Raw genomic sequence first — 72,089 nt, 5'->3', positions numbered from 1 at the left:
GTGAGTGTAGACCCCTGAGTCAGCAATGAAAGATTGACATGGTCGACCGCATCTGTGACCCCAGACACTTTCACTTCAGCCATAGCAGACTGACAGAAAAGAGGCACAGTGTGAGAAAAACGTTTTCACAATTGGGTGCTCAAGCCATAGATACCTTATTTCCTGCAAACACAGGTATCCACATGTACAAACAGCTTTTGGCAGCACTCCCAGGTACAAATAACTCAGTCCCGGTGCCCTCCTAGACCCGCAGAGCCACGGGTCAATACAACAATCCACTGTAGGCGGCACACTGGTCACAAAAGATACAATACAGCAGGTTGCAGCAACAACGTTTCGAAGTTTATTCTTCGTCCTCAGGTTACAAAATAACAGAAAAAACATATCTTTTTATTACCCCCACATGTGCAGTGAGCTCCGGCGTGGTTCTGGCGTTCTGACGCCCATCAGTGACGTCATCCAGCCTCCCATGGTACCCAACAAGTTGATAGTAGTTTGATACTATCTTAGTGTGATGCTTCTGGTAGGCGGGGAGGCTGGATGACGTCACTGATGGGCGTCAGAACGCCAGAACCACGCCGGAGCTCACTGCACATGTGGGGGTAATAAAAAGGTATGTTTTTTCTTTTATTTTGTAACCTGGGGACGAAGAATAAACTTCGAAACGTTGTTGCTGCAACCTGCTGTATTGTATCTTTTGTGACCAGTGTGCCGCCTACAGTGGATTGTTGTATTGACCCGTGGCTCTGCGGGTCTAGGAGGGCACCGGGACTGAGTTATTTGTACCTGGGTGTGCTGCCAAAAGCTGTTTGTACATGTGGATACCTGTGTTTGCAGGAAATAAGGTATCTATGGCTTGAGCACCCAATTGTGAAAACGTTTTTCTCACACTGTGCCTCTTTTCTGTCAGTCTGCTATGGCTGAAGTGAAAGTGTCTGGGGTCACAGATGCGGTCGACCATGTCAATCTTTCATTGCTGACTCAGGGGTCTACACTCACCTTTTCAGAGACAGAGGCTGAGGTGATATTACTTGATCAAGGTCTTGCTGATGATTCAGAGGTACAATCTGTTGAGTTGCTATACAGAGATTGGCTCAAATTGAAACAAAAAGAGGTGGACTACCTCTATCACGGTATTACCCTCAGCAATTATTATAAAGAAAAACGTATACCGCGGGGATTCAGAATTAGAAACGCACCGACTATTGGTCGGTTCAATACCACATTTTGTAAACGCTGGATAGCGGTACTTAATAAATGCAGCTTTGATGTCCTCTTGCTGGTTATTGAAGAGTCAATATAAACAAATGGTGATGATAAATGAATAAGCGCACTACACCTCACACCAACAGCACAAAAAGTCTCACAGAAGTTACACCTAACTTCAAATGAATGCAAAAAAGACAAGATAAGAGACTTCAATAGGCGTAATATGAGGTTCCATAAACACAGAAGGAAGTCATTTAATCCAACCAAGATGGATGTGATTTTTTTCTCAAATGTCTTTTTGTATGATAAAGACAGTCTCCAGAATTCTTGGTTCTCTTATTCCTTCCAGGTAGATTCACTTTAAAGATGTATTCGGAATATACCCAAAAAGGAAAGAAACGATAATAGTGTAATCCTGTATATATTAATAATATGGAAATAGTGTAGATGCACTTACATTCCAAAAGTTAAATTAAGGCATTTATCTCACATAATGGTGAGTATTTCCAGGACCAAGATGATTCTCTCTTTTGAAGATGGTTTCTACTGGGTGGTCTTCCAGAGCAGTGTCACCAAATAAAGAAAAAATGTACAATGGTGCAAATAACGTCTTTTTTTAAAAACAACGATATCTTTAATAAATTGTACTCACAATATAAAAAACAAGTATAGGCATATCTACCCAACATCTGGGTCCAGGAGTTAAAATTTCAAGCAGCAGGTTATCCTCACAGATGGAAAAGTGCACGTGCAGTGAATAAAACCAGCCTCCTCAAGATAACCCCAGGGTCCACAGAGTATAGACAGCAGCTTGACGCGTTTCGAACCTTAAATGGTTCTTCCTCAGAAGCATGCTGTCATACCATTCCAAACATCCTTATATACTATATCTAATTGATACTCCTCCCCTTCCTATCAGTCAGATTTCCCGCACTTTTTTCAAAGGGCCAGTCTGGAAACATCATATCCGCCGGAAGTGACATATATCCCGTAAAAACCATAATTATAGATTTGATACTATCTGCTTATATTATAAGGCAGACCATCAATTTCTAATGAAAGAACACTATGCCCAGGAGACTAACAAACACCGTCCGAGATTAAGCCCAAAAGACTTCCGATCCCGGCCGCAAGATACAAGAGACCCGGAAGTCACCATAAACCTCTTTTAGGTGTTTGCGTTCCATGTGCGGATCACCCGCTAAACCGGAAGCAGGGTGTCGTTCGTGCTGAGCGCGTCACTTCCGGAAACCGGAAGTTGACGCGACGGATCAGTGGCTCATAGTTAAAGTGCTTTTCAGTCACTTTGTTCATCAGGAAACCGGAAATCGACGCGGTTTCTCCTATGCGTTCCATATAGGGTTCATATCACTTCCGGAAATATAACGTTCTACTAAAAAACACTGTATCATTAAATTCACTATGCGGTTTAAATTAATTACCGCTTAAATTACACCACCACTACTAATATTAATAAAAATATATATATAAAAGATAAACATAAAAAATGGAATCATTTAATCTTTTAAAAAGCATTTGAGCTCAAAGTCTCCATTTAATCCAGTTGGTACCAACGTTTTTAGGGTGTGTATCCATTTCATCTCCCTTTTTGAGAGTCTAACTTCAACATCCCTAGTTCTCCATCTAGGGAGAATTTGCTCAATTGCCCAAAATGCCTTGAAACCAGATTCCTTACAATTATGGGTGGATTTAAAATGAGAGGATACTGTGTGTGAGTCTAGACCTTTCCTTATATTATATATATGTTCTGCTAGACGTACCTTTAGACTTCTCCCAGTTTTTCCAATATATATGTAATTACATTTACATTGGAGAGCATAAATCACGTTTTTTGAATCACATGTTATGAATTCCTTAATCTTATAAGTCTTTTCATTTACTATAAATTCTTTTTGTTTCCTTTCACCTTTTACCGAGCGGCACATCAAGCACATGCCGCAACGATGGAAACCCTGATTACGTGAACTGGTTCGTTTATTTTCATCTAACGAGCTTTTAACCAGACTGTTTTTTAAGGACGGGGCCTTCCTGTAAATAAATGTAGGTTTCTCTGGGAGTATAGCCCCCAGAGTGGGATCTTTCTTTAATATGTAACAATTCTTTTTGAAGATCTGTTCAATTTCCTTATGTTGAACATTAAAACGACTCAAGAAGGCCCATTCATGACATGTGTTTGATTTAGCGACCTTATCTTTTTCTATCAGCAAGGAATTTCTTTCTACTTTAGTTAGTCTATCCTTAGCTTGTTGCAGGGTCTCACTTGTATATCCTTTATTTTTAAAGCGATTTGCCATCTCGTCAATCTGTTTATCACAAACAGCTATTTCTGAACAATTCCTTTTTGCCCTCACAAATTGGCCATAAGGGATACCCTCAAGCCAATTTCTGTGGTGTAGACTATTTCTCTCAATGTAGGAATTAGAGTCTGTTGGTTTTCTGAAAATCCGTGTATGCATTACATTGTCTTTGATATAAATCAATAAGTCCAGAAATGTAATCTCTACCTTACTGTGAGAAAAAATTAAATGAATTTTAAAATCATTCTCATTAAGTGTCATACAGTATTGTTCAAGTGATTCCTCTGATCCACACCATATAAAAAAGACATCGTCTATGAATCTCAGCCAGGACACCAGAGACGCTCCGAGAACGCCACCCCTCCAGACCTCCAACTCCTCCCAATAGGCCATGAAGAGGTTGGCGTAACTCGGAGCGAATCTAGTGCCCATGGCTGTGCCTACCAGCTGAATGTAAAATGTTCCATTAAAATAAAAATAATTATTCTTTAAAATAAATTTAATACTATTTAAAATAAATTCCTGTAGGTCCCCTGAGTATTCTGTCCTTTCCAGAAAATATGATACTGCTTGGATACCCTTGTCAGCCTCAATAATCGTATAGAGAGTGCTTACATCTGCACTTACTAAACAAAGATTCTCATTCCACTTTATATTTTCAAGTTTCCTCAAAACATCACTTGTGTCTTTAAGGTAGGCCCTTGTGGTCTTTACGACCGGTTGCAAGTAAAAATCCACAAGTGAAGAAAGATTAGAGGTTAAACTGTTGACCCCAGAAATTATTGGTCGGCCAGGAGGTTGTAAGGGATTCTTATGTACTTTTGGTAGTACGTAAATGGTGGGGACCGATGGATGGGATATATTAATGAAATCAAATTCTGATTTGTTTATAACATTTTTGGCAAGCGCTTCCCTCGTAAGTGTAAGCAAATTTTTTGCAATATTGGCAGTCGGGTCACTCTTTAATTTTTTATAGGTGACTCCATCGTCCAATTGTCTATTGATTTCAGATATATAGTCATCTTTATTCAGCAAAACGACCCCACCCCCCTTATCAGCTGGTTTTATTATTAACTCTGCGTCATTCCTAAGTGACTGAATGGCATCAGATTCTTTTCTGGTTAGGTTGTAAGTCCTCTTTCTTTTTCCGTTTATTATAGTGGATTCTACTTCATCACTAACCACACGATTGAAACAATTGATAAAACTTCCTCTACATTGTGAGGGATAAAACGTAGATTTAGGTCGCAGGCCAGAATGTGTGGGCTTTTCATCCTCAACATCCTCCCCAGTTATATCCTTATTATTATTAATGAAGTATTTTTTAACTGTTAACTTTCGAATATACTTCTGAAGGTCAATATATATCTCAAATGGATCTACAGTACTTGTGGGTGCAAATTTTAAACCCTTTTTCAATACTGTAGTTTCATCTTTGGTGAGACACCTTTTACTTAGATTGAAAATTTTACAATCCTCATTCTCAAGGGGATTGTTATCTTTATTAGTGGTTTCAATGTCAGGTTGTGGTGGTTTGGTAGTCTTTTTCCACCGTTTAACACCACCCCTTTTACCCCTTCGTTGTTTTTTTATAACTAATTGAACCTTCTCCTCCTGTCCCTCCAGTTCTCCCCTAAAAAAGAAGGTGACATGGAGCTATTATCTACATCCTGTAAGGGTAAAAATCTATTTCTCAGGGGTCGATATTGATCTGACCTTTGCGGGTCCCAATTTCTTGGTCTCCTCATATTATCTTTATTTCTTTTAGGGTATATAAACCTTTCGTTTTCCAAATCTTCAAAGTGGGCTTCTTGTCTGAAATTATATTTTCTATTATTGAGGAATTTCTTCTTTCTCTCAGGGGCTTTATTCCATTTACTAAAAGGGGTTTGTGGTGGGTGAGATTTGCAGTCTTCCTTCCTTTCCTTTGACGCAACTACCTCCTTTTCTCCTTTTATGTCTCGTTGGAATTTTTTAATTTTCTTAGATTTCAAGAACTTAGTTTCTTTTTCTATTTTTCTCACAATCATAGTTTCTGCCGTTTTAAAGTCCTCTAAATCTTTGAATGGTTTTACCAATACTAATAGAGCATTGATCTCCTCATTCAAAGCATCCAGAGTAGCTCTCCTTTCACTTAGAATGAGTTCAATCAATCTAAACGAACAATTAGATAGAATACAATCCCATTCTTTTACAAATCTCTCATCTGTAGAGGTAAAGGAGGGAAGTTTGGAAATTTTCAATCCTTTTGGTATTATTTCCTCCGTCTGGTATTTCTCCAGGCTAATCACCTCCCACCATATTTTATTTTCCTTCAAAATGGCAGTTTCAAGTTTTTTAAGGACATTGTGTAAATCTTCATCCTCTACATTCATATCCTCACTACTAAACAAATCAGTGAGAAGTTCTCTTCTACTCTCCCTATAAGTGAACATGTTTGCGCCAACAAATATCTAGGTGTACAATGGAAACAATATAAACAAATGGTGATGATAAATGAATAAGCGCACTACACCTCACACCAACAGCACAAAAAGTCTCACAGAAGTTACACCTAACTTCAAATGAATGCAAAAAAGACAAGATAAGAGACTTCAATAGGCGTAATATGAGGTTCCATAAACACAGAAGGAAGTCATTTAATCCAACCAAGATGGATGTGATTTTTTCTCAAATGTCTTTTTGTATGATAAAGACAGTCTCCAGAATTCTTGGTTCTCTTATTCCTTCCAGGTAGATTCACTTTAAAGATGTATTCGGAATATACCCAAAAAGGAAAGAAACGATAATAGTGTAATCCTGTATATATTAATAATATGGAAATAGTGTAGATGCACTTACATTCCAAAAGTTAAATGAAGGCATTTATCTCACATAATGGTGAGTATTTCCAGGACCAAGATGATTCTCTCTTTTGAAGATGGTTTCTACTGGGTGGTCTTCCAGAGCAGTGTCACCAAATAAAGAAAAAATGTACAATGGTGCAAATAACGTCTTTTTTTAAAAACAACGATATCTTTAATAAATTGTACTCACAATATAAAAAACAAGTATAGGCATATCTACCCAACATCTGGGTCCAGGAGTTAAAATTTCAAGCAGCAGGTTATCCTCACAGATGGAAAAGTGCACGTGCAGTGAATAAAACCAGCCTCCTCAAGATAACCCCAGGGTCCACAGAGTATAGACAGCAGCTTGACGCGTTTCGAACCTTAAATGGTTCTTCCTCAGAAGCATGCTGTCATACCATTCCAAACATCCTTATATACTATATCTAATTGATACTCCTCCCCTTCCTATCAGTCAGATTTCCCGCACTTTTTTCAAAGGGCCAGTCTGGAAACATCATATCCGCCGGAAGTGACATATATCCCGTAAAAACCATAATTATAGATTTGATACTATCTGCTTATATTATAAGGCAGACCATCAATTTCTAATGAAAGAACACTATGCCCAGGAGACTAACAAACACCGTCCAAGATTAAGCCCAAAAGACTTCCGATCCCGGCCGCAAGATACAAGAGACCCGGAAGTCACCATAAACCTCTTTTAGGTGTTTGCGTTCCATGTGCGGATCACCCGCTAAACCGGAAGCAGGGTGTCGTTCGTGCTGAGCGCGTCACTTCCGGTTTAAATTAATTACCGCTTAAATTACACCACCACTACTAATATTAATAAAAATATATATATAAAAAGTATATATATATAGTGGTGGTGTAATTTAAGCGGTAATTAATTTAAACCGCATAGTGAATTTAATGATACAGTGTTTTTTAGTAGAACGTTATATTTCCGGAAGTGATATGAACCCTATATGGAACGCATAGGAGAAACCGCGTCGATTTCCGGTTTCCTGATGAACAAAGTGACTGAAAAGCACTTTAACTATGAGCCACTGATCCGTCGCGTCAACTTCCGGTTTCCGGAAGTGACGCGCTCAGCACGAACGACACCCTGCTTCCGGTTTAGCGGGTGATCCGCACATGGAACGCAAACACCTAAAAGAGGTTTATGGTGACTTCCGGGTCTCTTGTATCTTGCGGCCGGGATCGGAAGTCTTTTGGGCTTAATCTCGGACGGTGTTTGTTAGTCTCCTGGGCATAGTGTTCTTTCATTAGAAATTGATGGTATGCCTTATAATATAAGCAGATAGTATCAAATCTATAATTATGGTTTTTACGGGATATATGTCACTTCCGGCGGATATGATGTTTCCAGACTGGCCCTTTGAAAAAAGTGCGGGAAATCTGACTGATAGGAAGGGGAGGAGTATCAATTAGATATAGTATATAAGGATGTTTGGAATGGTATGACAGCATGCTTCTGAGGAAGAACCATTTAAGGTTCGAAACGCGTCAAGCTGCTGTCTATACTCTGTGGACCCTGGGGTTATCTTGAGGAGGCTGGTTTTATTCACTGCACGTGCACTTTTCCATCTGTGAGGATAACCTGCTGCTTGAAATTTTAACTCCTGGACCCAGATGTTGGGTAGATATGCCTATACTTGTTTTTTATATTGTGAGTACAATTTATTAAAGATATCGTTGTTTTTAAAAAAAGACGTTATTTGCACCATTGTACATTTTTTCTTTATTTGGTGACACTGCTCTGGAAGACCACCCAGTAGAAACCATCTTCAAAAGAGAGAATCATCTTGGTCCTGGAAATACTCACCACTATGTGAGATAAATGCCTTCATTTAACTTTTGGAATGTAAGTGCATCTACACTATTTCCATATTATTAATATATACAGGATTACACTATTATCGTTTCTTTCCTTTTTGGGTATATTCCGAATACATCTTTAAAGTGAATCTACCTGGAAGGAATAAGAGAACCAAGAATTCTGGAGACTGTCTTTATCATACAAAAAGACATTTGAGAAAAAATCACATCCATCTTGGTTGGATTAAATGACTTCCTTCTGTGTTTATGGAACCTCATATTACGCCTATTGAAGTCTCTTATCTTGTCTTTTTTGCATTCATTTGAAGTTAGGTGTAACTTCTGTGAGACTTTTTGTGCTGTTGGTGTGAGGTGTAGTGCGCTTATTCATTTATCATCACCATTTGTTTATATTGTTTCCATTGTACACCTAGATATTTGTTGGCGCAAACATGTTCACTTATAGGGAGAGTAGAAGAGAACTTCTCACTGATTTGTTTAGTAGTGAGGATATGAATGTAGAGGATGAAGATTTACACAATGTCCTTAAAAAACTTGAAACTGCCATTTTGAAGGAAAATAAAATATGGTGGGAGGTGATTAGCCTGGAGAAATACCAGACGGAGGAAATAATACCAAAAGGATTGAAAATTTCCAAACTTCCCTCCTTTACCTCTACAGATGAGAGATTTGTAAAAGAATGGGATTGTATTCTATCTAATTGTTCGTTTAGATTGATTGAACTCATTCTAAGTGAAAGGAGAGCTACTCTGGATGCTTTGAATGAGGAGATCAATGCTCTATTAGTATTGGTAAAACCATTCAAAGATTTAGAGGACTTTAAAACGGCAGAAACTATGATTGTGAGAAAAATAGAAAAAGAAACTAAGTTCTTGAAATCTAAGAAAATTAAAAAATTCCAACGAGACATAAAAGGAGAAAAGGAGGTAGTTGCGTCAAAGGAAAGGAAGGAAGACTGCAAATCTCACCCACCACAAACCCCTTTTAGTAAATGGAATAAAGCCCCTGAGAGAAAGAAGAAATTCCTCAATAATAGAAAATATAATTTCAGACAAGAAGCCCACTTTGAAGATTTGGAAAACGAAAGGTTTATATACCCTAAAAGAAATAAAGATAATATGAGGAAACCAAGAAATTGGGACCCGCAAAGGTCAGATCAATATCGACCCCTGAGAAATAGATTTTTACCCTTACAGGATGTAGATAATAGCTCCATGTCACCTTCTTTTTTAGGGGAGAACTGGAGGGACAGGAGGAGAAGGTTCAATTAGTTATAAAAAAACAACGAAGGGGTAAAAGGGGTGGTGTTAAACGGTGGAAAAAGACTACCAAACCACCACAACCTGACATTGAAACCACTAATAAAGATAACAATCCCCTTGAGAATGAGGATTGTAAAATTTTCAATCTAAGTAAAAGGTGTCTCACCAAAGATGAAACTACAGTATTGAAAAAGGGTTTAAAATTTGCACCCACAAGTACTGTAGATCCATTTGAGATATATATTGACCTTCAGAAGTATATTCGAAAGTTAACAGTTAAAAAATACTTCATTAATAATAATAAGGATATAACTGGGGAGGATGTTGAGGATGAAAAGCCCACACATTCTGGCCTGCGACCTAAATCTACGTTTTATCCCTCACAATGTAGAGGAAGTTTTATCAATTGTTTCAATCGTGTGGTTAGTGATGAAGTAGAATCCACTATAATAAACGGAAAAAGAAAGAGGACTTACAACCTAACCAGAAAAGAATCTGATGCCATTCAGTCACTTAGGAATGACGCAGAGTTAATAATAAAACCAGCTGATAAGGGGGGTGGGGTCGTTTTGCTGAATAAAGATGACTATATATCTGAAATCAATAGACAATTGGACGATGGAGTCACCTATAAAAAATTAAAGAGTGACCCGACTGCCAATATTGCAAAAAATTTGCTTACACTTACGAGGGAAGCGCTTGCCAAAAATGTTATAAACAAATCAGAATTTGATTTCATTAATATATCCCATCCATCGGTCCCCACCATTTACGTACTACCAAAAGTACATAAGAATCCCTTACAACCTCCTGGCCGACCAATAATTTCTGGGGTCAACAGTTTAACCTCTAATCTTTCTTCACTTGTGGATTTTTACTTGCAACCGGTCGTAAAGACCACAAGGGCCTACCTTAAAGACACAAGTGATGTTTTGAGGAAACTTGAAAATATAAAGTGGAATGAGAATCTTTGTTTAGTAAGTGCAGATGTAAGCACTCTCTATACGATTATTGAGGCTGACAAGGGTATCCAAGCAGTATCATATTTTCTGGAAAGGACAGAATACTCAGGGGACCTACAGGAATTTATTTTAAATAGTATTAAATTTATTTTAAAGAATAATTATTTTTATTTTAATGGAACATTTTACATTCAGCTGGTAGGCACAGCCATGGGCACTAGATTCGCTCCGAGTTACGCCAACCTCTTCATGGCCTATTGGGAGGAGTTGGAGGTCTGGAGGGGTGGCGTTCTCGGAGCGTCTCTGGTGTCCTGGCTGAGATTCATAGACGATGTCTTTTTTATATGGTGTGGATCAGAGGAATCACTTGAACAATACTGTATGACACTTAATGAGAATGATTTTAAAATTCATTTAATTTTTTCTCACAGTAAGGTAGAGATTACATTTCTGGACTTATTGATTTATATCAAAGACAGTGTAATGCATACACGGATTTTCAGAAAACCAACAGACTCTAATTCCTACATTGAGAGAAATAGTCTACACCACAGAAATTGGCTTGAGGGTATCCCTTATGGCCAATTTGTGAGGGCAAAAAGGAATTGTTCAGAAATAGCTGTTTGTGATAAACAGATTGACGAGATGGCAAATCGCTTTAAAAATAAAGGATATACAAGTGAGACCCTGCAACAAGCTAAGGATAGACTAACTAAAGTAGAAAGAAATTCCTTGCTGATAGAAAAAGATAAGGTCGCTAAATCAAACACATGTCATGAATGGGCCTTCTTGAGTCGTTTTAATGTTCAACATAAGGAAATTGAACAGATCTTCAAAAAGAATTGGTACATATTAAAGAAAGATCCCACTCTGGGGGCTATACTCCCAGAGAAACCTACATTTATTTACAGGAAGGCCCCGTCCTTAAAAAACAGTCTGGTTAAAAGCTCGTTAGATGAAAATAAACGAACCAGTTCACGTAATCAGGGTTTCCATCGTTGCGGCATGTGCTTGATGTGCCGCTCGGTAAAAGGTGAAAGGAAACAAAAAGAATTTATAGTAAATGAAAAGACTTATAAGATTAAGGAATTCATAACATGTGATTCAAAAAACGTGATTTATGCTCTCCAATGTAAATGTAATTACATATATATTGGAAAAACTGGGAGAAGTCTAAAGGTACGTCTAGCAGAACATATATATAATATAAGGAAAGGTCTAGACTCACACACAGTATCCTCTCATTTTAAATCCACCCATAATTGTAAGGAATCTGGTTTCAAGGCATTTTGGGCAATTGAGCAAATTCTCCCTAGATGGAGAACTAGGGATGTTGAAGTTAGACTCTCAAAAAGGGAGATGAAATGGATACACACCCTAAAAACGTTGGTACCAACTGGATTAAATGGAGACTTTGAGCTCAAATGTTTTTTAAAAGATTAAATGATTCCATTTTTTATGTTTATCTTTTATATATATATTTTTATTAATATTAGTAGTGGTGGTGTAATTTAAGCGGTAATTAATTTAAACCGCATAGTGAATTTAATGATACAGTGTTTTTTAGTAGAACGTTATATTTCCGGAAGTGATATGAACCCTATATGGAACGCATAGGAGAAACCGCGTCGATTTCCGGTTTCCTGATGAACAAAGTGACTGAAAAGCACTTTAACTATGAGCCACTGATCCGTCGCGTCAACTTCCGGTTTCCGGAAGTGACGCGCTCAGCACGAACGACACCCTGCTTCCGGTTTAGCGGGTGATCCGCACATGGAACGCAAACACCTAAAAGAGGTTTATGGTGACTTCCGGGTCTCTTGTATCTTGCGGCCGGGATCGGAAGTCTTTTGGGCTTAATCTCGGACGGTGTTTGTTAGTCTCCTGGGCATAGTGTTCTTTCATTAGAAATTGATGGTCTGCCTTATAATATAAGCAGATAGTATCAAATCTATAATTATGGTTTTTACGGGATATATGTCACTTCCGGCGGATATGATGTTTCCAGACTGGCCCTTTGAAAAAAGTGCGGGAAATCTGACTGATAGGAAGGGGAGGAGTATCAATTAGATATAGTATATAAGGATGTTTGGAATGGTATGACAGCATGCTTCTGAGGAAGAACCATTTAAGGTTCGAAACGCGTCAAGCTGCTGTCTATACTCTGTGGACCCTGGGGTTATCTTGAGGAGGCTGGTTTTATTCACTGCACGTGCACTTTTCCATCTGCGAGGATAACCTGCTGCTTGAAATTTTAACTCCTGGACCCAGATGTTGGGTAGATATGCCTATACTTGTTTTTTATATTGTGAGTACAATTTATTAAAGATATCGTTGTTTTTAAAAAAAGACGTTATTTGCACCATTGTACATTTTTTCTTTATTTGGTGACACTGCTCTGGAAGACCACCCAGTAGAAACCATCTTCAAAAGAGAGAATCATCTTGGTCCTGGAAATACTCACCATTATGTGAGATAAATGCCTTCATTTAACTTTTGGAATGTAAGTGCATCTACACTATTTCCATATTATTAATATATACAGGATTACACTATTATCGTTTCTTTCCTTTTTGGGTATATTCCGAATACATCTTTAAAGTGAATCTACCTGGAAGGAATAAGAGAACCAAGAATTCTGGAGACTGTCTTTATCATACAAAAAGACATTTGAGAAAAAATCACATCCATCTTGGTTGGATTAAATGACTTCCTTCTGTGTTTATGGAACCTCATATTACGCCTATTGAAGTCTCTTATCTTGTCTTGGTTATTGAAGAGTTGACACGTGAACTAGCTGTTTCAAGAGAGAAGATCTCCGTGTTTGAGACTAAATACAAAGACATCATTACCAGTGACACCAGATGTAATTGGTTGGAAAAATTGGAGAACCAAATTTCTATGTACCGCAAAGATCTGATCCAGTTTAAACGCAAGAAATTAGTGAAAGTGAATTCTGATTATGAACAGAACTGTGTATATACCTGGGCAAGTGGTACCCGTAATGAACGCCAACAGTACTATCGCCAACGCAACTACAAACAGATGTGGCAATCAGATTCATCAGCTGAGAGAAATACTAATAGTGATTCTGACATTCCTTCTGATAATGTTCCATCTACTTCTCATTCCCCTTTGGGGGTGCGCACTCGAGATGTTGCCAACGACAAAGGCGGTGGACGCGCCGTGGCGGCCAGTGGAAAAGGTCGAGGTCGCGGAAGAGTGGGTCGACCCCCACTGTTCCGGAAGAAATAGTGTTTAATCTATCTTCTCATGTCCTTACACCTATTGAATTACAGGTTCTGAGCAAGGGATTGTCATTTGTCCCTACAGTTAAATTTAAACCATTGCAATGGGAAATTGAGAAATATAAGCTGAACAGACAATTGAAGTTAAATGAACACTTTAATGGGGCAAGGTCGAGTCAGAGCCCTACTGTGACTGAAGTATTGCCTGTCCAATTGTCTTGTTTACAAAATCGCAGCAAATTTGATCCAGTATCATATAATGCGGCTATTAAAATCTATGGACGCTTACTTGATCATAATGTATCTACTGATGTGATTTCCCATTTGAATATTAATGGTTATAATAATCTTAGCAAAGTGGAATATGATGCTCTGAGAGATTTGTCATCATATACAGATATCACAATACGCCCAGCCGATAAGGGTGGGGGTATTGTGATACAGGACCTGGGGACATATAAAGATGAATTGTATCGGCAATTAAGTGATACATCTGTGTATAGAGCTTTAGAAGGTGTCCCTACCACTAGGTATACTAAGGCGTTACATGATAAGTTAGAGATGGCAGTAAAGTCAGGGATTATCTCAAATACACTTATGAAGGCACTGATTGTGGAACACCCGGTAGTCCCAGTGTTATATTCCCTACCCAAGATTCACAAACGACTTGACAATCCACCGGGTCTCCCTATTATTGCTGCTCGTAAGCAGTGCCAGATTAAGGTCCATATGGGCCTGGAGCTGAAATTTAGGAAGGGCCTATTGTGTGCCTCGGCAGGAGGTGTGAAGCGCTGCAGTGGTGTGACTAGAGATGTGGTGGTGTGATCAGTGTGGTGTGGGTGTGGTCTAAATAGGGGGTGTGGCCTATGCCATGTGAGTAACACAGTCACCACTTACTGACAGACACTACTTACTGACACACACGCACACACAACACAAAGCTTACTGACACAATCCCCACTTACTGACAGACACTACTTACTAACACGCACAACACAAAACTTACCGACACAGACACCACTTACTGATAGATATTACTGACTGACACACACGCACAACACAGATAAACTTACTGACTCAGACATTACTTACTGACACACACACAACACAATACTTATACCGCTCTCACATCACAATGCCGGGTCCCACCTGGGAATTGGAAATTGGTCCATTCCTGGGTGGGACCCGGCATTGGACCCTACACACCGCCAACTCGACCCGGCAATTTGCTGGGTCGGGTTGCCATCCGTGGGCGGAGATGGAGTCTGCATCAGGGGCGGGTGCGGAGGCGGCGCTGGGAGATGAGATCATCTCCGCGCCGCCACTCCCTATGCAGTGAACGGGTCCCAGGTTGCTTTATTCCCGGGTTGAATTACCAGGCCAGGCAACCCGGAATTCGCCCATGACCCCTTTCACAAAGCACATCGAAACTTGTCGACTCGGCAATATACCCGGTCTATACCAGGTTATTTTTGCGGTGTGAAAGGGGTATTACTGACACAGACACCCACCACTTACTGACAGACACTACTTACTGACACACACAGTACAAAACCTACTGACAGACACTACTTACTGACACACACAGTACAAAACCTACTGACAGACACTACTTACTGACACACACACACACACACCCACACCCACACACACACACACACACACACACACACACACACACACACAACACAAAACTAACTGACATAGACACCACTTACTGACACACACACACACACACACACACACACACACACACACACAATGCAAAACATACTGACAAAAATACTACTTACTGACACACAAACACAACACAAAACTTACTGACACAGACCATGCAAAATGTACTGACACAAACACTACTTACTGACAGACACTTCTTACTGACACCAGTGCTGCACACAGAATTTTTTTCTCAGTGGTACTGTGCCTGCACGCGTGGGCGTGGTCACATGCCATTAAGGGATGTTACCATGTGACACTAGGTGGAGTGGTTATATATTATGTGAATCCATGGCACAGACACCGCCTGTCCCTGCGGACTACAGAGACAAGGACAGCAGGATGTGACACTGGTTATAGAATAAAAAATATTATATATAAGATGTGTACCCAGCACTCATCCTGTTATAATGTGAATATTTGCTCCAGTTCCCTCCTTCGGTTTTTCAAGCTGTGGACAGAGTACAATGAGGCAGCACTCCCGAGTCTTGCTGGTACAGTAAGATTTATTAAGTAAGATTCTGGATCAATAAATCTTACTGTACCAGCAAAACTCGGGAGTGTCGCCTAATTGTACTTGTGAGGAGGGGTCCCGACCATTAGAGTTACTCACCGGGGTGTAGTAAGAGTTGCCGGCGGCCGGGTCCCCAACGGACAGCATACCGGCGCCGGGATCCCGATCGCCGGCTTCCCGACAGCAGGGCGAGCGCAAATGAGCCCCTTGAGGGCTCGCTTCGCTCGCCATGCTGCGGGCACAGTGGCGTGCGTAAGCGCCACGCTATCCTCCCTCCAGGGGGGTCGTGGACCCCCAAGAGGGAGAAAAGGTGTTGGTATGCCGGTTGTCGGGATTCCGGCGCCGGTATACTGTGCGCCGGGATCCCAACAACTGGTATACTGAATACCACCCACACACCGCTGGCCCGGCACCCCACCGTCACTTTTTCTCTGCCAGTCTGCCAGGTGCGGGAGGGTGATGACATCACTTTCATGCTCGCAGCAGTCCTTTTCCTGGAAAAGGAAGAAGGTGCTGGCGGCGCCTCCGAGCAAGATCTAAGAGCTTGGTGGTGGTGTTTTACAGTGTGGCGGGGGTATGGCATACTGGTGGACACATTCTTAATGGTACGCCGTACCGGAGCGTACCGCCACACTTGCAGGACTGACTGACACACACACACAACGCAAAACATACTGACACACACGGCACAACACAAAACTTACACAGACACCACTTACTGACAGACACTACTTACTGACACACACACACACACACACACACACACACACACACACACACACACACACACACACACACACACACAATGCAAAACTTACTGACACAGACACAATACAAAACTTACTGACACTACTTACTGACACATACACAACGCAAAACCTACTGACACTACTTACTGACAGACACTACTTACTCAGTGACGCACACACACGCACACCCCTCAAAACTTACTGACATAGACACCACTTACATAGGAGACCTCAGGGTCTGGTGTGGGCTGCTACTCACATGGTTTTGCATGCCCTCTCAGCTCTGACATCCAGGGACCCAGCTCTCCTAGAAGACAGCAGCCTCCTGTCAAGACCCTTCCCCTCTTTCATGAGGCATGTTATTGTTGGGAAGCTGCAGCAGGAAAGGTAAGCTGCAGCAAAAGCATTTATGTTTTGATGGACAAGGGAGCGGGGCTTCGGACGGACACGAGGGCGGAGCCTCGGAGCTATCTCCGAGGCTCCGCCCACATGCCCGTCCGAAGCCCCACCCCCTCGCCCATCAAAACATAAATGCTTTTGCTGCAGCTTACCTTTCCTGCTGCAGCTTCCCAACAATAACATGCCTCATGCAAGAGGGGAAGGGTCTTGACAGGAGGCTGCTGTCTCGGAGCTATTTCCGAGGCTCCGCCCCCGTGCCCGTCCGAAGCCCCGCCCCCTTGCAACACGAAGAGGTCAGGGCACAGGTCACCCAGTTTGGGGTAGGGGTGAATGTGCAGCCGGAGGTGAGGGATCTGCTGTATGTGCTGACAGGAAATGTTCTTTTTCCTGTCAGCACTGGCTACTACCTGCACTGCAGGGAGGTCTGTGGGCCTATTTTCAATGGGGGGCTTGGAGCTGCAGCTCCATCCGCCCCATTGTTAATCCGGCCATGCTCGTAAGGGCTTATTTCAAAATGTGGCAACCTATTTGGATTCATTGTTGCAACCGTGTATGTTAGCCGTAATAGATATCTTCTTGACACTACTTCGCTTATTAATCATCTACAAGCCTTGAAGAATTTTCCTGTGGGCAGCACTTTATGTAGTGTTGATATTGCTAGTTTATACACGGTAATCCCCAATGAAGCTGGCTTATTGGCAGTTCGTAAATTGATTCAAGATAATTGTTTGTATTCCGGCCCTGATATTGATTTTGTGTTGGATCTTTTAAATATGACCTTGACACACGATTATTTTGTGTTTGATGGCAGGTTTTATCTGCAGATTGCTGGTTGTGCGATGGGGTCCCCTGTGGCCCCGTCATACGCCAATGCATACATGTTTACAGCAGAACAAGAAATTTTCTTTAATGATACAGCTGTATCTGATGCAATTTTTTTGTACTTGCGTTACATAGATGATGTGTTGATTATCTGGTCCCATACAGAGGAGGAATTCTGTGCTTTTGTCAACACTCATAATTTGTCTCAACACCCTATTAAGTTCACCTTTAACACCAGTAAGGAAAGTGTGAATTTTTTGGATGTTCAGATTAAGTGTATCGATGGTGTATTGACTACGAATTTATATCACAAAAGCACTGATCGTAACACTTTACTTCATTTTGAGAGTTTTCATCCTTATTCTTCTAAACTAGGCCTGCCCTATTCTCAGTTCTTGCGGGCGGTGAGGATTTGCAGTAACAAACAGGATGCTATCTCTCAGATTGATGGTATGATAGTAAAATTTAGACAGAGGGGATATCCTTTGAAAGAATTGTTAGCAGCAAAAGGGAAAGCCCTTATGCAGGATCGACAATCCCTGTTGCTATCTAAGAAAACGAAACCTGTTTCTAAACGCCTACCATGGGTTAATCATTTCAATACTGACAGTACATCAATTGCCCGCACGGCGAAAGCTTTGTGGCCAATTGTACAGACCGACAAAGATTTAAACCTGACGGATATTACTATTATGCCCACCAATACGAGAGGCAGAAATTTAAGGGATTGGGTAGTCAAAACGGATGTAACGGGGCTACAATCTAGTCAAAGTGAACAAAATATGTTTCTATCCTTACGCAAGGGCTGTTTTAGATGTTTAAATTGCATCACTTGTAGATCTCTCCTGATTGGCAATACCTTTAATCATCCGTTCAGTGGTAGGAAATACAGTATTAATTACAGAGTCACATATACTACCAAATTTATTATCTATTTGATTAGTTGTCCTTGCGGACTTCATTATGTCGGCAAAACCGACCGTACTTTGAGGAAACGGATGGCTAATCATAAAATGGCCATCAGGAATGCAATTCAACATGGCACTAGTGACCAGCCGGTCGCTCGTCATTTTATGCAAGCTAGGCATAGCATAGCCTGCTTAAAATATATGATTATTGATCATGAACCAGCTAGACTAAGAGGGGGTAATAGATCTTTACGTTTGTTGCAAAAAGAATCTAAATGGATTCATGAGTTGCAAACCTTAGCACCTAAAGGGCTTAACGAATCGCTGGGTTTACATAGTTTTGTATAGCCCATGCAGTGAGTACCTTTTGAGTGCAGCATATAATGAGTTAATGAGAAAGTCTTGATGCTTACTAGCACCTGTGGAGGTTGCTGTGGAGTTCAGATGGTGACTGCACATGCTGTTTTGCATATATATCGCATCTGTGTCTGTTTTATGTGTTGTTTTTAATTGTGAGTCTTGAAATGTTTTTAAATGTACTTTGAGTCATTTTCACTAAATTACTTGTTGATAGTATTTTGATACTATCTTAGTGTGATGCTTCTGGTAGGTGGGGAGGCTGGATGACGTCACTGATGGGCGTCAGAACGCCAGAACCACGCCGGAGCTCACTGCACATGTGGGGGGGAATAAAAAGGTATGTTTTTTGTTATTTTGTAACCTGAGGACGAAGAATAAACTTCAAAACGTTGTTGCTGCAACCTGCTGTATTGTATCTTTTGTGACCAGTGTGCCGCCTACAGTGGATTGTTTTATATATATATATATATATATATATATATATATGTATAAAATAACATTATTTATGCACCGCTAAACAATGTATGAATACTTACGAGTTAGTGGTTGATAAAGATGCGCATCAACTTGCGAAAGACACGTGATCATGTCATCATCAGAAATTTCAAATACGTTGCGACTTGTTGACTGTTAAAAAAGATATAATGTAGATTATATTTATCGTTATCTTATGTTTTTACATAATGCGAACGTGTAAAGATATTTTAACAACTCTGCGATCAAATAAACTGTACATAAACACATACTGTACCTCCATTATTATTTTATCCAAGGCTGCTACTTGAAATAATCTTAATGCTGTAAGACAAAAATTATAATAAATGTATTTTAAATATACATGAATAAACCACTTACGCTAAATATCATAACACTTATGAAGCACAAAAATATTGTAAACTATATTTGAAATATGGTAAAACATCGAACATGTAATTGTGATAATCTTTGAAATACTTTTTAAATTAAAACAAAATGTTAATTTGCTAATACATGCATTGCCAAAATAATCCACTAGATGTCACTAATTCATACGTAATAGACACAGATGTTTTTCAAAATACAACACACAACTATATACATATGTGTCCACTTACATCTTATTTGCTTTTTTAATGAATTTGGCACAACATGCAAAACACGGCTAAGGTGTTTTTCACAAGTAGTGAGTGGATGGATTTTAAAATTTTTGTTTGCCATTATAGAATATGTATAAAGTAACATATTAAAGAAGCAAATTAAGAAAAATTACAAGGCATGGCTAAATCTCTGAGTTTATGGCATGCCAAATCGTGCCATACATGGCGGGAAATATTTTAAAAAAGAGTGAATAATTATAATACTTATGAACAACAATGGAAAAACACCTACACTCAAGTAGTCCCCCTGGCGCCAATATAATTAATTTTATTCAATTACCAACATGTATATGTCCCAAATCCGCATGCAGCTCACCATACACAGAGGGACTTCCCAACCCCCTTCAAATGGACAAGAAAACTAAAACAAAAGAAATACAGACAGCGCTTGCAGATATCTTATTACAATAAATTTATTAATTAACTTTTATCTCGATGATAATTCTCCACTAGTACTATTATAGTACCAAGGATATAAATTAATAAAAAATCTTTCCCTTGCCTTGACAACAAATTTACATATAAAAAAACTAAAACCACATTGACATCAATTAATAATATATAAGAAGATGCTCTGCTCCACAGATTGGTTTAGCTAGCCCTCTTAGTGCAGAAAAAGATACAATAGTTTCAATGAGTCCCAGTGTTTCACTTAATTGATACAAAGCTGCAACAGCTGAGTCCATTGTCTGGTTACTTATTTTCACTTAGTTTGCTGCTGTTTCCTTTCTTTAATGATTGTAATCTTGAGATAGATGTTATAACATTAGATAATGTATGATATATAAAATAGGGCTTGCTTTCAGTCACACATAATACGTGTAGTATTTAGCAGCTTTTTTATCCACTTTAAATGACGCTGATCAGGTTAGCAGCAATTTCATCATGTAGACTCTTGAAGCAGTAAAATTAATAGATATAGTCACAGTTTTTATGAAACATGGCCATGTTAAGTTTTAATTACCACTCCGCCTCAGGTTTCCGTCTTTGTAGTCCTCCCGGCTCTGGTGCTAATTAACCGTTCCAAACGAGCCTTATCCGGAGATACGTCCAAAATCCTCCTGATGCTCAGATCTGATCAGACTGAGGAAGCTGCCGATGCCAGGAGGTAGTGAAACGCGTCTCTGTATTTGCACCTGCCAGTGACAACCTACTCTACCACTCACGCCGAGCATCAGGAGGATTTTGGACGTATCTCCGGATAAGGCTCGTTTGGAACGGTTAATTAGCACCAGAGCCGGGAGGACTACAAAGACGGAAACCTGAGGCGGAGTGGTAATTAAAACTTAACATGGCCATGTTTCATAAAAACTGTGACTATATCCATTAATTTTACTGCTTCAAGAGTCTACATGATGAAATTGCTGCTAACCTGATCAGCGTCATTTAAAGTGGATAAAAAAGCTGCTAAATACTACATGTATTATGTGTGACTGAAAGCAAGCCCTATTTTATATATCATACATTATCTAATGTTATAACATCTATCTCAAGATTACAATCATTAAAGAAAGGAAACAGCAGCAAACTAAGTGAAAATAAGTAACCAGACAATGGACTCAGCTGTTGCAGCTTTGTAGCAATTAAGTGAAACACTGGGACTCATTGAAACTATTGTATCTTTTTCTGCACTAAGAGGGCTAGCTAAACCAATCTGTGGAGCAGAGCATCTTCTTATATATTATTAATTGATGTCAATGTGGTTTTAGTTTTTTTATATGTAAATTTGTTGTCAAGGCAAGGGAAAGATTTTTTATTAATTTATATCCTTGGTACTATAATAGTACTAGTGGAGAATTATCATCGAGATAAAAGTTAATTAATAAATTTATTGTAGTAAGATATCTGCAAGCGCTGTCTGTATTTCTTTTGTTTTAATTATAATACTTACATATTCCTGGCTCAGTAACTTCTGTGTCAAAGATTTAAAAGTTGTATTGGTATGGATACATGATGCCCCCTTATAAAGCTGAAATGTTGTTGACTCATGCGAAGCTCAGCCCCTATGGGTGGAGCTACAGGGGGCATGTACAAATTCAGTTTCAAAAATCAGCTTATGTATTAATAAACACATAATTTTACACCTGATAATGTTATACAATTAATTTATACGGTACTATCTTGCAGGCTTCTGTGCACTGGCCAATTCACTAACTAAACCCCATCATTTATGTATTGATGTTGTGAGGGCAAGTGAGCTTGCTATGGTGAGTGCTGAATTTCCTGTTTGTATATATATATATATATATATATATACACATACACACTGCTCAAAAAAATAAAGGGAACACTTAAACAACACAATGTAACTCCAAGTCAATCACACTTCTGTGAAATCAAACTGTCCACTTAGGAAGCAACACTGATTGACAATCAATTTCACATGCTGTTGTGCAAATGGAATGGACAACAGGTGGAAATTATAGGCAATTTGCAAGACACCCCCAATAAAGGAGATGTTCTGCAGGTGGTGACCACAGACCACTTCTCAGCTCCTATGCTTTCTGGCTGATGTTTTGGTCACTTTTGAAAGCTGGTGGTGCTTTCACTCTAGTGGTAGCATGAGACGGAGTCTACAACCCACACAAGTGGCTCAGGTAGTGCAGCTTATCCAGGATGGCACATCAATGCGAGCTGTGGCAAGAAGGTTTGCTGTGTCTGTCAGCGTAGTGTCCAGAGCATTGAGGCGCTACCAGGAGACAGGCCAGTACATCAGGAGATGTGGAGGAGGCTGTAGGAGGGCAACAACCCAGCAGCAGGACCACTACCTCCGCCTTTGTGCAAGGAGGAACAGGAGGAGCACTGCCAGAGCCCTGCAAAATGACCTCCAGCAATCCACAAATGTGCATGTGTCTACTCAAACAATCAGAAACAGACTCCATGAGGGTGGTATGAGGGCCCGACGTCCACAGGTGGGGGTTGTGCTTACAGCCCAACACCTTGCAGGACGTTTGTCATTTGCCAGAGAACACCAAGACTGGCAAATTCGCCACTGGCACCCTGTGCTCTTCACAGATGAAAGCAGGTTCTCACTGAGCACATGTGACAGACGTGACAGAGTCTGGAGACACCAAGGAGAACATTCTGCTGCCTGCAGCATCCTCCAGCATGACCGGTTTGGCAGTGGGTCAGTAATGGTGTGGGGTGGCATTTCTTTGGGGGGCCGCACAGACCTCCATGTGCTCACCAGAGGTAGCCTGACTGCCATTAGGTACCGAGATGAGATCCTCAGACCCCTTGTGAGACCATATGCTGGTGCGGTCGGCCCTGGGTTCCTCCTAATGCAAGACAATGCTAGACCTCATGTGGCTGGAGTGTGTAAGCAGTTCCTGCAAGATGAAGGCATTGATGCTATGGACTGGCCTGCCCATTCCCCAGACCTGAATCCAATTGAGCACATCTGGGACATCATGTCTCGCTCCATCCACCAACGCCACGTTGCACCACAGACTGTCCAGGAGTTGGCGGATGCTTTAGTCTAGGTCTGGGAGGAGATCCCTCAGGAGACCATCCGCCACCTCATCAGGAGCATGCCCAGGCGTTGTAGGGAGGTCATACAGGCACGTGGAGGCCACACACACTACTGAGCCTCATTTTGACTTGTTTTAAGGACATTACATCAAAGTTGGATCAGCCTGTAGTGTGTTTTTCCACTGGATTTGGAGTGTGACTTGTTTAAGTGTTCCCTTTAATTTTTTGAGCAGTGTATATATATATATATATACACACACACACACACACACACACACACACACACACACACACACACACAATATTAGGATATACATATATATATGATCAGTGCTATCTCATATATATATATATATATATATATATATATATTTTAGCAACATTTAGGTTTAACACACATGTATCCATTTCTATCCGTCAAGTAGTGGTAGTGTATCCATATTTTAGCATTTCAATATAGCTGAACAGACTGTCAGTGGCACGGCATTAATATTGCAACATTTAGATACATATGTTACCATCACTGTGTATCATCACTTTAAACAGTGGATCACAGCATTTCTTTACTGTGAGATTTTAGCTCTTTCATTTAACAAACTTTCTGATCAACGGGGCGATTACCAATTAGATCTATTGAGTTAGTTCTGGTACAGCACTTCATCTAGCCTCATATTTTGGTGTTCATGAATGTGCAGATAAGGAATTATATACAATAATTAAAGGAATGGACACATCTGCTAATTGTTTTTAATCTTTATTCACAATATCTGTCTTTTCATTTTTTTTTCACATTTCGTTGATTTTAATATTTCGTTCATCAAATAATAAAGGCTGTTTAGTTCATATATGACATAGAATGATTTTACTGATTTGTACTACTTGGTATAAGTGGTCATTTTAGTCTCCATTAGGCAATAGCAATACAGGTTAGCATCTATAAACCTTCAATGAAGTATTATTCTTATTATTAGTTGGGTGAGTGCAGCCCAGTTATAACTGGTTTCTCTCTCTCTTGTCCCCTCACTGTGGATATTTGATAATATATCATTATTCATAGCATGTATGCAGTTTTATGCCTGACAACATGCTAATTAGAAACAGATACCCATATCCCATGTGCCAGATCTTAATTAATGCACATGGTATGTCTGTGGGAACAGATCATTAATAGATTACTTATCTGTACAATTTACTCATCATAATTAGAATCACAGGTTCTCATAGCACATGTGTCAGATCTTAATTAATGCACCTGGTATGTCTGTGGGAATGGTACATTAATAGATTACTTATCTGTAACAATTTACTCATCATTAGAATCACAGGTTCTCATAGTACATGTGTCAGATCTTAATTAATGCACCTAGTATGTCTGTGGGAATGGATCATTAATAGATTACTTTTCTGTAACAATTTACTCATCATAATTAGAATCACAGGTTCTCATAGCACATGTGTCAGATCTTAATTAATGCACCTGGTATGTCTGTGAGAATGGTACATTAATAGATTACTTATCTGTAACAATTAGGTTCCCATCGCCCTTGTGTCAGATCATTATGTGTGCAAACATAATGCTAAATAAGTTTAATCCACTTTTACTTGTTGATTTATATCCGATAAATCAATTTATGCTTTCAGCCCACGATCTCTTACTGAAAATATTGATGGTTAGTATGTACTTAAATCCATTGTTGTACTTCGCAAGATCTATGAGCGAAACCAAGTCGCATTGCCATTGTTGATTTATATCCGATATACAGATCATGTTCCTTTTATAGTTTTTCCTGACCGGCTTATGTAATGTATACGTATATTGTTTTTGCAGCCATTCTTTAATATCACTCCTTTTAAACACGTCTTTATTCGACGCATAAAACTTATCAACGCCGCTATAACTCCCTGGGTTTTGATACGGTGTAATATGCATTCTTCATGTGCTTTTTTCGGTTAGCCGACTATCGTAACACGCCGGATCTTTCGTTCGCAGGCATAGCAGAATACACTTTTATAGATATCACACTCGATTCCAATAAACATCCCTCATAGCTTGCATGCTTATTTTATAAATCAATTGGAAATAACATTTACTGTTGCAACTAAGAGTTAACAATACACAAATCAATTGGAAATAATATACACTGATGCAACATCTAAGAGTTAATACACAGGAGGTTTTTCAATTATTAAACACCGCTTATAACTAATTTGTAAGCTTATTTTATATAAAACACTATCAAAAGGGGATGAACAGTGGGCGTGTCGGTGTGGTTAGAGGCAGATCTGGGCATATTTAGGGGTGTGTCAACCTGTCACTTTGAGTTTGACTGAACATGGTGCTCTATCTACTTAGATGTTATCTGAGGACCATTCATCAACATACTCGCTTTAAAATTTTTTCCTTTATGTATACTGTTAAGAATAATATATGTAAATTTCAAAAACTCTGTTATACAATTTAAATTGATAATACATAGCTTTTTTAGAGTCCTTGCTGATATCTGGCCAGGTTACCATCAGCTGGTCAGGTTGCCTATGGAGCCTTCTACAAGCATGTTTCACCTTGGGTGGCTTCAACCTGACCAGATATCAGCAAGGACTCTAAAAAAGCTATATATTATTATCAAGGGAGAATGAGAGTGTGAGGAGAAGAAGCAGCGGTGAGTGGTGACTTTCGGTAAGGCTTCATATATTCTTACTATTCTCTACACTTTTTCTAAGGGATTCTAATCACCCATTTAAATCTCATCTCCTTTTCTGTGATTTTCCTTCCTGGTCTAAATTTCTGAGCTCTCTCATCGGTAGGTGGCATTGTGGCAGAACGATTTCAGAGGCTATCGAAAGCAGAAGCTCATCTGTACCTTTTTACCATTTACACTCGTTCACTGGCCTCAATGTTGTGATGATCAGAATAATCAACATTGGTGAGAGGCGATTAAAATATCGTATCAATATAGAAAGTGTATGCTCATTAACCGTTGAATTTCTGAAAAGATTCACAGCGTAGAGGCGAGAAGCAGCGGTGGGTGGTAATTCTGCTTCATACTTGCTTTTTAGTGATAAGTAGACCATTTTACCCTGCCAAGAAATCCTCATTGGTATAGGTGAATCACGTTTTATTGAGTGTAAACTATAAAACATATTCTACCAAGGGCTTCACTTGTATATTGCCTCAGATGGAATATTCTTCATAAACAAGTGTTGATAATTGAAACAAATTTAATTGTTTTGGCTACATCCTGTAGTATGTAACATAAATCATTTGTTTACAAAAATATATAACAAGAGGCTGTTATGCTAATTCTCACTATCTGTATGAAGAAATAGTGTTTCTTTTAGGTTTTTTGTGTATTTTCTGAATATTTAGGACACTAGTCATAGCAGTGATAATGTGAAATTAACAGCATAATTGAAATATGATAAGCTGTCAACATAAAAGTACATCAATGGAAATTAGTTCAATTACTGCATGGCATACAAGAGGTGGGAATTTAAACAGTGAACTACAGGCTGTTGGCATTTTATAAGTGTTTAATGTATGTTTTGTCTATCAGTGAGTCCACATATAAATTAGACATTTTAACAGTAATATTAGATAAGAGTGCCCCATACAAAGGGTTTTCTTTCTTCTTTATTCTATACATAAAATTGTTAGGAAAGATGGTTGCCTCATACGAGGCGATCCAGTATGGGAGGTTCCATGACAGAACGTTTCATTTGGATCTCCTGAGCAAGTGGTCCAGATCGCATCTCCAGATGCACCGGATGATTCAGCTGTCACCTCAGGCCAGGATTTCCCTCCTGTGGTCCTCCAATCTCCTGGAGGGCAGGAGCTTCGGGATTCAGGATTGGACCCTCCTCATGACAGATTTGAGTCTGAGAGGATGGGGAGCTGTCACCCAAGGGGCGCAGTTCCAGGGCAGGTGGTCAGCCTACAAAAGCTTCCTTCCAATCAACATTCTGGAACTTCGGGTGATCTACAATGCTCTGCAACAGGTAAACAAACTGGTACATCCACTGCGTCGTTAGCGCGTCCACTGCAACAGCCTGTGGATCCCTAGTTCTGGAACAGTAACGGCATAGCTTCTTGTTGAGTCGAGAAGCCATCAGATCTATCTGCGGACAGCCCCACCAGTGAATTATCTGTTGAAACACCTGGGGATTTAGGCCCCATTTCCCCGGAATGGAATGAATATGGCTGAGATGGCCCTTGTGTTGGCCTCCGACCAGAGGAGGATTTTTGACACCTCTCGCATTGCCGCTCTGCTTCTTGTTCCCCCTTGTCGGTTTATGTACGCCCCCGCCGTGACATTGTTCGACTGAACCTGTATTGCATGATCCTTCAGGAGATGAGAAGCCTGCAGAAGAGCACTGTAAATTGCCCTGAGTTCCAGGATGTTTATCGGCCGAACAGATTGCTGTCACGACCATATCCCTTGGAACTGGGCTCCTTGGGTCACAGTCCCCCAACTCCGAGGGCTGGCACGTGTTGTCAGTAGAATCCAAGAGTGGATATTGAAACTCCTGCCCTCTACCAGGTGAAGAACCTGTAGCCACCATAAAAGAGGAATCCGGGCTTTCGGAGATAAGGTCACTTCCTGATGCATGTGAAGGTGAGATGCCGACCATTTTTCCAGCAGATACAGTTGAAACGGCTGGGCATGAAATCTGCCGTGTTGGATTGCCTTGTAAGCAGCCACTATCTTACCCAGTAATTGGATGCAAAGATGTATGGATACCTTGCGAGGACTGAGCACCGAGTGAACCATAGCCTGGATAGTCAAAGCCTTGTACATCGGGAGAAACACCCTTTGAGACACTGTATCCAGAATTATTCCCAGGAACTGAGGATGTTGGGTCGGTTCCAGGTGAGATTTCTGAAAATTTAGGTTCATCTCATGATCCGTAAGTAGAAAAGTCGTCAAATCGATGCTGTGCAGCAGACGCTCCTTGGACACAGCCTTTATCAGGAGATCGTCCAAGTAGGGGACTATGTTGACACCCATCATGCGCAGTTGCATCATCATCTCCACCATGACTTTGGTGAAGACCCTCGGCGCTGTGGATAATCCAAAGGGTTACGCCTGAAACTGAAAATGGTCGTCCAAGATGGCAAACCTGAGGTAAGTCTGAAGAGGGGGCCACATGGGAATGTGTAGGTAAGCATCTTTGACATCTAGGGATACCAGGAATTCCCCCTCCTCCAGACCGGACACCACTGCCTGCAGGGATTCCATCTTGAATTTGAACACCCGCAGATACAGGTTTAGAGACTTCAGGTTCAAGATGGGGCGCACCGAACAGTCTGGTTTGGGAACGACAAAAAGACTGGAGTAAAACCCACGTTGCATAACGGAGGAGGTACTGGAACCACTACCCCCGTCTGCAAAAGTTTATGAATAGCCTCTTGCAAGGTAACTTTTGCTGCGGGTAAAGCTGGTAAGCCCGACTTGAAAAATCTGTGTGGAGGGAGTGCTTGAAATTCCAGCTGGTATCCTTGGGAAATGAGGTCCCTCACCCAAGGATCCTGGCAGGTTTCCGCCCACACGTGGGCAAAATGTTGAAGGCGAGCACCTACCTGAAAGTCGCCTTGCTGCTGGGGCTAACCGTCACGCAGAAGGCTTAACGGCAGGGAATCCGGTGGTCTGGTCCAGGGAGGCGGCAGCTGTAGGTTTACAAGATCCTCTGAGAGTGGTGGAGACCCCTCGGCCCCTGCCTCTGTACCTCGCCACGTGAAAGGACTGCAAGGAGGGTCTGGTGTAAGAACGTCTAGCAGGTGGCGCAGCTGACGGCAGATAGGTAGACTTACCCACCATTGCTTGGGAGATTCATTTATTTCATTTGTCTCCAAACAAGGCATCACTTGTAAAGGGAAGATTTTCTACACCCTTCTTGGAATCAGCTTCTGCCGACCATTGACGTAACCACAGAGCTCTGCGCGCCGAAACAGCCAGAGGAGTGGTGCGGCCATCTACCTTACACAATACTTTAATAGCCTCGCTCATAAAATTTGCAGCATCCTGTGTTGGAGCAGAGTAATGACCTCATTCTGGGGCAGAGAATCTAAACCGTCATTAACCATATCAATCCACTTGACTACTGCCCTGAAAATCCACCCACAAACTATTGTGGGACGTTGTGCTGTGCATGCTGCTGTATAAATTGCCTTGAGTGTGGTCTCAATTTTACGGTTAGCTGGCTCTTTTAGGGATATAGCCCCTGGTACTGGCAGTACCAATTTCTTAGACAGTCTGGATACCGATGTATCAACTGATGGGGGGGGGGGGGGTTCCCATACCTTCCTGTCCCCAGCTAGAAGGGGAAAATTAGTTAAAAACCTCTGAGGAATATTACATTTTTTATCAGGGTTCGACCAAGCCTCCCTGGACAAGGAGTTTAATTCCTTCGACACAGGAAAAGTTGTTGAGGTCTTGGGTCTAACATTCTGCTCACTGATCCGGGATGTGAAGGACCTCTCGTACAGCAAAAATGAGAGCCTCCACCCCAGGGGACAGGGAACTGTCCTTATCCATATCATTATCATCCACATCAGGCTGATCAGAATCACACTGGAGCACCTATGGCAGTGAGCGTTTATGTGAAACCACTAGGGGGGGCTGAGGAGCCTTCTTGGTATCTGCTGCTTTAGCCACACAATCAATAGACTGTTTTAACACCTGTCTCTCTTTTAGCTGCAGCTAATTCTGAATTTACATTCTGAATCACGCTCTTAAAGCTATCAAGCCAATCAGGTGCATGTGAGATAGGTTCCTGTGGAGATAAGGAACATTGCTCATGCATAAGTGACCCCGCTGAGGACGGGGTAGAGTTACAAGCAGCACACATAACCATGTCAACAGACATCTTGCACAATAGTAATACAGTGCAACTCACTGACCATCACCTCCAAACAGACCCTAGAGAGCCCCTGGAGTGACACTGAGGAGCGGACACCAGCACACAGCAACACAGTGTGAAGAAATATGTGTATGACCTGATATAAGTGCAGCGGCACTACCGCTGGCGAGCTCCCCCCTGTCTATGACCCCCTGGTACCAGTTTAACAGTCTGTAGCAGCATGGGTCCTGGAGGAGCAGCGTGCATATAGCCTCGAATATCCGCAACAGGAGGAAATGGTGCCCTCCCACCGCTAGTGCTGCTCTGCGAAGCCCCGCCCCTTGTAATGGCACGCGGTCCTTACCATAGTTTATACTGGCCACATAGTAATACACACAAAGTACAGTACACACAAAGACTTTTGACAGTGAGCACTGCGGGGCAATAGCCCTGAGCTAGTTTTTCCACAGTGGGCACCGCAGCTACGGCTCGTGACCCCCGTGTGACATTGCCGCCAAAACTGCACCAGGGACCCGCTAACTGGGACCCCGGTGTAACACTCACCGCAACTTGTACTTCGGCATCTGTTAGAGGGTGGTGGCTAGCTGTTGGCGTGGGCACACATACGATGTGTGATCAGTGCCTCAGGAGCTCAGTGTCCTGTCAGCTGTGATTACGAACCATTAAACCTCAGGAGGTTGGTGCGGCCGCCCCTCTAAGTCCCACGAAGCAGGTAGCCTGATTGCCAACCAGAGATACCTGAAAATAAGAAAACTAAAAAATAAATAAAGGAAAATCTCTGGAGTGCCAGAGAAATGCACCCAGCTCCTGGGCACATTTTTCTAAAACTGAGTCTGGTAGGAGGGGCATAGAGGGGAGGAGCCAGCACACACATACACACACTAAAGGTTTTAAAGTGCAAGGCTCCAGTGGACCCGATCAATACCCATGGTACTAAAGTACAAGACCCCAGTATCCACTAGGACGTAAGATAAAGAATTTTGTATAGTGGCCCTCATTCCGAGTTGTTCGCTCGCAAGCTGCTTTTAGCAGCTTTGCACACGCTAAGCCGCCGCCTACTGGGAGTGAATCTTAGCATAGGTGGTCATTCCGAGTTGTTCGCTCGGTAATTTTCTTCGCATCGCAGCGATTTTCCGCTAATTGCGCATGCGCAATGTTCGCACTGCGACTGCGCCAAGTAAATTTGCTATGCAGTTAGGAATTTTACTCACGGCATTACGAGGTTTTTTCTTCGTTCTGGTGATCGGAGTGTGATTGACAGGAAGTGGGTGTTTCTGGGCGGAAACTGTCCGTTTTATGGGTGTGTGTGAAAAAACGCTGCAGTTTCTGGGAAAAACGCGGGAATGGCTGTAGAAACGGGGGAGTGTCTGGGCGAACGCTGGAAGTGTTTGTGACGTCAAACCAGGAACAAAACTGACTGAACTGATCGCAATGGCTGAGTAAGTCTGGAGCTACTCAGAAACTGCTAAGAATTTTCTATACGCAAATCTGCTAATCTTTCGTTCGCAATTCTGCTATGCTAAGATACACTCCCAGAGGGCGGCGGCCTAGCGTTTGCAATGCTGCTAAAAGCAGCTAGCGAGCGAACAACTCGGAATGAGGGCCATTGTCCCTGTGGTTAATCCACCATGGGCAGATCACCTGTCCACTCAGTTACAGAAACTGAACCACTCACTGACTCAACAGAAATCTAACTCTCACCCGCCTAAGACCAAGAGGTCCTCTAAGCGGGCCATTACTTCCTCACAATCCACCCAGGTCCCAAACACCTCGTCTGATGAGGATGGTGTGTATACTGACCCCAGACACTGAACCAGATACTTCTGATAGGGAATCTGTCTCACAGGTGAGTGTTCCTGACTTATTTGAGGCTATCAGACTAATTCTTCAAATTACTGATGACCCAGAGCCTGATGCTATCGCTAAGAAACCAGACAGATTTAAACGTCAGAAGATTGTTAAACAAGTTTTACCTCACTCTGACCATTTAGTTGACATACGTCAGGAATCCTGGGAAAATCCGGGAAAGAAATTCACACCTCACAAGAAAATGCTGGCTCGCTATCCCCTTGTTGCAGAGCTAAGTAAAAATTGTGAAACACCCCCGCCGGTGGATTCGCAAGTGGCACGGCTGGTGGTATCCTCAGCTCTGCCTGTAACTACCGTCACGTCTCTGAAAGAACTGATGAATAAGCGTGTGGAGGGTTGCTTAAAGGCGATTTACACCCTAGCAGGAGCTGTGCATCGGCCCACTATTGCAGCGACATGGGCTGCTGAAGCTATTGAAGCGTGGGCTCAGGAAGTGGAAGCAGAGCTGCCTTCCAACTTTTCTGATAATGCTATACAATGTCTCTCGTATATTGTCACAGCCTCTCATTAGATTAAGGAGGCGGCTTCTGATGCCGATATTCTGGCAGCCAAGGCTTCTACTATGTTCATTTTGGCTCGCCGGATTCTCTGGTTACGGTCCTGTCTGTGTATCTGAATTCAAAGAAAACCCTGATGGTGCTCACTTTTAAGGGAGACATTCTTTTTGGAGAGGACCTCAACAAGATAGTGGCTGACTTAGCTTCTGCTAAAACAGCGTGTCTACCTAGTACTGCTCCTTCGGTGCTGAAGATTAAAAGTACTTCCTTTCGCTCCTTTCATCCTTCAGGTAAAGCAAAAGGTCAGGCGTACCCGAAACAGGCTCACACTTCCAAAACCACTAAGTCCAAACTTAAACGTGCCTAGGCTGCCCGTCAGCCTGCTTCTAAAACTGAGAATCCTGCTGCATGACGGGGCGGGCCTCCCTCTGGGGGATCCCAGGGTGGGAGGCCGACTTCTAGTGTTTACCCAGGAATGGTTGAAGACCACTTCCGATGCCTGGGTACGGGAAGTCGTCACTCACGGTTACGCCATATCCTTCAAGAATCGCCCCCCTCATCGATTTTGCCTGACAGACGACCCTTCGGATCAGGAGAAGGCAAAAACTCTTCATTCGATGGTACAGTCCCTCCTGGACACAGGAGTGGTGGTACAGGTGCCTCTGGCTCAGAGAGGCAAGGTGTACTATTCACCGCTGTTCCTAGTCCCAAAACCGAATGGGTCCTCTCGGCCCATTCTCAACCTCAAGACCTTGAACAAATTTGTGAAAGTCTCCAAGTTTCGTATGGAAACTCTTTGCTCTATTGTTCTGGCCTTGGAGCCAGGGGATTATATGGTCTCCCTGAACATACAGGATGCTTACCTGCATATTCCTATTGCAGTTATCAGCAGTACCTGAGGTTTGCCGTGGGCAACCTCCATTATCAATTTCGGGCTTTACCTTTTGGTTTGACCACGGCCCCGCGAGTCTTCACGAAGGTCATGGCAGTTATGACGGCTCTACTCCGCCGTCAAGGGGTCAGGATCATCCCGTATCTGGACGACTTGTTGATCCTGGCAAATTCCCCAGAAATTCTCCTACATCATCTGGATATGATGCTCCAGTTTCTGCAAGCCCACGGGTGGCTCATCAACTGGAAGAAATCTTCCCTGGTCCCTGCTCAGAGCATGGTGCACCTGGGGGCGTTGTTGGACACTCACAACCAGCAGTTGTTCTTGTCTCAGGAGAAGGTTCTGAAACATCAGGACAGGATTCGATGCTTCCTATCTCGTCCGCAAGTGTCGATACACTCGGCGATGCAAGTACTAGGTCTCATGATGTCGGCTTTCGACATGGTGGAGTACGCTCAATTCCATTCCCGCCCTCTGCAGAAACTGATTCTTGCCAATTGGGATGGCCTGTCTCACCGGATCAGGTCTCAAATGATCTCCTTGTCTCCGGAGGTCCGTCTGTCACTGAGCTGGTGGCTGCAGGACTAATGATTGAGCAAGGGTCGTCCCTTCTGGATCTCCAACTGGGTCCTTCTGACGACAGATGCCAGTCTGAGAGGTTGGGGTGCGGTGTTGGAGCAGCAATCCCTTCAGGGCCGGTGGACCTAGGAGGAGCCTCTCCTCCCGATAAACATTCTGGAACTGCGGGCGGTGTTCAATGCACTGAACTTGGCCCAGCATTTAATACAGAACAGACCTGTTCAAGTACAGTCGGACAACGCCACCACGGTGGCGTACATAAATCATCAAGGCGGCACTCGAAGCTGCATGGCAATGAGGGAAGTATCAAGGATTCTTCAGTGGGCGGAACGCCATCTGCCAGCCATATCGGCAGTATTCATTCCGGGGGTCCTAAACTGGGAAGCGGACTTCCTCAGTTGTCAGTACGTACACGCCGGAGAGTGGAGCCTCCATCCAGAAGTATTTCAACTCCTAGTGGATAAGTGGGGCCTTCCAGATGTGGATCTGATGGCGTCTTGACACAATCACAAGGTTCAGGTTTTTGGAGCAAGTACAAGGGATCCTCAAGCAGCATTCGCGGACGCACTGGCAATTCCATTGAACATTCGGCTGCCATACATGTTCCCTCCGGTGTCACTCCTGCCCAGAGTATTAAGGAAGTTCAAGCAAGAAGGATGAATCCTACTTCTGATCGTTCCAGCGTGGCCCAGACGGCATTGGTTCTCAGATCTTCAGGGTCTCTCGATAGAGCATCCCCTTCTTCTTCCGCAGCGCCCAGGTCTCCTTGTTCAGGGCCCCGGTGTATATCAGGATTTAGCCTGGTTGGCTTTGACGGCGTTGCTCTTGAAGCTTCGATTCTGAGGGCCAAAGTATTTTCTGAGGCGGTCATTCAAACCATATTGAAGGCCCATAAACCAGCTTCTGCTCAGATTTATCATAGAGTCTGGGATTCTTACTTTGCTTGGTGCGCCACTAACAATCATGACGCTTACAAGTTTAGTATGGCCAAACTTTTGGCCTTTCTACAACAGGGCCTGGATTTGGGCCTTCGTCTGGCCTCCATCAAGGTTCATATTTCTGCCTTGTCGGTTTGGTTCCAGAGAAAAATTGCGACTCTACCTGATGTTCATACATTCACTCAGGGTGTGTTACGGATTCAACCTCCTTACATCCCGCCTGTGGCTCCTTGGGATTTGTCGTGGTTCTGAACGCATTACAAGAGTCTCCGTTTGAGCCTCTTGAATCTGCAGACCTTAAGTGGCTTTGTCTAAAGGTGTTGTTTCTACTGGCTATTGCCTCTGCCAGACGGGTGTCGGATTTGGGTGCCTTGTCTTGTAGGTCCCCCTATCTGATTTTTCACTGTGACCGGGCAGTTCTTAGAACACGTCCCGGGTACCTACCTAAGGTGTTTTCTTTCCACCTTAATCAGGAGATTGTGGCTCCGGCCTTTGTCTCTCCGGATTTATCCTCCAAAGAGGGGTCTTTGGATGTGGTACGGGTTCTCCGTATCTATGTGAAGAGGACAGCTCCCTTCAGGAAGTCTGATTCTCTCTTTGTACTGTTTGGTTTTCACAAACGTGGCTGGCCTGCTCACAAACAGACCCTGGCCAGATGGATTAGAATGGTGATTGCACATGCTTATGTACAGGCTGGTCATCCAACTCCTGCGACTATCAAGGCCCATTCTACTCGGTCTGTTGGATCTTCTTTGGCAGCCCGCCGTGGTGCGACCCTTGAACAATTGTGCAAGGTGGCTACGTGGTCCTCAGCGAACACGTTCATAAGGTTCTATGCCTTTGATACATCCGCCTCCCAGGATGCTTCCTTTGGACGCCAGGTTCTTGTGCCCGCTACAGTGCATCTCATCCCATGAGGAACTGCTTTAGGACAATCCCGATGTTATTCCCTGTGGAACCTAGTGTACCCCGCAGCAGAAAACAAGATTTATGGCAAGAACTTACCGTTGTTAAATCTCTTTCTGCGAGGTACACTGGGTTCCACAGGACGCCCACCCTGACGCACTTAGCTTCTTTGGGTTTGTATGGCATTAACCGCTGACACCTTCTCCTGTCGTGAGAATGTGATGTATGTGGCTACTAACAGTTGTCATCTCTTTTGCCTGCTACTGCATTGGACTGGTTAACAAAAACTGAGCTCCTGTGCACGGAGGCGGGGCTAAAGAGGAGGCGGCGCTATGCATTCTGGGAACAGTCAAAGCTTTGAGCCTGTTGGTGCCTCAGATCAAGATCCTACTCTACACCCCGATGTTATTCCCTGTGGAACCCAGTGTACCTCGCAGAAAGAGATTTAACAATGGTAAGTTCTTACCATAAATCTCCTTTTTAGCTTCCTAACATATTGGGAAGTAAGAGAATTAGTGATCAGTCAGTCAGTCAGTGAGGGCCTTCGCATTTATATATATATATATATATATATATATATAGGAAAGCTGTGTTTGCTGTATTTGCTGTACTTCACCATGCCATTTGGTTAGGGATTAATCCTGCTTTTCTTTCATCTACACGTGAGTTCTGGCTTGTCTACTTTTTCTGCATCGCTGGAGAAGTGAGTGTTTTATATATATATATATATATATATATATATATATTTCTCACGACAGGAGAACGTGTCAGCGGCTAATGCCATACCAACCCAAAGAAGCTAAGTGCATCAGGGTGGGCGCCCTGTGGAGCCCAGTGTACCTTGCAGAAAGAGATTTAACAACAGTAAGTTTTTACCATAAATCTCGTTTTCTGCTGCGGCGTACACTGGGCTCCACAGGGAATGACATTGGGGATGTCCTAAAGCAGTTCCTTATGGGAGGGGACGCACTGTAGCGGGCACAAGAACCCGACATCCAAAGGAAGCATCCTGGGAGGCGGAAGTATCGAAGACATAAAACCTTATGAACGTGTTCACTGAGGACCACGTAGCCCCCTTGCACAATTGTTCAAGGGTCGCACCACGGCAGGCCGCCCAAGAAGGTCCAACAGACCGAGTAAAATGGGCCTTTATGGTAGCAAGAGCTGGAAGGCCAGCCTGTACATAAGCATGTGCAATCACAATTCTAGTCCATCTGGATAGAGTCTGCTTGTGAGCAGGCCAGCCACGTTTGTGAAAACCAAACAGAACAAAGAGAGAATCCAACTTCCTAATGGAGGCAGTTCTCTTCACATAGATACAGAGAGCCTGTACCACATACAAAGACCACTCTTTGGAAGACAATTCAGGAGAGGCAAAGGCTGGAACCACAATCTCCTGATTAAGGTGGAAAGAAAACACCACCTTAGGTAAATACCCGGGACGTGTTCTAAGAACCGCCCGATCACGGTGAAAAATCAGATATGGTGACCTACAAGATAAGGCACCCAAATCCGACACCCGTCTGGCAGAGGCAATAGCCAGCAGAAACAAAACCTTAAGAGAAAGCCACTTAAGGTCTGCCGATTCAAGGGGCTCAAATGGAGACTCTTGCAATGCCTTTATAACCACCGACAAATCCCAAGGAGCCACAGGCTGGACATAAGGAGGTTGAATCCGTAAAACATCCTGAGTGAGCGTATGAACATCAGGTAAAGTTGCAATTTTTCTCTGGAACCAAACCGAGAAGGCAGAAATATGAACCTTGATGGAGGCCAGATGAAGGCCCAACTCCAGGCCCTGTTGTAGAAAGGCCAAAAGTTTGGCCGTACTAAACTTGTAAGCGTCATGATTGTTAGATGCGCACCAAGCAAAGTAAGAATTCCAGACCCTATAGTAAATCCAAGCAGAAGCCGGTTTCCGGGCCTTCAACATAGTTTGAATGACCGCCTCAGAAAATCCTTCGGCCCTCAAGACGGAAGCTTCAAGTGCCATGCCGTCAAAGCCAACCGGGCTAAATCCTGATATACACAGGGGCCCTGAACGAGGAGATCTGGGCGCTGTGGAAGTAGAAGAGGACGCTCTATTGAGAGACCCTGATGGTCTGAGAAACAGTGCCGTCTGGGCCACGTGGGAGCGATCAGAAGTAGGATTCCTCCTTCTTGCTTGAACTTCCTTATTAACCTGGGCAGGAGTGACACCGGAGGGAACACGTATGGCAGCCGAAAGTTCCATGGAATTGCTAGTGTGTCCATGAACGCTGCTAGAGTGTCCCTGGTCCTTGCTCCAAAGACCGGAACGTTGTGATTGTGCCGAGACACCATCAGGTTCACATCTGGAAGGCCCCACCTGTCCACGCCAGTTTAGGACCCCCGGAATAAATACTGCCAATATGGCTGGCAGATGGCGTTCCACCCACTGTAGAATCCTTGATACTTCCCTCATTGCCATGCGGCTTAGAGTGCCGCCTTGATGATTGATGTATGCCACCGTGGTGGCATTGTCCGACTGTACTTGAACAGGTCTGTTCTGTATTAAGTGCTGGGCCAAGTTCAGAGCATTGAACACCGCCCGCAGTTCCAGAATGTTTATCGGGAGGAGAGACTCCTCCTTGGTCCACCGACCCTGAAGGGATTGCTGCTCCAACACCGCACCCCAACCTCTCAGACTGGCATCCGTCATCAGAAGGACCCAGTTGGAGATTCAGAAGGGACAACCACTGCTCAATCGTTGGTCCTGAAGCCACCAGCTCAGTGACAGATGGACCTCCGGAGACAAGGAGATCATTTGAGACCTGATACGGTGAGACAGGCCGTCCCACTTGACAAGAATCAGTTTCTGAAGAGGGCGGGAATGGAATTGAGCGTACTCCACCATGTCGAAAGCCGACACCATGAGACCTAGCACTTGCATTGCCGAATGTATCGACACTTGTGGACGAGATAGGAAGCATCGAATCCTATCCTGAAGCTCCAGGACTTTCTCCTGAGACAAGAACAACCGCTGGTTGTGAGTGTCCAACAATGCCCCCAGGTGCACCATGCTCTGAGCAGGGACCAGGGAAGATTTCTTCCAGTTGATGAGCCACCCGTGGGCTTGCAGAAACTGGATAGTCAGATCCAGATGGTGTAGAATTTCTGGGGAATTTGCCAGGATCAACAAGTCATCCAAGTACGATAGGATCCTGACACCTTGACGGCGGTGTACAGCCGTCATTACTGCCATAACCTTGGTGAAGACTCGCGGAGCTGTGGTCAAACAAAAAGGTGACACCCAAAATTGGTAATGGAGGTTGCCAACCGCAAACCTCAGGTACTGCTGATGTGACACTGTAATGGGAATATGCAGGTAAGCATCTTGTATGTAGGGAGATCATATATTCCCCAGGTTTCAAGGCCAGATCCATAGAGTGAAGAGTTTCCATACGAAACTTGGAGACCCTCACAAATTTGTTCAAGGACTTGAGGTTGAGAATGGGCCGGGAGGACCCATTCGGTTTCGGGACTAGGAACAGCAGTGAATAGTACCCCTTGCCTCTCTTAGCCAGAGGCACCTGTACTATCACTCCTGTGTCCGGGAGGGACTGTACCACCAAATGAAGAGTTTTTGCCTTCACCTGATCCGAAGGGACGTCTGTCAGGCAAAATCAATGAGGGGAACGATTCTTGAAGGACACGGCGTAACCTCGAGTGACGACTTCCGGTACCCAGGCATCGGAAGTGGTCCTCAACCATTTCTAGGTATACCCTAGAAGTTGGCCCCCCACCCTGAGATCCCCCAGAGGGAGGCCTGCCCCATCATGCGGCAGGCTTGTCAGTTTTGGAAGCAGGCTGATGGGCAGCCCAGACCCTTTTGGGTTTGGGCTTACTGGGTTTGGAAGTGCGAACCTGTTTCGGGTACGTCTGACCTTTTGCTTTCCCTGAAGGACGAAAGGAGCAAAATGGAGTACTTTTAGCCTTCAGCACCGAAGGAGCAGTACTAGGTAGACATGCTGTTTTAGTACAGGCTACGTCAGCCACTATCTTGTTGAGGTCTTCTCTGAAAAAAATGTCTCCCTTAAAAAGGAGTAACTCCAGGGTTTTCTTAGAGTCCAGATCCACAGACCATGACCATAACCAGAGAATCCGGCGAGCCAAAATGGACGTAGTAGAAGCCTTGGCCACCAGAATACCAGCATCAGAAGCCGCCTCCTTAATGTAATGAGAAGCTGTGACAATATAAGACAGACATTGTCTAGCATGATCAGAAGCGTTGGAAGGCAACTCTGCCTCCAGCTCCTGAGCCCACACTTCAACAGCCTTTGCAGCCCATGTCGCTGCAATGGTGGGCCTATGCGCAGCACCAGTTCAAACAACCCTCCACACACTTATCCGTCGGTTCTTTCAGAGACGTGACAGTAGTTACTGGCAGAGCTGAGGACACCACCAGCAGCGCCACCTGCGAATCCACCGGCAGGGGTGTTTCCCAATTTTTACTTAGCTCCGCAGCGAGGGGGTAGCAAGCCAACATCTTCTTGTGCGTCGTGAATTTCTTTCCTGGATTTTCCCAGGACTCCTGACGTATCTCAACTAAATGGTCAGAATGAGGTAAAACTTGTTAAACCACTTTCTGACGTTTAAACCTGTCCGGTTTCTTAGGGGCAGCATCAGGCTCCGGGTCATCAGTAATTTGAAGAATGGTCCTGATAGCCTCCAACAAGTCAGGAACATCCACCTGTGAAACAGATTCCCCATCAGAAGCGTCGGGATCAGAATCTGTGGGGTCAGTATAAACGCCATCCTCATCAGACGAGGAGTCTGGGATGTTGGTGGATTGTGAGGAAGTAATGGCCCGCTTAGAGGACCCCTTGGTTTTAGGCGGGCGAGGGTTAGACTTCTGAGTAGTCAGTGATTGGTTCAATTGCTGTAACTGAGCGGACAGCTGATCTACCCATGGCGGGTTAACCGCGGGGACCATAAGCGGTTGTACCAGCACCGGAGGTCCCATAGGGGGCATTAGTCTAGTTACCAGCATATTCACTAGCGTGTAGAAGGTAGCCCAATGTGGGTCATTTTGAACCCCCGTTGCTACAGTCCTACTTGGGGGTAAGGATCCCCCCGAACCTGAACCCTCAGCTGCTATGTTTTCCTCAAATATGTCTGCAGCGTCAGCACCACGCAATGTGGGATCAGCTCCAGCACCATTGCCCGTTGTAGCTGACATATCCGAAAGCTCAATATAGGGCAGCACAGTACAATATCATCAGCACAATACCTGACCAGAACCCCCTGTGCAGTGTATCAGCACAAACAGGGAATTCAAGAGGTATATGGGCCCTCATTCCGAGTTGTTCGCTCGCAAGCTGCTTTTAGCAGCTTTACACACGCTAAGCCGCCACCTACTGGGAGTGAATCTTAGCTTCTTAAAATTGCGAACGAAAGATTCTCAAAATTGCGATTACACACCTCTTAGCAGTTTCTGAGTAGCTTCAAACTTACTCGCCATCTGCGATCAGTTCAGTGCTTGTCGTTCCTGGTTTGACGTCACAAACACACCCAGCGTTCGCCCAGACACTCCTCCATTTCTCCAGCCACTCCCGCGTTTTTCCCAGAAACAGTAGCGTTTTTTCACACACTCCCATAAAACGGCCAGTTTCCGCCCAGAAACACCCACTTCCTGTCAATCACATTACGATCACCAGAACGAAGAAAAAACCGTGAGTAAAATTCCTAACTGCATAGTAAATTTACTTGGCGCAGTCGCAGTGCAGACATTGCGCATGCGCACTAAGCGGAAAATCGCTGCGATGCGAAAAAATTTACCGAGCGAACAACTCGGAATGACCCCCATGGTGACTAGAAATCACAGAGAAAGTATATCCTGTGAACTACCTATATTAAATGATAAACCTGACGCACTTAGCCCCCTCAGGTTATAGAATATAGGGATAGCAATCTGAGCGAGATACACAGCAGCTATATGCACACACACATAGTCACACTGTACAATGCAGAAATTATGACATGCAATAAAACTGCACTGGACTAGCAATACAGAGTAGTACTATGTATAGCTAAACACTGAATAGATATAACAATGCACAGTAAAGACTGTATGTATATCACAGGGTACTTGTACTATATAACCCTGACTAAATGCACTCTCTTAATGAACACTGTCAGCAGACATGTAGAATACTTGTGTCCTGTAAAATGCACAGCGCTGACAGGCAGGCGGCTTTACAGAGGAGGATTTGCCCAAATAGTCCCAGGATCAGCTCAGCTTGTCCTAATGGCATCCAAACGCTGACAGGGAGTGAGGGAGAGAGAGAGAGAGAGAGAGAGAGAGATGCAGCTCCAGGGTGGGAACATTTACTCTAAATGACGCCCTGGGGCTGGGGGAGGGGCTACAGGTCAATGCCTTATCCCCCTGCTGGACTTCACCACCGGGTACTGTGGGCTTATATAAACAGTTTATGAGGGAAAACCGACCTGTGCCCTAGCCCTGGTGGTCTAGTGGGGTCCCTGTACTACCACAGTGTCCACGCCAGTGCGCATGACCCGCCTCGCAATTTCCAGCGAGTCCCGCCGGGGGGACCCACTTACCTCCTCCCTGAGTGCGGCCACGTGATCCAGGAGAACAGTGGTCGTGTGTGTGACTAACTGGAAGAAAACCGGAGCCTCCGCTGTAGGTACCCGGCAACCAGGGCGCGGGAGTGTACAGCGTCGCTGGGGGAGGTGATGGAGCTGCAGCAGGAGATGTCTGACTGACATCTAACACAGTCAGTGTCTCTGCTGCAGCCCTTGAAGTCTTCATTTTTCTTTAAAAGCTTCTTCTCAGTGCTGCTGGAGCAGCGCCCCTGTTGTATCCCTGCTTACTGCATGGCACCAACTACAAAACTGAGCTACTGTGCACGGAGGAGGGGTTATAGAGGAGGCGGAAGTATGCATTCTGGGAACAGTCAAAGCTTTGAGCCTGTTGGTGCCTCGTATCAAGATCCTACTCTACACCCCACTGTCATTCCCTGTGGAGCCCAGTGTACCCCGCAGCAGAAACTTGTTTTCAAGAATGACAAATAACAATACTGCCCCCGGCGCAGGAGATTCTACCAAAGAATCTCCTGTAGCAAATAAGCAAATAAGCATCTGGATTCAAGAAATAAGGAAAGTATTCTTTTACTAGCATAAGAATCACACATCTGCACGTTCAACATAGTACTCAATGCTCAAATATACTAAATGTAATAATAAACGTAATTACAATGTAACACATAAAATCATCAGAGTGCTATACAGTATAAGCCTTTCAGGTATCTTCTGCGGTTTTGAATGTCTCCTAAATAGCAATTTACACTTGTGTAGCTGGGCCATCCAATTTATCCAGATCCTTGTCTGATTCCTGTTTCTTGAGTGGGTGTAAGAGAATTGGGATGAACGTGCAGGATGAAATATTGGCCCTCATTCCGAGTTGATCGGTCGCAAGGCGAATTTAGCAGAGTTACACACGCTAAGCCGCCGCCTACTGGGAGTGAATCTTAGCTTCTTAAAATTGCGACCGATGTATTCGCAATAATGCGATTACTAACTACTTAGCAGTTTCAGAGTAGCTCCAGACTTACTCTGCCTGTGCGATCATTTCAGTGCTTGTCGTTCCTGGTTGACGTCACAAACACACCCAGCGTTCGCCCAGGCACTCCCACCGTTTCTCCGGCCACTCCTGCGTTTTTCCCGGAAACGGTAGCGTTTTCAGCCACACGCCCCTGAAACGCCGTGTTTCCGCCCAGTAACACCCATTTCCTGTCAATCACATTACGTTCGCCGGAGCGAAGAAAAAGCCGTGAGTAAAAATACTTTCTTCATAGTAAAGTTACTTGGCGCAGTCGCAGTGCGAACATTGCGCATGCGTACTAAGCGGATTTTCACTGCGATGCGATGAAAAATACAGAGCGAACAACTCGGAATGAGGGCCATTGTTATTTAAAAAAAAAATGCTTTATGTACAAATTAGTAGTGCATTCACAGTAATAGTGGGTAGGGTCAGGCCTGGCAATTAAGGGAGGGGGGGGGGGTCAAAGGGGCAAGAGGGGCCCCGCGGATCAAGCATACAAAATCGAGCGCATATTACTATTTTTTTAAATAATCGGCTTAACACCCTCCAATTACCTATATTAATTATGACCCTGACTGCACCGACCTCCCTTCCCCCTCCCTACCCTGTCACTTTGTCCGGCCCAGTCATGATGCTGCGTCGGTGCTTCCCACTGTGTCTCTTGGCCCTGCTGTGGCCACTGAGGAAAAGGTATCCCTGATCCATCCCAGCAGTTTTGTCTCGCCAGCGCCGGGCAGTGCACAAGGAAAGTGTGTGATAGACAGCAGCAGACACATGCATCTCCACCACTGTACCTACATACAATACAAACACCCTTGCTGTGGTGAGTCCTGGCTCCCTCACCACTGTGCTATGTCTGGCGACCATGTAATAAAGGGATTGCACGCACCCCAAAAAAGGGGCATGGTCTCAAAAAGAAAGGGGAGTGGTCACATAATAGTATCCCCCAATTAAAATTATGCCGCACAGTACCACAATCTTATTCACGTTACACCACGTAGTAGTTTCCCTTATTCATGTTATGACACACATTAGTGCCCCTTATACACAAAGCCCACAGTAATAGAAACTTTCAAATATATGAAGGTTTTTAACAAAGTCCAGGAGGGAAACATTCTTATAATGAAGAGAAGCAATAGGACACGAGGACATGCACTGAGAATGGGGGGAGGTAGGTTCAGGGGAAATTTGAGGAAAAATTACTTCACAGGGTAGTGGACAAGTGGAATAGCCTCAAATCAGAGGTGGTAGAGGCTAGGACAGTAGAGCAATGTAAACATGCATGGGATAGACATAAGGATATCCTTACAAAGAAATAAGGATCAAATAAGGTTTGAGATAAAAAAATATGTTAAATAAGGGGAATACTAGATGGGCCAAGTGGTTCTTATCTGCCATCAAATTCTATGTCTCTATGGGGGTAATTCCGAGTTGATCGCAGCATCAGTTTTGTTAGCAGTTGGGCAAAACCATGTGCACTGCAGGGGGGGCAGATATAACATGTGCAGAGAGAGTTAGATTTGGGTGGGGTGTGCTCAAACTGAAATCCTAATTGCAGTGTAAAAATAAAGCAGCCAGTATTTACCCTGCACAGAAACAAAATAACCCACCCAAATCTAACTCTCTCTGCAAATGTTATATCTGCCACACCTGCAGTGCACATGGTTTTGCTAACAAATTTGCTGCTGCGATAAACTCAGAATTACCCCCTATGTTAGTAGCACCTCTAATACACATAATGCCCACAGTAGTAGCACCCCTAATACACATGATGCCCACAGCAGTAGCACCGCTTATACAATGCCCACAGTAGTAGTGCCCCTTATGCAATGTCCACTGTAGTGGTAGTGCCCCTTATGTGGAGCCCATATTAGTTGTTCCCCTTATGCAGTGCCCCCAGTAGTAGTGCCTCTTATGTCCCCAGGAGTGATGCCCTTTATGAAGTGCCCCCTATACAATGCCCTCATTAGTAATGCCCCTAGTGGCAATGCCCCTGTGTAGTATTGCCCCCAGTAGTAATGCCCCTGTAGTAGTGCCCCCAGTAGTAATGCCCCTGAAGTATTGCCCCCAGTAGTAATGCCCTGTAGTTGTGCCCTCATGTAGTATTGCCCCCCAGTAGTTTAGCCCCCAGTGTTAATGCCCCCAGTAGTTTAGCCCCCCTAGTTTAGCCCTCAGTGGTAATGTCCCTGTAGTTATGCCCCCTGTAGTTTAGCGCGGTGTTAATGCCCCTAGTAGTTATGCCCCTTGTAGTTTAGCCCCTAGTGGTAATGCCCCGTAGTGATGCCCCCAGTAGTTTAGCCCCCAGTGGTAATGCTTCCGTAGTTATGCCCCCTGTGGTTTGTCTCCCAGTGGTAATGCCCCCTGTAGAAGTGCTGCTTACATACACTCTAACAAAAAAAAACATGACGTCTCCCCCATAGCGCAGAGCCGCACACTGCCAAAGCCGGAAGCCGTAGCTCAGGATTAAGCTCATGCCTCCGGCTGCCACTGTGGGGAAGGAGTCAGACGCCCGCTGGTAACCCAATCTCAGGGTTCCATCTCCAAATGGAACTGACGGAACTCAGATCCACCCCGTTCCGGTTAACTTTAACCCCTGGGTAAAACCATGACCATGTTGAATTGCAAGATGGGGGATTTAAAGTGACCAGAGAAACTTAGAGATGGGAGGGGTGTCTTAGCTGAAATGGAAATTGCAGTGTAAAAATAAAGCTGACCAGTATTTTGGGCTGCATGGAAAAGACTGCAGCATCTACCTCTTGCATTGTAACAGGGTTCGTTCGGGTGCAAAGTTCCAACTCTGAATCTAGCCCAAAGTGTACACACTGTACTGAAAAGTGCTGCAGCTTGCTGTATAGCTATATGGGTGACCTAGCTTGGGATGGAATTAGTGCCTATTATCTGTTGTAATATTATCGTATCAGCTCAGGGATTGTGCTTCAAAGTCATTGTTTAAACCCCTAAAGGGGTTAAGGCGTAGATGTGAACCTAATGGCCCTAACGTCCATGTCAATAGAAAAAAATGTAGGGGACATTTTACAAAAAAGTTAAGACTGACAGGTAATGCATATATTAAATATACCGGCCCTCCTCTTTATATCATTGTATGGGATCGTCCGCCCACGTCGCTGATCATTTGAACATGCAGAAAGATTAGCGATACAAGCGGACGACCCCACGGGTGCGCGCAATGGACAACATCATGCCCACACACAGAACGATATAGCTGCTATATAATTCCAATTCGTCGGATCGGCAGCTATAATGTGCCGTGTGTGTGGGCCTTTAGTTTTTTTATATACATATATAAAATCCCCCAAGTCGGCAGTACTCCTGGCACTCCAAATAAAGACAGACAGCGTGTCTGGAGAATCAACGTTTCAACGGTATTATATCAACATTTTCGTCAGGACAGACAAGAATGTGTAACCACTTACCTGAATACCTCCGTCAAAGTGTTCATGGCGCCCACAGCCCGCCATGTCTCATTCGGTGCAACATGACATCATTACAGTTCGTCGTCATCGGCGTCATGGAGTGGTACCGGAGCGCCTGTGTAAAATCATAAACATACAATAACGCAACAGAGTGTACCAATAGAGAGACAATGGGCCTAATTCAGACCTGATCGTAGATGTGCAAAAAAACGCAAATCTACGATCAAAATCCGCCACACATGCCAGACCCCCCCACCCACAGACATACGAAAGAACCTGCCAGGTAGCTCCCTGCCTATGCAGCCTGCAAAGGCAGGCGAATATCCGCCATGTTTTTGGCCACAACTGGTGCATGTGATGTCATGCAGCCGACACGGCATGCCCCAATAACGCCGCTATGCCTCAATAACGCCGCCCAATAATGCCGCAGCCTCCGTCAACCAGGCAGAGGCGATCGCACAAGTGAGATGCCCTATGAGACAAGTGATACAAATACAATGTATACAAAATGCTAGCGTCACTAACGTTTATAGTTAAAATGTTAACTGCAAGTATGGAAATCACACTTTAAGCCCCATACACACTACCTGATCCCCGCCGACGCAGATATTGGTGGCAGCGGGGGGCTGGCGTCAGCAACTGCACACACACTTGGCGGCGGGGAAAACGTCGGCCATGCTGCATCTGCAGCATGGCTGTTGTTAATGAGGACCTCCCTCGTCTCAACATGTTCAGACAAGGGATGGGGTCGTTAACGATGCGCGGGAGCATGCTTTGTTCATGGCATTTAGTGTACACAATGGACGAGATTGTGAAAGTTCTCGCTCAGGTTGGCCATTCTGAGTGAGATCTTTAAAAATCTCGTCTAGTGTGTATGGGGCTTTATAATGTCTTTCACGATTTGACAACAAAAAAAAGAAAAAATAATGATTTTTAGAACATGATTACAAAAACCAGTATAGACCCAATTGTTAACTTAGGGGGTCATTCCGAGTTGATCGCTAGCTGCATTCGGTCGCTGTGCAGCAATGAGGCTAAAAAATGCCACTTCTGCGCATGCGTATGCGGCGCAATGCGCACGCGCATTGTACTTTTACAACAGCCAATGTAGTTTCACACAGGGTCTAGCGACGTTTTTCAGTCGCACTGCTGACCGCAGAGTGATTGACATGAAGTGGGCGTTTCTGGGTGTCAACTGACCATTTTCAGGGAGTGTTAGAAAAAACGCAGGCATGCCAGGAAAAACGCAGGCGTGGCTAGGCGAACGCAGGGCGTGTTTGTGACGTCAAAACAGGAACTGAATAGTCTGAAGTGATCGCAAGCGCTGAGTAGTTATTGAGCTACTCTAAAACTGCACAAAAAAACGTTGCCGCCGCTCTGCGATCCTTTCGTTCGCACTTCTGCTAAGCTAAAATACACTCCCAGTGGGAGACGGCATAGCGTTTGCACGGCTGCTAAAAATAGCTAGTGAGCGAACAACTCGGACTGACCACCTTAACCCCAGAGGGGATAAAGTATCCAAAGGAAAAATCCATCTGGATTCAGACTTAAGTAAAAGAATACCACGATCACCTCCGCTCTTGGGGGGGGGGGGGGGGAGGGGGGGGAGGCGGTCAATGATACAATGCCTCAATATTGCCAGCGAATGTCTGCTATGGTTGATGTCCTATAGCAGTGAGGTCTTTTGTTACACATAGGAAGCATTCCCACAGCTATCTGCATTGTTTTAATCAATTATGATATGCTGATGAAACTATATTGTTATCCCATTTGGTGGACAACAATCCCACATCTTTATATTGTTCAACCCACCATATTGTGAATTTTCAGTGATGAATATCCATTATGCGAAGTATTGATTACTTAACCCCTGATGAAGTCTTAGGGACGATACGCGTTGGGTTTTCAAATGGCTATATCGTTAGCCCTCTCAGAAGAACTCAGTTACAATTACAATAATTGAATAATACCGATATACATCGTGGGTTCTACTTTTATCACTGATAACCTTGGGCATGAATTCTGTCAAATATCGTAAACATCACCATTAAGTGAAATTGATGTAATTGTTTTATGTATGGTCTGTAAACACTGGTTTACTTACAGGACTAAAAAGCATATACCTTAAACACACTTGATACACTTTAATATTGAGCCGCTGTGGCCGCGGTAATTAACCTTTCACCTTTATGTTATTCACAAACCTTACGTACACAAAGTCGCACAGTGTACGCACTCTGCGTACGTACGCCTAAAGGGCGTAGTGACTACACAGTTTGCGTACACAGGTCTATATGCTGTTAGCACAATGCAGCAGCCCGAGTGGCTGTAAATACACTTTAATACCTTAGCAGGGAAAGGAAACACGACACCAGTTTGTATTTAAAATGCCGGGTTCCGACACCACAACATATTATCACTGTAAGGGGGTTACAACAACAAAGCAATACAATACAATAGAATAATGGCTACAGTCAATGGTACATATGTGTTTGGTTTTGTCACCTGCGCTTCCCAGTCTGGTCCTCAGTCATCTGGGTAGATGACCTTTAGAGTCTATGATAGTGACCTGGCATGCAGCTGGCTCTTTATACAGTAGATCAAAACATAATACAATAGATACTGTGTGCTCTTCTTCCATTGGTTCGGGGGTGGGACATATATTGTGCACCGGAGATCATTGGTCAGCTCAAGAAGTGGACGATGGCTAAGACTTGAGATGTGATTTCTGTTGTTTGCATCTGAGTTCCCGCCCCATGACCAGTTAAACCCATCACATTAATCATACATAAATCTGATATTATTAATAACTTAATGTGGTAATATATGATAATATTCGTATTCCCACCAGATTAATATTTACGTGACTCTGAACAATATGATCCCACACATGATATGATTATCTATTTCCATCCTCAAGATATACATATATCCACATATATCCATATACTCATATGTATATATATATATATATATATATATATATACATACACACACACGTACACACACACATACTCCTGCTATTACAATTTGTTAGGAATTTTATATATATATATATATAAAGATGCTAATGGCAGCACTCCCAATCGTAACATAACTTTGCCGGTGCCCTCCTAGGTCCCTCAGCGAGGTCCAATATAAACAACGGTGGCGGCGGCACTCGGACAATAATGCAGACAAAATGCAGGTAATAAGCAACAACGTTTCGGGGTATTTATTGTCACCCCGTCCTCAGGTTAAACAAACACAAACAGAAATATACCTTATATACCCTCCACCAGCAGCTCCCTCGGCGCGGCGTCCGCGTGTCGGCGCCCACTGGTGACGTCAGCACTCGGCGCCGCGTTGTCAGGACAACACAATATACAACAAGTGCACGTATGAAAGCAAGTGATTACACATAATTAAAAACGGTCCATAATAACGGAACAAGAAAACAACAAATACAATACAGAATGTCAAAGCATACTATATATGTATATAGAAACGTATCTGTAATTTGAACCCGCCACAATGTTAGATGGATCCTGACGCTAATCAACAGGATCAAATATGTCAAAACAATAGATGTAACAATCTAGAAGCCCGGTAACCTATGCATAAATCTTATACTTCAGAAATAACAATGTAATCCATGATTTTCATTCAAGCCTTTTGGAGCAAGAGTACCTAATTCATGTATCCATCTGGCTTCCTTACGTAATAATCTTAAAGATCTGTCTCCACCACGTAATTGTGCTGGTTCATGATCTATAATCATGTATCTCAAACATGATACATTATGTTTAGCCATCAAAAAGTGCCTTGCGACAGGCTGATCGCTACACCCAGCAGCTAATGCATTTCTAATAGAAAGCTTGTGATTAGAAATACGCTCTCTCAATGTATGGTCAGTCTTGCCGGCATAATTGAGTCCACACGGACAAGTAATCATGTAAATTATAAATTTAGTCATGCAAGTAACCCTGTGTTGTATAATGTACCGACGTCCACTGTGTGGATTACAAAAATATGCGCCTACTATTAATGCTCTACAGGTGGTACAATTTAAGCATAGAAAACACCCCTTCTTTAATGCAAGGAAAGTGTTTTGTTCACTTTGGGATGTATTGAGACCCGTGATATCAGTTTTAACGATCCAGTCCCTGATGTTTTTACCCCGCGTGTATGAGGGCATGAGGGCTGTTTCATTGAGACCTAAAGCCTTATCCGTCTCAACAATAGGCCATAATTTTATTGGCTGTATGGCCAATAGCTTTACTATGCACATTATAATGGTTAATCCATGGCAACTTTTTCTTAGTGTTAGTCGCCTTCCTACCCACTAAAAGATCATCTCTATTCATAGCTAATGCTCTAGTTTTAGCTTGTAAAAGTGGTCTCAATTCATAACCTCTCTGTTGGAATTTAATGATCATATCATCAATTTGTTTGGTTGCTGCCACAGTGTCGCTGCAAATGCGCACAGCCCGCACAAACTGAGAGTATGGTAGCCCATATTTAAGGGGCTGTGGGTGAAAACTGTCTGAATGTAATAATGTGTTCCTATCAGTGGGTTTGTGGTACAATTCAGTTACAACATGGTTGTCCTCAATGCGGACCAATACATCTAAGTAAGGTACACAAACAGTACTGATGTTAAACGTAAATTTTAAAGGGTGGTGAGTCAAATTATGTTGTTCAATGGCTTGAATAAATTCCTCATGGGAACCAGACCACATGATGAACACGTCATCAATGTAGCGAACGTAAAAGTGGATGAAATTGGAAAAACATGTATTTTGGAAAAATATCTCTTGTTCGACTTCAAACATGTATGAATTGGCGTACGATGGGGCCACATTGGACCCCATCGCACAACCAGATATCTGCAGATAAAATCTGCCATCAAACACAAAATAATTGTGCGTTAGCACCATTTCCAACAAATCCAGAAAAAAAGAAATCTCGGGGCCCCTATACAGTGGATTATCAGTGATCAATAAGCGTACTGCTTCTAGACCTTGTCTATTCGGAATCACTGTATATAGATTAGAAATGTCAACACTACACAGGTGAATCCCAGCCGGTAAGTCACCCAGAGCTTTTAACTTGTTAAGGAACATAGTAGTGTCAAGAAGATATTTATCATGTTTAACAATACAAGGTTGTAATATGGCATCCAAATATGTTGATACTCGCTGAAAAAGTCCATCACGGGCCGCAATAATGGGGCGCCCCGGAGGATGTACCAAAGACTTATGGATTTTTGGCAGCGAGTATAACACAGGCACCGTGGGGTGTTCCATGAACAGAGCATTACAAAGAGTCTCATCAATCACCCCTTCATCAACAGCAGACCGTAACCTACATTTCAATAATGCAGAGAATTTCTGAGTGTGGTCACCCTGTAACAATTTATACACAGATTGATCACTCAATTGGCGCACCAACTCAGCTCTATAATCATCCAGGTTCTGTATCACAATCCTCCCGCCTTTGTCGGCCGGGCGGATTGTGATATCTGAATAACCTGCCAAATCTCTAAGTGCATCATACTGTGCTTTATTCAAATTATTGCGACCTTTATATTCACAACTGGCTAAGACATCTCTAGATACCGTATCATCCAACATACGATTATATGTCTTAATAGCAGCACTATTAGAGACAGGGTCAAAATGACTTCTTTTCTGAAGTTTAGCTAATTGTTCCGGGATAAATAACACATCAACAGGTAACACAGAAGGTGTCCTTATAGTCCCCCTGAAATGTTCTTGTAATTTTAATTGACGATTCAACCTATACTTCTCAATTTCCCACTGCATGGAGGAAAAGCGGACCGTAGGGACAAAGGATAATCCTATGTTAAGGACACTAATCTCTGTGGGTGTAAGAACATGATTAGACAGATTAAATATCATTTCTTCCGTGACAGTGGTGGACGACCAACTCGTCCCCTTCCTCGTCCTTTGCCACTGTCCACCTCGCCTCGTGCGACGCCTCCTCCGCCTCTGACTCGGTGGGTATTCACCCCTAAAGGGCTTTAGATGTAGTCGCAGGGCCGTAACTAGGGAGGGGCGCTAGGGGGTCACGTGCCCCGGGCGCCGGAAGGAGGGGGGCGCTGTGAACTCTGCACGGCTGCTTTGGCCTTACTTTGAACCTACACCCTGGAATAACAACGTATTGCGTCCTTCCTGATCTCCCTCCAACTGAGAAGAGCGAAGCTTCTGACCGGCCTCCACCACCAATGCTGCTGGAACGGCAAGGCATTCCATCTGAGCATAGCGCAAACCCTGCCCGGCCTCTTCCTCCAGCACGCTGTTAGGCGCCGGGGTCCGCTTGATGGTCTGCGCGGCCCGGCGCCTAGCAACTAGAGACGCCGTGCACGTACAGCCGCTGGCTCCCTAGCAACGCTAGACGCCGGGCGCGCTGAGCCGCACGGACCCTAGCAACGGGGACGCCACTGGCGAACCGCGTTCCCCGTTGCTAGGCTTTAGGAAATTAAGATATTCACCTGCTCTCTGGCCGTGCAGCAAGGCAGCTGCACGGCATTTATTCTAATCAGCCTTTAGCAGCTGATTGGAGGACTCCTTGTTAAATACACTCCCAGGGCTTCTCACAGACGCCGGTAATAGCTTCCTGCATGCTGCCTTTGTTTGCTGAGAGTCTGTTTCCAGTCCTGCTGTATCCGGTCATTCCAGTCCTCAGAAGTCCGGTATTCGGGAGTTGTCATCTCATCCCAAGAGGTCGTTTGGTTCCCTGGAGTCCTGACTGATCACCGTTTTATATCCAGTGGTGTTCGTGAGTTGCGGCTCTGCCGTGTGTTGCGGCTCAGCCGCTTTACCTTTTATATTTTGTGTTTGGAGCATTTGCGGAGGGTTCCGCTTCCACAAGTCCTCTCTGGTACTCGGCGGTGCCGGGTAGGAGAATTGGACAAGTGGATATTTTGGTTGTCCTTTTCCCTGGCGGTTTCTCCGCACATATTATAGTTTTGAGTTTGCTTAGCCCCTGGCCTGGTTGTTTAGTTAGAGGGCCTCTTGTTATCACCCTGTCTCGGGTTTCCCTTTGTCTCTCATTAAGACCGGGGGGCATCGAAGTTGGGCAGACATAATCCGCCCTTCAAACGCGGCTGCCAAGGGCTCAAGAAACCATAGTCTCGCAGGGGATTTCTGACAACACGGGTGAGACAACAGAGTTAGGGCGCCAGGGGCTATTTTCCTGTCCTGCTCCCTTCCCCAGCATTCCGTTCCAGTGCTCCGGTCATTGCCATAAGATCTCCTCTGACCAGAGTGCTGGAATCATAACATTATTACCGGCCATACCAAAACTTAAAATTAAACGGGGTTTAATTTTTTCTCATTCAGTTTTGTGAGAGTTTATCGGCCTCATGAATCCAACAGGTTTAGGGCCAAATCCTGGTCAGCTCTTAGTCAGCCAGATTCAAGAACTTACTCAGATGGTTCAGGATCTTTCTCTTCGGGTGAAGTCGCAGGAAGATCTTTTGCGAGCTTCCCCAAGGGTAGTCCCTGAACCAAAGATGCATTTGCCTGACCGTTTTTCTGGTGATAGAAAAGAGTTTTTTAATTTTAAAGAATCCTGTAAACTTTATTTTCGTTTAAGACCGACTTCCTCGGGTACTGAATCTCAGCGGGTCGGGTTTATTATTTCTTTGCTCCAGGGGGATCCTCAGACCTGGGCATTTGGTTTAAGAGCAGAGGATCCGGCATTGTTGTCAGTTGACGCTTTTTTTGAGTCTTTAGGGCTCTTGTATGATGACCCTGATAGAGAGGCGTCCGCTGAAAGTCAGTTGCGCGCTCTCAGACAGGGTAGAAATCCTGCGGAGGTTTATTGTACGGAGTTTCGCCGTTGGTCGAACGACTGTGGCTGGAATGACCCAGCCCTGCGCAGTCAGTTTCGCCTCGGCTTATCAGAGTCTATAAAAGACAGTCTCCTTCAGTACCCCGCTCCTGAGACTCTCGATAAACTCATGGAGCTTTCTATTAAGATTGATCGTCGTCTCAGAGAGCGGAGGGCTGAAAAAGGAGCACCTGTAAGGTCAAGTCCGTGTGTATATTCCATTCCTGAAGACGTAGAGGAGCCCATGCAGATGGGTCTCTCCCGGCTGTCTCCTGAAGAAAGAGCCAGAAGGCAAAATTCTGGTCTTTGTCTGTACTGTGGGGGTAAGGGACATTTTGCTCGTAATTGTCCGAACAAGTCGGGAAACGCTTTGACCAGGTGAATTGTGAGGGGGTTCACCTAGGTCTGCAGCTTATCTCCTCGAATAACTCCCTTTTAGTCCCAGTTAAAGTTTCCTTTGGCAGCCTCAGTTCTTCGGTGTCGGCTTTTGTTGACAGTGGAGCTGCAGGAAACTTTATGGATTTAACTTGGGCTAAGGCCTTAGGCATTCCTCAGTTACCTTTGGGTAGGTGTGTCACCATGCATGGCTTAGATGGGAGTCCGCTGTCTAATGGGATTATTTCTCTCCGTACACCCCCTGTACTACTTACAGTAGGAGCTCTACATTCCGAGAAAATCGAGTTCTTTCTTACACATTGCCCAGCAGTTCCAGTTGTTCTGGGTCACCCTTGGCTGGCCTTTCATAATCCCACCATTGATTGGCGGTCGGGGGAGATTTCACATTGGGGTACTTTTTGTGATAAGGAATGTATCACGTTTCCAGTCAGAGTAGCAGCTATCATTCCAGAACTCATTCCGGTGGAATACCAGGAGTTTGCTGATGTTTTCTCCAAAGGCAATGCGGACATTCTGCCTCCCCATCGGCCTTATGATTGTGCTATTGAGTTAATTCCTGGTGCCGCATTGCCAAAGGGAAGATTATATGCATTATCCGGGCCAGAAACTGCGGCTATGAATGATTATGTAAAGGAGAGCCTTGAGAAAGGATTTATTAGACCATCAAAATCTCCTTTAAGTGCAGGCTTCTTCTTTGTGGAGAAAAAGGATGGCTCGCTTAGACCTTGCATTGATTTTAGAGCCCTGAATAAGATCTCAGTTAAAAACACCTATCCTTTGCCGTTGATTTCTGTACTCTTTGATCAGTTACGTTCTGCTGTGATTTTTTCTAAAATTGACCTTAGAGGAGCGTACAACCTCATCCGAATTAAATCTGGAGATGAGTGGAAAACGGCCTTCAGTACTCAGTCGGGTCACTACGAATACCTGGTGATGCCGTTCGGCCTGTCCAATGCTCCGGCAGTTTTTCAAGACCTCATTAACGATGTGCTCCGTGACTTCCTAGGGAAATTCGTGGTCGTTTACTTAGACGACATCCTGATTTTTTCTGAATCAATGGAACAACATGTTACCCAGGTGCGTCTGGTTCTTCAAAAGTTACGTGAGAATCATTTATATGCCAAGCTGGAGAAGTGTGAGTTTCATGTCACGGAAGTATTTTTTTTAGGGTACATAATTTCCCCTCAGGGATTTTCCATGGAACCAAAGAAACTCCAGGCCATCCTTAGTTGGGCGCAACCCACCAATTTAAAAGCAATTCAGCGCTTTTTAGGGTTTGCGAATTATTATAGGAGGTTCATTCATTCTTTTTCTGACCTGGTTGCTCCCATTGTAGCTCTGACAAAGAAAGGAGCGGATCCTACCAACTGGTCGCGTGAAGCTGAGTTGTCCTTCCGGGCCTTGAAACAAGCCTGTGTCTCGGCTCCAGTCCTCAGATATCCTAATCCGGAATTGCCCTTTGTGGTGGAGGTTGATGCCTCGGAGGTTGGAGTGGGGGCTATCCTTTCTCAAAAGGATCCGGAGTCTCTGGAGTTACATCCTTGTGCCTTTATGTCCAGGAAATTCTCCTCCGCTGAATCCAACTATGACGTTGGTAATCGGGAGTTACTGGCGGTAAAGTGGGCTTTCGAGGAGTGGAGGCATTGGCTGGAGGGAGCAAAACATACTATTTCGGTATTGACTGACCATAAGAACCTGCAATACATTGAATCGGCTAAGCGGCTTAATGCCCGGCAGGCACGTTGGGCATTATTTTTTACGCGTTTCAAATTTATAATCACTTTCAGGCCTGGTTCCAAGAATACTAAGGCTGATGCCCTGTCACGTAGCTTTCTTCCGGTTCACAATAACAATCCTGTTACCCCCATACTTCCATCTTCGGTCATCTGGGCGGGCCTCACACAAGATTTATTTACCCAGTTAAAAAAGCTTCAACACCAAGCTCCTAGAATTACTCCTGCTGGTCGTCTTTACGTCCCTGAGTTTTTGAGAGCTACTGTTTTAACGGAATTCCATGATAACAAAGTTTCAGGGCATCCAGGAGTCTCTAAGACATTGGAGTTAGTCTCTCGCTCAGTATGGTGGCCTGGTCTTTCTAAAGACGTCAAGGAATTTGTTTATTCATGTCAGGTTTGTGCACAGCATAAGGTTCCCCGTTCCTTGCCCATCGGGCAACTTATGCCCTTAAATGTTCCTCTCAGGCCGTGGTCTCATATTTCCATGGATTTTGTGGTTGACCTTCCCCTTTCAGCCGGATTCCGAGTCATATGGATGGTAGTGGACCGTTTTAGTAAAATGGCTCATTTTATTGCTCTTCCCCGATTGCCTTCTGCCCAAGGGTTGGCAGTTTTGTTTCTCCGCCATGTATTCAGGCTTCATGGGTTGCCTACTGATATTGTTTCTGATCGGGGTCCACAATTCATCGCACAATTCTGGAAATGTTTTTGTGCCTCATTGAAGATGAAATTGTCGTTAACATCCGGTTACCACCCACAATCCAACGGGCAAACCGAACGAGTTAACCAATCATTGAAACAATATTTGCGCTTGTATTCAGCCAAACTCCAGAATGATTGGTCCGAGTTTCTTCCGTTGGCTGAATTTGCTTACAATAATTCTTGTCATTCCTCCACTAAAGAGTCTCCATTCTTTTCAGTTTTTGGTTTTCACCCCAGAGCTAATTCTTTTTTTCATCATTCCTCAGTCTCCTCGCTTACCTTAACCTCCCATCTCAGAGCCATTTGGAAAAAGGTGCACCTTGCTCTCAGAAAAGCGGCCTTTCGAGAGAAGAAATTTTCTGACAGGCTCCGACGTCCTTGCACTTTTAAGGTGGGAGATAGGGTGTGGTTGTCGACTCGCAACATCAGGCTTCGACAATCCTCGGCTAGACTGGGACCCAAATTTATTGGGCCATTTCTTATTATTAAAAGAGTCAACCCAGTTGCCTTTCGGTTACGTTTACCAAGATCTCTCAGGATTGGAAATATGTTTCATTGTTCCCTGTTGAAACAATACGTTTCTTCCAGTAGATTTCCTCGGAAGATCTCTCAGGGTAGATCTCCAGTGGATGTACAGGGACAACAGGAGTTCTTGGTAGAGAAGGTTCTCGATTCCAAATTGTCCCGGGATCGGCTGTATTTTCTGGTTCACTGGAAAGGCTATGGTCCGGAGGAAAGGTCTTGGGTCCTGGATAAGGATCTTCATGCCCCGAGGCTCAAGAGGGCATTTTTCGGGAATTTCCTCAGAAACCTGGCTTTAGGGGTTCCTTGACCCCTCCTCAAGGGGGGGGTACTGTTAGGCGCCGGGGTCCGCTTGATGGTCTGCGCGGCCCGGCGCCTAGCAACTAGAGACGCCGTGCACGTACAGCCGCTGGCTCCCTAGCAACGTTAGACGCCGGGCGCGCTGAGCCGCACGGACCCTAGCAACAGGGACGCCACTGGCGGACCGCGTTCCCCGTTGCTAGGCTTTAGGAAATTAAGATATTCACCTGCTCTCTGGCCGTGCAGCAAGGCAGCTGCACGGCATTTATTCTAATCAGCCTTTAGCAGCTGATTGGAGGACTCCTTGTTAAATACACTCCCAGGGCTTCTCACAGACGCCGGTAATAGCTTCCTGCATGCTGCCTTTGTTTGCTGAGAGTCTGTTTCCAGTCCTGCTGTATCCGGTCATTCCAGTCCTCAGAAGTCCGATATTCGGGAGTTGTCATCTCATCCCAAGAGGTCGTTTGGTTCCCTGGAGTCCTGACTGATCACCGTTTTATATCCAGTGGTGTTCGTGAGTTGCGGCTCTGCCGTGTGTTGCGGCTCAGCTGCTTTACCTTTTATATTTTGTGTTTGGAGCATTTGCGGAGGGTTCCGCTTCCACAAGTCCTCTCTGGTACTCGGCGGTGCCGGGTAGGAGAATTGGACAAGTGGATATTTTGGTTGTCCTTTTCCCTGGCGGTTTCTCCGCACATATTATAGTTTTGAGTTTGCTTAGCCCCTGGCCTGGTTGTTTAGTTAGAGGGCCTCTTGTTATCACCCTGTCTCGGGTTTCCCTTTGTCTCTCATTAAGACAGGGGGGCATCGAAGTTGGGCAGACATAATCCGCCCTTCAAACGCGGCTGCCAAGGGCTCAAGAAACCATAGTCTCGCAGGGGATTTCTGACAACACGGGTGAGACAACAGAGTTAGGGCGCCAGGGGCTATTTTCCTGTCCTGCTCCCTTCCCCAGCTTTCCGTTCCAGTGCTCCGGTCCTTGCCATAAGATCTCCTCTGACCAGAGTGCTGGAATCATAACACACGCTAGGTAATTTCACCATCCGGGGACGCTCAGATCACTACGGCCTCTACAGTGGCTCTCCCTGATCTATTCTGCACACCTGCTCCCAGCATTGTAAAGCCGGAGCCACGGTAATCAGTGCAGCTGCACTGAAGCTGGACGGGGAGAGTTCCCAGCTTTGGACACTTGCCTGGGACTTTGCTTGGTCTAGTCTAGGAGCAGACCTGTTCTTCCAAGAACTCCAGAAGGTAGGGAAAGATAGGGTCTAACTTCACTGCTGACTGTAACATCTATTGGGCTACCACAACGGATAACACCTACACAAAAAACTCTGTTTCATGTTATAAAAATATTTTTACTAACTACCATTATTTTTTAAATGTGCCATGAATCTTACACATATATAAAATATAGTGCTCAAATGTCATTTTTACATTATCCAACTAACACTGTGTAGAGTATAAACAGTCTCTACTTAAGGATGAGGATCAACTTAAAAAGACAGCTCACAATGGGACAGCAGGATAACCTGCCACCCCCGCCCCTCTCTCTCTCTCTCTCTCTCTCATCTCTCCCTCACCTCTCTCTCTCTCTCTCCCATCTCTCACTCTCTCTCTCTCTCTCTCTCTCTCTCTCTCCCATCTCTCCCTCACCCCTTTCTCTCTCCCCCCTCTCTGCTTCACCCCTCTCTCCCATCTCTCGCTCACCCCTCTCTCCCATCTAATGTTAATGAGGGGTACTAATGTGCAGTGTAATGAGATTAAAATTGCACAACTGCATGGCCTAGTTTGAATCCTTTTTTAACCCTTAACATTAATTTTCCTAATTTTTTATTGTATTTATTTATTTATTTTTTATTAATTTATATTTTTTTTACTATTATTTTTTCTTTATATATATATATATATATATTTTTTTTTTTTTGGGGGGGGGGGGGGGGGCGGCACCAAATTAGTGCCTTGCCCCGGGTGCCAAAAATCCTAGTTTCGGCCCTGGTAGTCGGTGTAGAATCTACTTTAACATCAGAGTCACTATTGGTGTTTCTTTCCCCAGATGAGTCAGATTGAGTGATCAATTTGTGTATAAATTGTTACAGGGTGACCCCACTCAGAAATTCTCTGCATTATTGAAATGTAGGTTACGGTCTGCTGTTGATGAAGGGGTGATTGATGAGACTCTTTGTAATGCTCTGTTCATGGAACACCCCACGGTGCCTGTGTTATACTCGTTGCCAAAAATCCATAAGTCTTTGGTACATCCTCCGGGGCGCCCCATTATTGCGGCCCGTGATGGACTTTTTCAGCGAGTATCAACATATTTGGATGCCATATTACAACCTTGTATTGTTAAACATGATAAATATCTTCTTGACACTACTATGTTCCTTAACAAGTTAAAAGCTCTGGGTGACTTACCGGCTGGGATTCACCTGTGTAGTGTTGACATTTCTAATCTATATACAGTGATTCCAAATAGACAAGGTCTAGAAGCAGTACGCTTATTGATCACTGATAATCCACTGTATAGGGGCCCCGAGATTTCTTTTTTTCTGGATTTGTTGGAAATGGTGCTAACGCACAATTATTTTGTGTTTGATGGCAGATTGTATCTGCAGATATCTGGTTGTGCGATGGGGTCCAATGTGGCCCCATCGTACGACAATTCATACATGTTTGAAGTCGAACAAGAGATATTTTTCCAAAATACATGTTTTTCCAATTTCATCCACTTTTACGTTCGCTACATTGATGACGTGTTCATCATGTGGTCTGGTTCCCATGAGGAATTTATTCAAGCCATTGAACAACATAATTTGACTGACCACCCTTTAAAATTTACGTTTAACATCAGTACTGTTTGTGTACCTTACTTAGATGTATTGGTCCGAATTGAGGACAACCATGTTGTAACTGAATTGTACCACAAACCCACTGATAGGAATACATTATTACATTCAGACAGTTTTCACCCACAGCCCCTTAAATATGGGTTACCATACTCTCAGTTTGTACGGGCTGTGCGCATTTGCAGCGACACTGTGGCAGCAACCAAACAAATTGATGATATGATCATTAAATTCCAACAGAGAGGTTATGAATTGAGACCACTTTTACAAGCTAAAACTAGAGCACTAGCTATGAATAGAGATGATCTTTTAGTGGGTAGGAAGGCGACTAACACTAAGAAAAAAGTTGCCATGGATTAACCATTATAATGTGCATAGTAAAGCTATTTACCATATAGCCAAGAAATTATGGCCTATTGTTGAGACGGATAAGGCTTTAGGTCTCAATGAAACAGCCCTCATGCCCTCATACACGCGGGGTAAAAACATCAGGGACTGGATCGTTAAAACTGATATCACGGGTCTCAATACATCCCAAAGTGAACAGAACACTTTCCTTGCATTAAAGAAGGGGTGTTTTCGATGCTTAAATTGTACCACCTGTAGAGCATTATTAGTAGGTGCATATTTTTGTAATCCACACAGTGGACGTCGGTACATTATACAACACAGGGTTACTTGCACGACTAAATTTATAATTTACATGATTACTTGTCCGTGTGGACTCAATTATGTCGGCAAGACTGACCGTACATTGAGAGAGCGTATTTCTAATCACAAGCTTTCTATTAGAAATGCATTACCTGCTGGGTGTAGCGATCAGCCGGTCGCAATGCACTTTTTGATGGCTAAACATAATGTATCATGTTTGAGATACATGATTATAGATCATGAACCAGCACAATTACGTGGTGGAGACAGATCTTTAAGATTATTACGTAAGGAAACCAGATGGATACATGAATTAGGTACTCTTGCTCCAAAAGGCTTGAATGAAAATCATGGATTACATTGTTATTTCTGAAGTATAAGATTTATGCATAGGTTACCGGGCTTCTAGATTGTTACATCTATTGTTTTGACATATTTGATCCTGTTGATTAGCGTCAGGATCCATCTAACATTGTGGCGGGTTCAAATTACAGATACGTTTCTATATACATATATAGTATGCTTTGACATTCTGTATTGTATTTGTTGTTTTCTTGTTCCGTTATTATGGACCGTTTTTAATTATGTGTAATCACTTGCTTTCATACGTGCACTTGTTGTATATTGTGTTGTCCTGACAATGCGGCGCCGAATGCTGACGTCACCAGTGGGCGCCGACACGCGGACGCCGCGCTGAGGGAGCTGCTGGTGGAGGGTATATAAGGTATATTTCTGTTTGTGTTTGTTTAACCTGAGGATGGGGTGACAATAAATACCCCGAAACATTGTTGCTTATTACCTGCATTTTGTCTGCATTATTGTCCGAGTGCCGCCGCCACCGTTGTTTATAAATATATATATATATATACACATCTCCAAGAGTTTAGACTATGAATGTTAATACCTCAGATATCTAAATGTCTGGTTTGTATTTTTGTTAGCTATTGCTAATTGAGTTTCTCCTCAACCTAGGTTCCTAGGTATTGTCTTTTTGTTTGTCTTGTCTTCAGGTAAGACAATCACAATCCAGTACTTATTGCTTTCGATAGAAACTAGGCTACCCTAGGATAATAGGAGTGAACAAAGGTGTTTGCCTTCTTCATAGAATTTCAAAGCTTTGTGTAAATAAGGCCATTGTATTTGAGTCTCTGGGAGTTTAAGTTATGTGTGACCGATATTCATGCTATTTAGAAGAGGAAGCAGACAGTGGGGGATTTATGCAATATATGGATTAAATATATGATATGTCTTTGTGGCTTTTCCATGCGAGTACAAATTCCACTGTAATTACTAATACCACGCTCTAATGCGCTGGACGGCGGGAGCGACCATACGCAAATTGCGAATATGTGCACGCACAGCCGAATACGTACGCACACGGAGGCCATCTATGTGGTGTTTGTACGTAATGTGTGTGTTGTAATATTTTCTGACTTCGACAGTCCACCCTTTGGCAGTCATCAATAACTGCCACTAACTAATCAATAAACAGGAAAAAAATATTACCTATACAATATATACAAAAGCTTGGATGATCGGGGAAGAGTTGTAGGTGGGAAATGTATGACCTAGTGGGATAGTAAAAAGCATGTATGTATGAATCCATGTCTGAGGGGCATGTATCATCGTGCCATATATGATCTAGATAAGCTTCGAGGTATTGCGAAGTATACATTAAATCCTTCTCATCCCATATTAAGGGTCTGTAAATGGGCCAACAAACACTACTGAGCTCTTTTTGGCTTCTTGTTTCAACAAATGGGGTGCACATTTAGTTGATGATACATGGAGGGGGAACATACGTGAGTGCTAGTATATGTGGATATCACCTGTTGACTGTGTGTGCCATTAACTGGAGGTTGAAGAGATGAAGATAAGACACATATATAAAAATACAATCACATAAACATTTTGGGTAGGGCTGACGTCTTTTCCAGTTGGATGTATCTGGGGAGAGGGGGAGACAAAAAAAACGGGTGAAAGAAACAGGCCATGGAATTCATTTGCAATACTTGTCATAACACTGTCTCTATGGATGGATCGTAGATTAACTCTGCTGCTATAACAGCGCCCTCGCTCCTTAGACTCATCAAATTTGTGATGTGCTTGCGCCGCGTTAGAATTTGAACACACCTGAATATCAAACCAATAATTATGATGACTCCCAGGATACAAAGGAGAAACTTCCCCACACTCATAATGACATTTTGACCCCACTCTCCTAAACCTGAGAACCATTTGCGTGGGTTCAACCATGAGACCCAGCCGGTCAGTTCATTACTCACAGTCGCAAAGGTAAGGTTGTGTTTCCTCCTGAACTCCCACTTCAACTGCAAGATCTCATCCATCTTCTGATCGATGATCTCCGTTGGTTCGTCAGTGCTGTTCATAATATATGTACAGCACTTCACACCATATTGAGTTGCCAGAGTAACACAGTACCCACTTGTCACGGCTATGACATAATTAAGGAACATCCTGTGATGAATCAGTTCCTTCTTGTAGGCTTGTAATGCCCTTCCTGTGTACCTGAAGGTGTCATCATACATCTCAGTGATATTATCTATCAAGTTCACTGGCGCATGGATATACCTATAATTTATAGTTCCTCTGGCAGTACGGGTGATGTCTAATGTGAGAAGGAACTGAATCCCCGGTGGATTCGTGGATCAAATCAGAGGCTGCGTGCTCTGCCCTATCTATGAGGTGTCTCTTGATGATGTGTTCATAGTGAGTATGAGTATAAGGAGCCTGAGCACTGCGGTGAACGTCTTTCATTTTATCATGGGTTATGGTCATGACCTCTGGTAGTACTCTCCCAATATAACACAATCCCTCTGAGCTCGGGGCAAGCCACTTGTATGCTTTCCTCCCACCTATGAAATAGGCATCATCTGGGAGAACATAGGGGACAAAATATAACATCACCATATTGCAAACTTTCCAAGTAAAGAACCCAATCCCTAGTTCTCCCATCTGCTCAGTACAAGTATCGGGCTGGATGATATGAGCTCAATACCCTGACGATACTTTTCCAACCCACATGGTCTTGCTTCCACGGGTATACCTATACCGAAAATACCTCCCACTGTTGGCTATTTGGCGTACAAGTTCAGCAGACAATATCCCTTCACAGTGCCTCCGAGCTCCATGACTACCAGAGTGCTTACTGATACCAGCCTTTACTTGAGTGATGTGCTGCTCCTGAGATCCTACAAATTCGTACTCGTCATCAGAACCCATTCCAGATCCCTACTCGACCTCTCTGGGACCCTCACCAAAGCAAATTGTCCTGATCAAAAACAGAATTACTAGTGAACCAAAAACGCAGTCTCTTGTGATAGATCCATTTCGTTAGGGGAAAGAAGGAAAATAAGAAGGAGAAAAGAAAGGAAAATACAGGGGGTTGCTCTCTGTGCTCAGGTGCCTTTCAACAGTCCTGCCTCTCAACTTTCCCGGAACAAACACTCTAGTGTCTCTTTGCCTTGCTCTTTGAACACACAGTTCACTTTGAACTCACAGTTACCAAACTACTTTGTCACAAGTTCTCTCCGGGTCAGCGACCTTCTTGCAGCGGGTCGAGTGGACCCAAGTCTCTCTTCGGCGACCTTTAATGCTGTCGTGCTGGTTAACAAGACTTGATAAGGTCCTTCCCACCTGTCTATGAGGCAACCTGAGTGTAAGAAATTTCAAATCATCACATAATCCCCAGGCTCAATGTCATGACAATTTCTGTTCGGTAGGTCAGGAATCACCAGTTTTAAAAATTTTTGTTGTTCTCAGCTGCTGGCTCATCCCAACCAAATATTTTACAGTCACTTCATTATTACATTTCAAATCATCCTGGGGGTCTATCATTACATGAGGTTGTCGACCAAAAAGAATTTCAAAGGGTGATAAATTAAGTGTAGACTTGGGAGTGGTTCTGATGCTGTACAACACTAGTGACAGAGCTTCTGGCCACAACAATCCAGTTTCAGCCATTACTCTGCTCAGCTTGTTCCCATCAGTTTGCACATGACCTGAAAGACTTCACCTGTAAAATGGGTACCCCTATCACTTTCACTTACTCTAGGGATACCATATCTACACACAAATTCCTGCACAATTTTCTTTGCAGTGAACGTAGCAGTATTTGTGGCAGCAGGGAATGCTTCTACCCAATTGGAAAATACATCAATACAAACTAACACATATTTCAAATTCCTACGGGGTGGTAACTGTATGAAGTCGATTTGTATTGCCTGAAAAGGTCCGTCTGTAGGAGGGATATGTAATGGCTCTGTTGGTATTGTCTTTCCAATATTCTTCCTCAAGCAAGTAAAACATGTCATTGCTCTCTTACCTGCATGAGAATAGAATCCTGCCGCACACCAGTAGGCTCTCATCAGCCTGCACATACCCTCTTTGCATAGATGAGTCAGACCGTGTGCCACCTCAGCTAGACTTGGAAGGTATGCTCTGGGGGCTACTGGCTTACCGTGTCCACCTGTCCACAGTCCTGAGGACTCCTGGCCATACCCCTTTGTCCTCCAGACTGCCTTTTCCTGTAGGGAACACAAATTTTGCATTTTAATTTACTATCATGTGTTATCAGTTGTGTGAAGTAAACCGTCTCTGGATGAGAGAAGAGAGAGGAAAAAAATAGTAAATATAAAAAAAAGAAAATCTCAGGTTTGGAAATGTCAGGTTTGGCATTCACCAACAGGCTGTCACACCATCATGCATATCGGTGTCTGTACACAGTCTCCCTTCACCTGTATTCTCATTCTCCACCCTTTGTGCATGACCAGGCACACTGCATTAATACTGGTGTCCTTATGTCCTTATGCTGGTGAGATATACTGGATTTGGGCAGAGCTGTGAAGGACCGATTAGGCATGTGGCGTTTGAACTGTGATCGGGTCCATGTATTGTACCCTCCTGTCGGTGAATGTAAGAAATGAGGAGGAAACTTTGAAGGAAAATCACACAGAGGTTAGTAACAGATAAGTTTGTAGAGGCAAAGAGGATTTTATAAAATTTGACAACTGGATTGGGCACTATGGGGAAGTGATTCTCTACTGTCTATACCCCTAAAAAAAATTCTATGTGTCATATCTCTACTGGGACTATCCCAGCCATCAATCCAGTGTCTTGTCCATCCTAAGTTCATAGGGAACCCAGTATCTGTGAGATAATTTCCTCTACCTGTGATGGACATGCATCTAGAACAGTAGAATGCGACATTAGCCTTTGAGGGGTTCTAGTATATCTTGTACTTTTTGAGCATGGTTCTCAGGTATATCCAAGAAGACACCCTCAGGAGTACAATATATGACACACCGCATTTTACACAATAAGTCTCTGCCGAGTAGATTAGTCGGAGCCGATGCAGCCAGCAGAAAAGAATGTTTGGTTTGCAAGGGCCCTATCGTAATCTCTGCAGGTCTACTCAAAGGGTATTGTTGCACCGTTACTGTTACTCCCATTGCCCGAATCTGTGTTTTCTATATGGCTTGTGATTCCTTACTATATGTCCCTTGGTCCCGTCTATGTGTTTAATAATGTGGCTTGTGTTTTCTGTCTAGGGGTCTATATTGACTATGTGTTCTACTACTCCTACAGTCTCTGGCAAAATGCCCTTTATTTCCACAAATGTAACATATTATCGGTCTTTTCTTACTACCCGGGTTTTGGGGTTTAGGCTGATGAGGCTTTGCTGCAAGAGCCTGTACACTTATTGTCATCAGTTTATCCTCCTGTTGTTTCCTGTGCCTAGCAACATTCTCGTGGTGTTCCATTGCGCACTCTCTAAGACAAGCTACTGTGGCCCCTCTCCAATTAGGCAAAAAGGTTTGTACCCTGTCCCTTACTGCCTTATTGAGTCCGTCCATTAGCACAGAGACAGCCATCTCCCTGTAATTCGCATTGTTCCCTGTATCTGATATCCCAATGTATCTATCCATTATTTGCAGCGCCCAATGAAAATATTCAGATGCCATTTCATTTTCCCTCTGTTTTATGGAGAAAATTCTTTTCCACTTAACAGTAATGGGGAAATACAACTCTAGTTGCCTGTTAATTTGTTCCACATTCTCCTGATTGTGTTCGTTAGTCATAGGACCATCTGACTCTAATCTACAATCAGTGATCAAATTTTTGGGTGTCAATATTAGGGGGTAGGCACGCTTTTAAAAGTATCCGCCAATTTTTGTTAGCTGGTTCAAGAGCATTACCCAGATCTCTGATAAACTTCTGACATCTGGCTAAATATTTCCGGGGATCGGGGAATTCTGAAATGATTGACCGCAGCTCAGCTCTGGACCACGGGCAATACATTGCATTATTCCTGGTAAGGATTACTCCCTGACTATCGGTTCCCCCATTAGGAGTTACTATTTCCAAGACAGGATGTAATCCTACTATTCCGTTCCTAATCTGTTTGCTGTAAGGTGTTGCTGTCTCTGTGCAATGACCCATCTCACACTTACCGGTAGCTGTGACCTCACCAGTTCTTTCAGTGGGGAATACTGTTACTGCTCTAACTGGATGGACAGGCCCAACCTGAGTTTCCTGCAAGGCGACTGTCTGAATGAGAGCTGCGATTTGGCCGGGTCCTTCATCTTCCTGTGACCTATAAACTTGAAAAGACTTCAAAACAGAATACATCTTGCAAAAATTAGGGTTAATACATTTCTCTTGCATTATACTATCATTCATAGATATACCATTGACTGAGTGGGGCGTGGCCACGGCGACTGAGGAGTAGGCAGCAAGTCTCGGGAGCTCCCCGGCTACCTAAACTCCTGAAGATATCCTGACTCCCCCTGGTGCTCTGCCCGGCTGAAGTGCTCACCCTGTGCTGCTGGGCACCGACGGGTGTGTATGTCCGCGGTCTCCGGGTCCCGTAGAGGCGCCAACCACCGCCGCCCGGCCCTGCGGCCTACAACTCCTCCGGATCCCCGGCCTCGATTTTGGCGGCCTCGGCCGCGGGACGCCCGGAGCTCGTGCGGCGGGCTGCTGCTGACGCCAGACGCCGCCGAAAGACTGTGGGAGAGAGACAGCCTCTCCTCTCCTCTGCCTCGTGAGCTGGGACCAGGGACTCTGAAGCTAGGACGTTTGGCAGGTACTCCTGGGGAAGGGGAAGAGACACTGCGGCCATTTTAGGAGGGGATCACAGTGGCTGCTGCCCATGCCTACACATATCAGGGGCTGCCTGATGAGACTCACCAGGGACTTGCACTCTGTTATATAAACTGAGACCCTATTGTCTGCTGATCTCGCCCACTATCAGCCTCACACTATCTATATCATCTGTATTACCTCAGCATAGTGTTGGAGGCACCGTTAGGTGTTAACGCTGCGCAGCTCTCCCATTCTACCACAGAAAGGCTGCATGTAGTTCTGGCTACGCTGCTGTACTGCACTAATATTCAACGGTGTGCTACACACCATTATCCTACCCCTGCCTCCCTCTACAATACTTCTGTCCATATTATTACTGCTACTGCTACTGCTACACAAGTCTGCATTTTCTACCCATAGATATTCGGACATAGGGTCCGGGCACGGGTGCTTCCCGCCACTGATTGTGTACGTCCTTGCTGCTGCCGCCATCTGCCTACACTCTATCCTAAAAAACCCTGTCCTGGGTAGGTGTGACTGCTCCTGCACGATATGGTTAAGGGCGGCCAGAGTGCGGTCGCGGCCAAACTAGAAAGATATGCCAGGCAATCCAATCCCAGGGTGTCATTGGCTCCTTCCCAGGGAGCCTCTCCAACCCACTCGGACCCCCCCTCTGTGTCCGCGGCCGGTACCCCAGAGATGGCAGAGGCGCCGTCTATTCAGCAGGTACTGGAGGCTATAGCTGGCAGTGAACAGTGTCTCTCCGACAAGATGGAAAAGGTGCAGTGCGACCTCTCCTTACTCAGACAAGATGTTCAGCGTATTCGTGAGAGAGTGGGTGAGGCGGAGACACGGGTCTCCAATCTGGAAGATATGTGTGGCCCCCTGAAACAATCCGTATCTACGTGGACCCAGCAGGTTTCCTCCCTTCAGACCAAGCTCTTAGATATGGAAGGACGGCTGCGCAGGAACAATGTACGTTTTGTAGGCCTGCCTGAAAGAGAAGAGGGCTCGCAGCCAGAGGACTTTCTCGAATCTTGGCTTAAGGAGATGTATGGGGCTGAGTCCTTTACTGCCCAATTTACGGTGGAGCGTGCACATAGAATACCTTCTCGGCCGCTACCTCCTGGTGCCCCTCCTCGCACCTTCATCGCCAAATTCCTACATTACAAAGACCGGGACTCAGTTCTCCGCCTAGGGCGTACGAAGGGCCCGTTGGTCCGTAATGGAGTTAAGGTGTCGGCCTTCCCGGATTTTGCCGCAGACGTCCAGAAGGACCGAGCCCAGTTTATGCCCATAAAACAGCGTCTGCGAGACCTTAACATCTCCTATTCCATGCTGTTTCCCTCAAGGCTCAGAGTTGTGGCGGATGGGGAGACCAAGTTTTTTAATACCCCCAGAGAAGCGGCACAATGGCTGGACAGATTTGCACCGGGTGCTCGGCAGCTAGCTCCGGACTGACCTCCTGAGATGCGGAAGCTGAGGCCTGATCTACCGGAGGGAATGATCATGGATCGGGGAGCCCCCCTCCTTTGCATTGGTGGCTCAAGACTTTTACGTCCAAGTTGTGTTGACTAGAGAAGGGTTAGAGATTTAGTTGGGAATCTAGGCCTCTCTTAGCACTTGGAAGTGTAGGTTGCTGGTTTGGGGGAAAAAAGTATGCCGAAGTTCGGGGAGGTATACGGGGAGGGGAGGGATAATTGGGCGGCTGCCGGTTGCGGCTCCCTTTGCTGTTGGTTTTGGTTTTCTTTCTTTAGTTTGTTATTTTTCTTACCTAAGTTCTTTTTGACACAAGGATGTTTAATGATTCAGACGCTGTGGCTTATTACGCAGGGCTTACATACGTCACGTGATGTTGGTGTTGCTAATGTTGATTCTCAGATATATTTTAGAGACATGTCTATCCGGGAGACACATAGAGTCGGTATGGGGTCATGATTAACCTGAAATTTTTGGCATGGAATGTCCGGGGTCTGAATAACAAAATCAAACGCTCTTTGGTTTTAAATATGATTAAAAAATATGACCCGGACGTTGCATGCCTCAGTGAGACCCACTTAGAGGGGAATAGGTTATTATCATTACGACGGGCCTGGGTGGGATGGGCTTACCATGCCTCTCATTCTTCCTTCTCTAGGGGTGTCTCGATTCTGATTAAAAAATCAGTGCAATTTGAATTGATATCGATCAAAACTGACCCGTATGGAAGATTTGTATTTATGGAATGTAAACTGAGTTCTCAGCCCTATTATATTCTAGCGGTGTATGTTCCCCCTCCTTTTTCATATGCCGTACTGCAGCAGGCTGCCTCTTTTGTTGCTCCATCTCCTACCACCCCTGTGATATGCTTGGGTGATTTCAATAATGTTCTAGATTTATCCTTGGACCGATGGCACTCCCCGAATGTTGCGCTGGCGGGTGGTGGCCCTACCAAATTTGCTGACTTCTTAGATAGTTTGCAGTGGGTGGATCCGTGTAGACTCCGTCACCCTGCGGCCCGTCAGTTCTCCTGTTTTTCCAGTACTCATGGCTCCTTCTCCAGGATTGACCTGATTTTGGTGTCCCCTGCCCTTGTCCCTGGGATCATTGACATCCACTATGAGGCTCGGGGGGTCTCTGATCACTCCCCTATGTTGATGACCATTGCTGTGGGGGGTCAGAGG

The sequence above is a fragment of the Pseudophryne corroboree genome, chromosome 5 (genome assembly GCF_028390025.1).
Source record: "Pseudophryne corroboree isolate aPseCor3 chromosome 5, aPseCor3.hap2, whole genome shotgun sequence".
Classification (NCBI taxonomy): Eukaryota; Metazoa; Chordata; class Amphibia; order Anura; family Myobatrachidae; genus Pseudophryne; species Pseudophryne corroboree.
Note: the sequence above shows the minus strand (reverse complement) of the source record.